Genomic DNA, 61,083 nt, shown 5'->3' on the forward strand with positions numbered 1-61,083 from the left:
AGACCTTTCCTCTCCAAAAAAAGATCTCCCAAAAATCAATAAAAACAACCCAGGGGTGCGTGGGTGGCTCAGTCAGTTAAGCCTCTGACTCTTGATTTCGACTTAGGTCATGATCTCACATTCGTGGGATTGAGCTCCAAGGCAGGCTCTGCACTGAGTGAAGAACCTGCCTGGGATTCTCTCTCTCCCTTTCTCTGCCCTTCCCCTGCTAACACTTTTTCTCTCCATCAAAATAAACAAACAAAAAAAACGAAGAATTTTTGAGGGGCATCTGGATTAAGCGATTAAGCAATTAAACATCAGACTCTTGATTTCAGCTCAGGTCATGATCTCAGGATTCGTGAGATTGAGCTCCACATCAGGGTCCGTGTTGACAGCACGGAGCCTGCTTGGGATTCTCTCTCTTCCTCTCTGCTCCTCCCCTGCTTGGGTGCTCATTCTCTCTCAAAATAAATAAACGTTAGGAAGGAAGGAAGGAAGGAAGGAAGGAAGGAAGGAAGGAAGGAAGGAAAAGAAAGAAAGAAAGAAAGAAAGAAAGAAAGAAAGAAAGAAAGAAAGAAAGAAAGAAAACAACCCAATAATAAAAACACAAGCAAAAGATATGGACACTGGACCTAAGACATAATGGAAGGCAAATAAGCACATGTAAATATTAGAATAGCTAAATTATAGCTATATTAGAATAGCTAAAATTAAAAAAAAAAAAAGGCACTACTGAGCATAGCCAAAGATGGACTGGAAATATAAGTCTCATACAATGCTGGCAGGGATATAAAATGATACATCTTCTTTGCACAACAGTTTTGAAGATGCTTAAAATGTAAATATATACTTACCTTATGACCCAGGCATTCCACTACTCTTACTTACCCAAGAGAAATAAAAGCATATGTCATTACAAAGACTTAAAACACAAATGTTCATAGCAGCTTTATTTATAATAACCCAAAACTGGAAACAGCCCAAGTGGTCATCAAGAGATAAATGGACAAATTTTTGTATATCTATAGTGTAATACTGCCAGGAAGGAAGGAAGGAAGGAAGGAAGGAAGGAAGGAAGGAAGGGGGAGGGAGGGAGAGGGGGAGAGATAAAGAGGGAAAGAGAGAGGGAAAGAGAGAAAAAGACAGAAAAGGAAAGAAAGAAAGAAAGAAAGAAAGAGAAAGAAAGAAAGAAAGAAAGAAGGAAAAAGAAAGAAAGAAAGAAAGAAAGAAAGAAAGAAAGAAAGAAAGAAAGAGAAAGAAAGAAAAAAAGAAAGGAAGAAAGAAAGAAAGAAAAAGAAAGGAAGAAATAAAAAGAAAAAGGAAAGAAAGAAAGAAAATAACCACTGATATAACGCATATGCAACATGGGTGACTCTCAAAATAATTATGCTGAGCGAAAGACACCAGGCCAAAAGTAAGAGTACATACAATATGTTGTTTATATAAAATCCTAGAGAAGCAAAACTCATCCAAAGTGACAGCGGATCAGCAACTGCTGTGGAAGCTACGAGAGGGGCATCAGCAATGTTTGGGGGGTTATGGCTGTTTATTATCCTGACTATGGTGACTGCTTCACTGGTGCACACGGACGGCAAAGCTCGGCAATGGTATCATGATCATAAATAACACTTTTGTTCATTACGTTCGAGTCCTTGTTCTAAGCACTCCGACATGTATTAATGCAGTGAATCCTCGACACAAACCTCTGAGGTAGACTGTCAGCAGATTTTACTAAGGAAACCAGTTGGGTCTGTAACTTCACCAAGACTCAGAACAAAGCCGGCCCGTCTCGGTGTCGTTACCCACTACTCTGCTTCCCGCATCGGGTAAAGTCAAGGGCTTGCAAAAGAGGGACACTACAACAGAACACATGGGACACCTCACCTTGTTTCCACACGTAACACAAAACAATGGTCACTTTTTCCATGATACAGAACAGCAATGAGATAGATGAGTTTATGATAAATAGGGCCTTGCATCTGACTCAAAGGGTACATACACCCCAACTTTTGCAAAGGCACAGGCTGCAACTGAGTAGTGAGAAGTAACTGACGAGTAAGCAGTGTGGGTGGGCCTGCACCCGAGGTAGGTCTCTGAAAATGTGCACCCCACTAGGAATGTCCTCCACCGTGCACATGGTTCCACAGGAACAAGGGCCCTCTGTTTCTGAGTTTAGGGGACTCCTAATATAAAGACACTGACAGCGTGTCCCTTTCTTTTCTGAGTGACCCCTTGTTTGCTGTCGCACACCTGAGAAGGGATGCATGGGACATAAACGTTCCAAATCTAAAAGGTCTGAAATACCTTATACCAAACTCACACTTGGGGATACTGAATTCTGAGTGGAAGTTATTTTCCCTTTGAATTTTGAAGGCCTACACCGTGGTCCTCTAACTTTCAAGACTGCTGTTATGAAATCCAATGCATTCACATTCCCGGTCTTTTGTTTTCTCTAGAAACTTTTTGCCGTCTCCTCTTTAAGCCTGGACTCTTGATAATTCACAGTGGTGTTCTCTGATGGAGGTCCTCCCACACCTCCCTCATGCATCTCGCGGGACACTCAGTGACACCACTAACCCCGCGAGGTACCAGCCAGTTACACGTCCTCGTACACTCGTGACTTAGCGGTTTGTTTCTTTTCTCGCTGTCAAGAGCGTACTGACGAAGAGCATGAGAGTGGGGAGAAACAAGGAGGCACGGCGCCCACAGCTGCGGACAGCCCTACTCTTGCACGGGTACCTTCTGCGTGTGTAGTTTCCGATGCAGGGTGAATCGCCCGCACCAGCTGAAGGTTTTCCCACACACCTCGCACTCGTACGGTTTCTCACCAGTGTGAACCCGCTCATGCTGGACCAGGGTGATTTTCTGACTGAAGGCCTTCCCACACTCCTTACATTCGAAAGGTTTCTCCCCGGTGTGAATGCGCTGATGCTGAGTCAAGGCTGTGGGGGAACTCAATCGTTTCCCACACTCTTTACATTCGTAGTGTCTCTCCCCGGTGTGCACTCGCTGGTGGACGATAAAGCTCGAGCTACAACTGAAAGTCTTCCAACATTCGTGACATTCATAGAGCTTCTCCCCCGTGTGGAACCTCTGGTGCTGGAGGAAGACGGAGCTGCTGATGAAGGCCTTGCCGCACTCCTTACATTCATAGGGCTTTTCTCCAGTGTGGATTCTCTGATGCTGAATCAAGGCCGTGTCCGAACTTAAGCCTTTCCCACATTCTTTACATTTAAATGGTTTCTTTCCAGTGTGAATTACCTGATGCCGAACAAGTAATGAGTTATATCTGAAGGCTTTTCCACATTCCTTGCATTTAAAAGACCTTTCGTCAGCGTGACATCCCTGAAAATCCGCCACTCGACTGAAATACCTGCCACATCTTCTACATTCGTATGATACCTGACCACCGGGAACAGTCTGATCTGTGGAGACTCGTGTGCTGACACTAACGTCTTCCCCAGACTTCTCACACTTCTCCCCACTCTCCACGGCGTAGGCCTCGCGACAGCTGGTTGGCCCATCTGTGAAAGCTCTCCTCTTGGACTTTGTCTTCTTGGCTATGCAGTGACCAGGCTGCTGCTCTAGGCTGCTCCCCAAGTCCAGGTGCTGGGGAACGTTCCCTGGTAGCCCTCCTAACGTCAGTCTGTGGGACTCCGTTTCTTCGGGAATGCGTTCCTTTGGGCTCGACTCTTCCTTCTCAGCTCTGGTCTCAGAGCTACAGAGCTCTGTATCACAAAACAAAAACAAAAACACACAAGTGTCAGCCTCTGATATCGCAAAAAGAAACTACATGTGCCGAAGGGGAAAACGGGGCCAAGTGGTTCTAATCTACCCTGTGTGGCCATTTTCTAACATGCACACAAAATGGCTACCGAACATCAGCACACAGCAGAGCGCCACAGGTGAAACGAAGACTCCACGGGTGGAGGCAAGCAAGGCCGGGAGGCACTCCCATAAAGAGGACAAAGACTAGAGAACAGCAAAGACTGTGACCTAGCAGGGCAGGAAGACCAATGGTGTTCTCCCAAGTGAACAGGTTAGGTCAGAGGGCAGACACAGAGAAGGGATGACTAGAGACCCCGAGGTCAGAGGAAATCCACCAGATCAAAGAAAGGACAGGCCAAGCACCTCAAACTGCAAAGGGTCCCACAACTGAAATTCCTGAAGGGCTGCTCATCTTTTACAACACTGTCCATGTCCTAATCTTTGAGAAGAGAGTGGTCTCTGTCACCAGGTTGGCTCTAGCAAGGCAGCAGGCTCCCACGGTGCGACTGAGGGGACCGGGTCCGGCTAACCCCACGGCAGCTGGGAGGACGGGAGAGGTGGAGCCTTGCCTCTAGAACGGTCGAGTGCTGCGCATGTGAAGAACCCTTCTAAGGATGGACAGGACCCGGCGATGACTCTTGTGCTCTCCCTAAAATGCTGCACGGGCTGTATGTAGGGTTTAATACGACAGTAGGAACGTGAAATCCTAAAACCAACCAGACGGAGAAAACCAAAGGCTACTTTCCCTCTGCCGCTAAGGCCTTCTGCAGGCTAACATGGCCTTCAGCACTGGGCCAGGGCAAACTCACGCGTCAAGAAGCCAACAGTTTAGAAAACACTGTTTACCCAGAGAGCCTGAAGTCCTGGGATCACACCCAAAGGGCACAACCTTAACACAAGGCTGAGGGCAGCTGGGGAGCTGGGCGTTATTAATGGTCACTCCCTGTGAAGTCTGAAGAGTCCCCCAATGGCAATAGGCGGAGAAGGGGTGAAACGGAGTATCAGAGGCAAAAATACAGGGTGTGTTGTTACTTTTAACTCCTGGGTCAACACCTTTCGAAAGGAGGAAGTCGTCCACCGTTCTTCTGTAACAAGTTTTGCTTCGAGAGTTCAGCTATTAAAATAAAAGTCTTTCTAAGTGCAGGGAAGGTGACGTACTTCGGGTGGCCGCTGACGCAAGGGAAACGGGGGGGGGAGTGTCGTGCTGATGTCCGCGTGGGTGTGAAAATTCCCATTAGGAAAACGAATTTTTCTTTATCTTCCAATAACTTTTTCAATGATACAATTTTATTTTTTCTTTTTACTTACGTCGGTGTTTGGGAACCCGTAATTTCATTTTCCACAGAGGAGTGCCTGGTTGGCTCAGTCGGCAGAGCACGCAACCGTTGCTCTCGGGGTCGCGAGTTTGAGCCCCAAGCTGGGTGCGGAGTTTACTTTAAAAACATGTGGGGCGCCTGGGTGGCTCAGTCCGTTGAGCGCCTACCTCTTGGTTTCGGCTCAGGTCATGATCTCGCGGTTCGTGGCTTCAAGCCCCACACTGGGCTCTGTGCTGACAGTGCAAAGCCTGCTTGGGATTCTATCTCCCTCTCTTCCGCCCCTCCCCTGCTGGCTCGCGCTTGCTCGCTCTCTCTCTCTCTCTCTCTCTCTCCCCTCTCGCAAAAATAAATAAACATTAAAAAAAACTTTTCCCATAGAAATAATATATTCTGAAGCTGCAGATGGCCAGATAGGCCCCAGAAGCCTATTTTCCCTCCAAGGTGGTTGACATTCTCATCTCCGCAAAAACAAACTGGTGGAAAAGTTAACTGTTTCCACCAGACAGGACCCCAAAGGGCTGTCATGGTTCAACAGCTGCTGAGCCAGATGCTATCCCTTGGCAGGCGGTGAGGCGGAGAGGCAAAGACAAACACGCAAAGGCATCCTGCAGCCATACCTTCCTTGGAAGAGACTGGCCCTTCCTCGTCTGGCGGGGGGCGGCTACCACTACGAACACAGAATCCCATGCAATGATTCCAGAGGAAAGAAAACAGTCGCGCAAGAGAAGAAACACTCTGCACACACTGAAATGGGAAAATAAGCAAGCAGCCTAAGCAAAATGGGCAGCTGGTAGGTTCTCGGGCTCACCTGGACAGATGCCTCCGAGGACTTCCCTGCCCGCAGGTTCCCAGGGTTCCGGGCCCCATGGCAGTTCCCCTCGCTCTAGCTGGGAGACCAGAACAGGTCTGGTGAATAGAAAAGCTGCCCAGGAGAAAGAAACAGGAAAAAAAGGTGAAGGGAATCAGAGAGCAGCATCCCCTCCCGGCTGTCTTTACCTTTCGTCGTTTGCCGAGCCAGGGAGGGAAACGAAGAGAAGTCAGTCTACACCATCTTAGAGGACAGAAAATTCCCACAAAGGGGGGCAGAGTCCTGGAATAACCCCCCACTCACATGAAGGAGTCCCAGATCTTCGTCAGAGAACTTGGAAGACGGAGGCCCAGGGACCCTGCTGAGCTCTCCCTTCCTTCCATGCATGGGACAGAGCCCCTTCCCAGGGTCAGAGGGACAGTGGATTCCAAAACCTGAGAATCCGAAACTCTCCTCGCCCACGAGCCTCCGGGAAAGCTCAGCCTTCGTAGCAACTGCCCGTGAGGGTCAGAGAGGCCGTGATGTCTAAGGAGGAAAGAAAGCAGACGCACAAAGGGCAGAGGGCGAAAACAGCAAGGAGAAGAGATGCCTTACCCAGGGAAGCCACATTTGCATAATTCTCCAGCATCACCTCCCGGTACAGAGCCCTCTGTGAAGGGTCCAGGATGACCCATTCGTTCTGCGTGAAGTACACGGCCACGTCCTCAAAGGTCACTGGCTCCTGAGACAGCAGGTTCCTGCTGAAGCCCTGTGTGAGGGCCGAGGAGCCTAAGTATCGGGGCAGAGACCCACGGGGTAGGTGGCATTGCCAAGGACAGCTCTCGGGGGCCCCCTCCCCCCCGCGGGGGGCAGCCGGCGGCCAGCACTGCCCTCAGCCACAGGCCAGCCCAGGACTCCCTGCAGTCCTCCCCACCAACAGCCCTTCCTTCACCTGCTCACCTCTGTGCTGACTCTGCCGGGCCAGGGTCTACGTGCCTGTCGGCCCCTGTGGCTCCCTTCCAGGGGTTTTGCGTGTCCGTGCACAGGGGACAGCGGTATAAACACAGCCCATAGCACTTCACTCCCTCCCGAATCTCACTAAAGTGACGGCCCAGCAGGAGAAGAGTCAGACAGACTAGGCGCATGAACAGAATTTCACAAGGATGAATAGCAACTATATTAGAGGAGCAGAGAAAGCTGAACCTTAACCGCCGGCAGAGGGGGAAGCAAACAAAACCAGAGATGAGCTCAGGATTTTTAAAGTGGGCTCTGCTTTTTAAAACTTGATAAAATATTCTATCCATTTAAAAACACCAGGGAGGAGTGAGGAGCCACAGAGTACTTAAGGCAGTAAATGAAAAATACCTACACAGAGGCGTATCACTGAGCAGTCGCGGAAAAATGAGACCATTAAAGCAAAACAAAACAAAACAAAACAAAACAAAACAAAACAAAACAAACCAACCTAGAGGTGCCTGGGCGGTTCAGTCGGTTAAGCGTCCCACTTACAATTTCAGCTCAGGTCCTGATCTCGAGGTTCATGAGTTTGAGCCCCGCACTGGGCTCCATGCGGACAGTGCAAAACCTGCCTGGGATTCTGTCTCCCTCTCTCTCTGCCCCTCCCCTGCTCGCTCTGTACCTCTCTCTCTCTGTCTCTCTCTCAAAATAAATAGACATTAAAAACAAAACAAAACAAAACAAAACAAAACAAAACTAAAGGCTTCCAGAGCAGGAAAAACAACACACACAAGAGGACTGGGGAGTCGAGATGGCAACAGACTACTCGGCGAAAACAAACAGGGAAACGTTTTCTTTTGTTTTGTTTTAAGTCTTTGTTTATTTTTTAAATATATATATTTTTTTAAGTAATCCCTACACGCAGCGTGGGGCTTGAACTGACAACCCCAAGATCAAGTCACACGCTCTACCGACTGAGCCAGCCGGGCGCCCCAAACGGGAAAATGTTTTTAAAAATGCTGAGTGAAAACTTCTGCTTCCCGTCCAGATGGAGTCAAAGGGATCGGGTTCATCCTGCCTAAACCGAGACAAGACAAATTACGTCAAACAGGTTCCCAGGTTACTGACATCTGATGGCAATGAAGGACAACATTCCCCAAGAGATGGGAGATAAAGAGGTGAGCCCTAAGCTTCCTCAAGCTTGTCTCGGAAGGGTTTCCAGGCTGCATCACAGGGAGGGGAAACGAGGCAAAGCCCAGCAGCTTCCCTGGTAGATTCTGAGGAGACCAAGACTGTGGGAGTTTAGAGGACAGGACACCACGGAGAGAGCTGCACAGAGAAGCAAACCCAGTGGGGTTATGGGCAGGGGTTCCCCAGAGTATTCAACAGAACAATGACCAGGGGCCTTTTCATCTGAAAAGACTGAAGGGCACAAAGCCTGGTGTTCACACAGGGCCAGTAAAAGTACCTATTTCCACTGGAAAAAATCCATAATTCATGGGCTATTGAATAGAGCTCTCAGGAAACTCTTGCCTCAGTCGTGGCGAATAATTATTTCTAGGCCATGCACTGCTCCAGATCCTACTACCAAATCATAAAAATCAAGACCAAAAAGGATCAGATGTATTCCTAAGTAATTGAACTTTATTCCAGAAAACACTCAAGGGTATTTTGGGGGGGAGCACCTGTCAGGCTCAGTCAGCCGAGCATGTGACTCTTGATCTCAGGGTTGTAAGTTCGAGTGCCACACTGGGTGTAGAGATTACTTAAAAATAAAATCGTAAAAAAAAATTTTTTTTTAAAGAATATTTTGGGGAAGTAAGGGCACCTGGGTGGTTCGGTCAGTTGAGCGTCCAACTTCAGCTCAGGTCATGGTCTCACAGTTTGTGGGTTCAAGCCCTGCATCGGGCTCTGTGCTGACAGCTCGGAGCCTGGAACCTGCTTCAGATTCTGTCTCTCGTTCTCTCTCTGCCCCTCCCCCACTCGTGCTCTGTCTCTCTGTGTCTCTCAAAAAATAAATAAAAGTAAAAAAAATAAAAAATAAAAAAAAAAAGAAGGTGGGAAAAGAGGAGTAAAGGGAACAAAGAACAGATGGGACAATTAGAACACAAATATGAAGATGACAGACTCAAATCCAACCACATCATAAATAATCAAAACATCCCAACAGCCAAACATTATAAAGTCAGCCTACCATACGCTGACTTTAAGAAATGCATATTACATATAAAGACAGGAATAAGTTAAAAGCAAAAAGATGGGAAAAAATACACTAGCCAAAAAAAGCGGAAGTGGCTATACTAATTTAAGGTAATGTAGATTTCAGAGCAAAGAATATTAAGAGATAAAGATATGGTTCATAACCCTAAAGGAATCAGGGCATCTAACAATCCTACATGCCGGGGCTCCTGGCTCGCTCAGTCCCGAGAGCATGCGACTCTTGATCTCGGGGTTGGGACTTCAAGCCCCAGGTTGGCTATAGAGACTACCTAAATAAATAAAATTTAAAAAACAAAAACATAAACAAAACCCCCCCACAATCCTACATGTTTATACAGTTAGCAACAGAGCGTCGAAATACATGAAGCAAAAAACTGATGACACTGCAAGAGAAACAGACAAATCCACAATTGTAACTGGAAATTTCAATAACCCCTCTCAACGAGGATATAGAAAACATGAACAATACTATTATCCAACTTGACTTAATGGACATTTACAGAACGCCCCATCCGCAACAGCAGAATACACATTCTTTCCAGGTGTCCAAGGAACCTTTTGCAAGGTAGACCATACTCTGGGCTATAAAGAAGAAATCAAAAGGATCAAGTCATACAAAGAGTGTTCACTAACCACAACAGAATTAAATTAGAAATAACAGAGGGGCGCCTGGGTGCCTCAGTCAGCTGAGCGTCCAACTTCAGCTCGGGTCATGATCTCACAGTTCAGTTTGTGAGTTCAAGCCCGTCCTAGGCTCTGTGCTGACAGCTCAGACCCTGGAGCCTGCTCTGGATCCTGTGTGTCCCTCTCTCTCTGCCCCTCCCCTGCTCACCTCTGTCTCTCTCTCAAAAATAAATAAACATTGAAAATTTTTTAAAGAAATAAATAAATAAACTAGAAATAACAGAGACGCAAGGAAAATTGCCAAATATTTATGAACTACATAACACACGTCTAAATAACACATAGATCGAAGAATAAAACAAAAGAACTCAGAAAGTATTCTGAGCTGAATGAAAATGAAAACACAATGTACCGAAATGAAGGATAGTGTTAACACAGTACTTAGGAAGAAATTTATAGTATTAAATGCCTGTGTTACAAAATTTAAAAAGAAAAAAAGGTCTTGAGCCAGGGACCTTTAGAATCTAGAGAAAGGTGACCTTCACCTTTAGAATCGAGAGAAAAAACAAATTTAACACAAACTTAGCAGAACAAACAAAATAAAGATCCAAGTGGAAATCAGTGACATAAAACCGAAAAAGAGAGAAAATCAGCAAAACCAAAAGTAGTTCTTTGTGAAGATCAACGCAACTTCTAAATCTCTGGTCAGATGAATCAGAAAAAAAAAAAGAGAAGAAATAAATTAGCAATATTAGTTATAAAAAAGGTGACCACTACAGATAATAAAAGGATAGTAATTATTATGAACAACTTTATGCCATTAATGTCCACAACGTAAAACGGACAAATTCCTTGAAAGACACAAATTACCAACACTCATTCAAGGAGAAACAGAATAGCCCTATACCTACAAAGGAACTGAAACTGTATTTTAAATTTTTTTGTAACATTTTATTTATTTTTGAGAGAGACAGAGACAGAATGCGAGCGGGTTAGGGACAGAAAGAGAGGGAGACACAGAATCCAAAGCAGGCTCCAGGCTCCGAGCTGTCAGCACAGAGCCCGACGCGGGGCTTGAACTCACAAGCTGTGAGATCATTCCCTGAGCCGAAGTCGGACGCTCAACCGAAGGAGCCACCCAGGCGCCCCCTGAAACTGTATTTTAAAACTTATCAGAAAGAAAACTCCACATATAGATGATTTCACTGGTTACCAAACACATAAGGAAGAAATGTAATCAGTTCTATGCAAATTCTTCCAAAATATTGACAAGGATGGAATACTTCCCATTCTATGGGACAAGGACATTACAAGAAAACTGGAGATCAATACCTCTTACAAACATAGATGCAAAAATTCTACACAAAAATTTAACAAAATAGAATCCAAAATATAGTCAAAGAATAATACATCAAGACCAAGTAGTTTTTATCCAAGGAGTGCAAGGTTGGTTGAATATATGAAAAAAAAAAAAATCAATGTAATTTGCCACATTAAGAAACTAAAACAGAAAAATCATATAATCCTCTAAACCAACATAGGAAAAGCATGTGTCAAAATTCAACATCCATTCCTGCAGCAAGCTAGGCATAGAAGAGAACTTTCTCAATCTGATAAAGGGCATTTACAGAAAACAAAACAAAACAAACCCTATGGTGAGGATCATTCTTAATAGTGAAATACTGAATGCTTTCACCCTAAGGTCAAGAATAAGACAAAGATGTCTGCTCTCACCACCTCTACTCAACATTGAAATGGAGGTTCTAGCTAGTGCAGTTAGGCAAGAAAAAGGAATAAAAGGTATCCAGACAGGAAATAAGGAAAGGCAATTATCTTCATTTGTGGATGGCATGTCTATGTAAACATCCAGCGGAATCTACCAAAAAGTAATGACAATACTAGAATTACTTTATCCATGGAAGGACTTCAATTTGTGGACAGAGGTGAAAAGGGTCCTCACTGTATGCAATGATGCAAATTTCCCGTTTAATGAATTTCTACTTTTCAGCCTCGATTGCCAAACCTATCCCAATCAATCCCCTACACTTGTTTTTCCATCCTGATCATGTCTTCGTTTGGGCCTTCTCATCTGTCTGTCCCTCTCAACTCATCCTCCCCTGTCCAAACACACCCGATGGCGACAGATGCAAATGAAAGATACAAGCGTGCGAAACAGTAAGGAACCTTGGGAACAAGCCCCCTGTGCACCTGTGAAACTCCCCGCCGCCTGCCGGCTGCCGGCTGTCAGCGCTTTTCTTGCAGAACTCCCTACTGGCTATTTTTACTTTGCTCGCAGAGCAAAGCACCAGCTAAGGAGCAAACCCAGCCAGGTCCAAACCAGTGCGCTCCGAGAGCCACCCCCCCCCACCCCCTCCCCCCCAGTGCCGAACTTCCACGATTTTCCCCTCATTATAATACTAAAAATCATGCCCAGGGGCCCAGATTCAACACGATCATTACGCACGCGATGCATGAAGAAACATGACCTTGAAGTGCGCAGGTGCTAATAAATCCCTGCCTCTACATGCGTAGACAGCCCCCTCTTCCCACCGAAGTACCTTTAAAAAACTCTCCCAGACCTCTCCTCGGAGAGTCAGCCTGAGGATTCTTCCCTTTGTGCTGCTCTTCTGCGCTCGAGCATAAGCCCCAATAAAGCCTTTCTTGGGACTTTACATTTTGGGTCCCGTCCCGTTTCTACCAACGCTGGGTCCAAGGACCCCAGTCCCGGAACACCTGCACAACTCAGGCTCCGGATGCAGGCTGACAGCTGCTCTCTTGACATCAGAGGGTGGGAGGGCCGGTTACGGGAGGGGAGAGGGGGGAGCGACAGAGGCGGAGAGGAGGCTCGCTCACCTGGTGCCACGTGATCTGGAGCATGGCTGGGGTCCCCGTTTCACGCGCCCTCGGGGTTCGAGGTGAGACAGAAGAGAAAATCAAGGACGGGCAGGACAGCTGCTGCCGGGCACCCCGCAAACGCCGTCTGTCCGCCGGGGGCTCCCTGCGTCCTGGAACCCCCCTCACCACAGAGGCACAGGGATCGGAGAACCGAGCATTGAAGAACTCCGCGGGGATGCGACCCCGTTAGCCCGTTCCCGGGACGCGGAGCCCAGGCGACCGCTGACGCCGCGCGCCCCGGACGCAGGGAACGCGCGAGAAGGCGGTCGGCCAGCGCTCCCGGGAAAGCTTAGGACCCGCGCCGCCGGAAGCGCGTAGGGCCGTTTCCCCTCCTCTCTAGGAAGCTGCAAACTTCCCGGTCTCCGTGGTTCCCCAGCCCGGCGGCAACCGCCACGGTCTCTAATCCGGGAAACGTCGAGCCAGAGTTACCGGCTCCAGGCTCGGGTCCTGCAGCGCCCCCTCGCGGCAGCTCCTCCGGAAGATGTCGTCTAGCCAGCTCGGGCCACAGACCAGTTGCACAGGCCACAGACGGACAATCACCCAGGGTTCCTTGGCGTTTGCCGCTTCTGGCAGCCCTTCCAGCTATTGAAGGGACCATTGCTCCACCTGTGCCAAAGCCTGCCTGGGTTCTGTGGCTGCGCTGCAGTGGGGGGAAGAGTGGGACCCATCACTCAACAGCCAACCGGGTGTTGGTTGAGAGCACTGACTACCTAGGTCCACGAACCTGTCTGTACCACTTCTTAGCTGTGGGAGGAGCAGCAAATTGCTTTACCTGTTTCCTTATCTGCGAAATGGGTATAATAGTGATACCGACTTCAAAGGGCTTTGAGGTTTAATAATTAAGTGAGTTAGTGGGTTGGCAAAGTATTTATAGTAGTTCCTGGCACACGGTAAGTGCTTGTGAGTTGTTTGGTTTTCTAATTGTGTTTTTGCTTTTGAAGATACAAGTGCTGCTGGGACTGCCAATATGTGGCACCGTTTAGGGAAAAACCTATTAACATTTAGCCTTAGACCCCTTTCCCACCCTATCCCTGGATGTATGTTCCAGGCCCCGCCTGGAAACAGATTTCAGTTGATGGCTCAGCAGCCTTCCCTGTGAATACTGTGTCCCTCATATTAAGTTAAATGTTTTATATAGCTCGTCCCCTGCCAGTCTTCAAAGACTTGTCACGGTACCCCACTGCACAGATAGACCTGCCAATGGGAGAGCCTCCGTGATCGGTCTTCATTACATATTTGCAATCCAAGCAAATGTGTCCACCCTATCCCAAGAAGCTCTTCTTGGAGGCTGTCCGTGGGTTTTGTCAGTGGGTGAGTGGCCGAAGCTGGTCTGTTTGGGACCCCAGGAGCCAGGTGATCTTCAGCCTTGGCTACACTCCCTGTTTTCCAAGATTAGAAGGAATGATTTGAGCATTCTGGAAGCTGAGCAAGGAGAGGAGCCTAGAGATTCAGTATGCATCCTTTGACAATCCCCGTTTTCTAGAACTGGGTGGATCATTCCTGCCCCTTCAGCTTTGCATGGTGTCCCTGAAAGAAGGACATCTATGGTTCACCAGTTTGAGAAAACTCACTTCCAGATTTCTGCCTGGGTCGGGGGAAGGAGAATCACATGGCTACATGGAATCAGGGAAAGGATCTGGGATCAGGCTGAGACAGGGAAACTAAAGAGACCCCGTGAAAGCTGCTTTTTCACTCCTTTTCCTGCTTCTATTCTTGTTAGAACCTACATCCCTCCCTTATGGCAGGCGTTATAGAACAATGTACGTCCTCCTTGTAAAGGTCAAGGATTTAATTTCTCTGGCGTCTTCCAACACAACAGATAACATCTAAGAACCAAGTGGAGTCATGTGAAAGTCTTCCAGGACCAATGACTCATCAAGACCCCTGGCTGCAGGGCGTAAGTGAATTAGGGAGGACACTTAAATACTCATCTTTGTTCCTGGATTACTAAGAAGACAGGTATAGGAGACAACTGTCTTGGATAAAAACCCCAGACTCCAAGCAAAGCCAAGACTCATTTTCCTTCCCTTTCCTTTTGGAGTCACCCAGACACTCTGTATGTATCTATACTCTCTCTCCGTGGTCCTCAATAAACTCTGCTCTCATTTCTCTTGGCTCACATTTGATTTCCATTCTGGGTGAAGCCAAGGACCCTCTTGGCTGGTCCCGTGGGACCCCTGCTGGGTCCTTGGACCCAGCCAGGCTGCATTATGGACTTTTAAACAAGAGCAGGGACAGCTGGGTGGCTCTGTCAGTTAACATCTGGCTTGATGTCGGTTAAGCATTCTGCTCAGGTCATGACCCCACGGTTCGTGAGTTGAAGCGCTGCATCAGGCTCTGCGCTGACAGCACGGAGGCTGCTTGGGAATTCGGTCTCCCTTTCTGCCCCTCCCCTGCTTGCTCTCTCTCTCTCAAAATAAATAAAAATAAACTTAAAAAAAAAACCACAAGAGCATCTTCCCTATGAGGGCAATGTGTTTAAAAACAAAAAGACTTAAGGCACTTATTGTAAGTCAATTAAACTATCACGCTATTAATCTCCACAGGAAAGATTTTATACATTTCTAAGCTCTATTATAAATTATGCCAGAACACAAATTTTATTGAGATAAACACAATTATTTCAACATTTGATGTAACACAAAAAGTCATTTTTTTCATTAATAACTCTGCAAAATGGCTGTGTGAACATCTTCATTTAGCATTTTCTTAGGAAAGCGTTACATACAACACACTTAAGACTTTACAAGGAGCACGTGGGTGGCTCAGTCGGTTAAGTGTCTGACTTAGGCTCAGGTCATGATCTCACAGTTCGTGAGATCGAGCCCTGAGTTGGGCTCTCTGGAGCCTGCTTCACATTCTGTGTGTGTGTGTGTGTGTGTGTGTGTGTGTGTGTGTGTGTGTGTGTCTGTCTGTCTGTCTTTCTCCCTCTGCCCCTCCCTTACTTGTGGACCAGTCCTCCCTCTTTCTTTCAAAAATAAATAAACATAAAAAAAATATTTTAAAAAAGATTTTACAAAGCGTATGTAGAATATTTAATCTGAACATTTATCTGAACATTTATACCAAAAAAAGTAAAGACAAAAGAAATCTGAAACTGATGGAAACGATGTCAAATTATCACTGCTATAAGCTAGCAAATGACAAATGCCCTGAGAAAACCTCATGCAACATTTACATATGGTTAGGGAAGATTTAACTAGCGAAGTTTTACAAAATCCTATTGGAAATAAGGTAACCACAGAAAGCAGAAGGTGCAGCACAGCTCAGCAGAGCCTTACGGGGTCCTGGTATACCAGGTGAACTTGGCATATACCCAGTGTATCAGACAGATGCAGCTCAAGTTACACATAGAGGATCCTCAAGTGGGTCCTTCTGTGTTGGAGGAACTCATCTTTTGTGAGCCATGCTTTTATACTCAAGGTAAGCTAATCAGAATTTACACACAAATGTGTGCACTTCTATGTCAAGGAATGTTTACACATTCTGGGCCCTTTTGGTCCCTGCAACACAGCCAGAATCTGTCAGGTGGCAATAATGATTGCAGTGCCCAGATGTCACCCAACAATATCTCTATCTCATTCCAGCAACTCAGAAAGACCTTTTCCCTATGCCATGTAAACAGTGCTCGCTGCAGAGCCAAATGGTATACAAAGATTATATTTCTTATATTGCACAACTTTTTCAAAATTCCTAGTTGCTTTTCTATTTTCACTGCTTGACTTTATGATAGCCTAGGTTTTCCACACACCCTCCTTGGTATTGTTGCCTGGTGAACTGGGGAGACCCCAGGCCCTGGGGCCTTGACCCAGCCAGACCCGAAAGAGTTGCTGACAGTTCTTGGTCTTGTCATGAGAATGAATTCAAAGACAGACACACAGCACAGTAGACAAGTGACACAAGTGGAAAAGTTTATTAAAGCGAAAAGTACACTCAAGATATGAGAGTGGGCGAGAGAAAGAGAGAGAGGGAGAGTTGCATGCCTAGGGGATTCAGTTTCTATCTTTGATTGACAGTTGTTAACTAGGGGTGTAATATTCATTACCTGGGGAAGGAAGCAGTGTTTAGAGCTTTTTCTTCTAATTTGATCAGGAGTTTCCTGTCATGGCATCCGCCATCTTGGGTCTGTCTGGTTTGATCTGGCTTGTGGTGGAGTGGTGCCAGGACAGGCCTCTGACCTTCCCAATAGCTGGCCATGACTTCCTCAGGGCTGGCCTCCAAGTATCCTGTTAGAACCTAACTAACTGCCCACTCTAACAGTATGAGGACACAAGTTTCCAGTCCTGCTGCACAACTGTCATAGTGAGTCTTCACAATTTCCCCACAGTGGACCCATGCTTTTCTGGACACTATGTCCTCCTCATTCTTCCTTCTGTCGCTGAGCACATGCTCCAATAATGATGTTTAGTCACATCTTCAGGGCCAGTTTATATACATATATATTATACATTACATACATTATACATATATATATATACACACATTTTATATACACACATTTTATATATATGTATGAATTCCCTGCTCCCTTTTATATCTGCCTGGCCTGGCTTTTATGGACTTGAACTTTCTTCTAAGGAAATTCCTTTTCTTCCTGCTCAGTTAGCTTATCTTCTTTCATTTTGCTACCATTTACCCAATGTTCCTGTTCTGACTATAAGCTTAAATCCTATTTCCAAAATTAATTCCATTAGTCCTTGAGTACCTGAAAAAAAATCATTTTCGGTCAAGTGCTGAAGAGGCAATCATTTACATTTTTTTTCTTATCTGTACAGTTTTTCTGTACAGTTTTTCTCTCCATCAAAGATGTTATCTTTCCCGTATAATATCTAACACATTATTCTAGATGGGCTCTTATTCTATTTCATCTTGTCATTGATAAAGAACCACTAACTCACTGCAGAATAGGTTTCTGAAATTTACTCCCACAATCAAGTTCTTTATAAATAAACCATCGGCCCACGAAGGACTAGTACAAACATTTCAAGGCACAGAGTCTCAGCCTTCCCAGTATTCCTGTCCCCATATGATGGGCCATGAGCAGGGCAAATTCCTGTCCACCAAACAGGACCCCAGAGATCCCATATTTTTCTCTCCTGCTCTAAATGGCTACAACACAATGGTTCTTCAGGGGTTCCTCTCTCCTACAGACTGTGAAAAAACATGGTGCATCCCTAGCTTCCCTGGACCCCTACTTGCTGCACCAAAGATCCTCTCTACTTAGAAGTTTTCTTCCTGGGGCACCTGGGTGGCACAGTCAAGTGACCACCAGCTCTTGGTCTCAGCTCAGGTCACAACCTCACAGTTTGAGTTTGAGCCCTGCATGGGGCTCTGCGCTGACGGTGTAGAGCCTGCTTGGGATTCTGTCTCTCCTCTCTCTGAGCCTCCCCTGCTTGTGCTCTCTCTCTCTCTCTCTCTCTCTCTCAAAATAAATAAATAAATAAACTTAAAAAAAAAGTTTTCTTCCTAATCACTACAGGAAAACACAGCTAATAAATATAATTTCCAGAAATCAAAATCATTGTCTTTTTTCCTACAGTTTAATGGTTTTTCTTAGAGATGATCTGGGATTGACTCAAACTACATCTGGATGCACTAAGCTTGAATTTTGATGTTTCTCTTGAATTCTACCTATTGCATACCCATTATAAACAAATGGAAGAAAAGCCCCCTGAATCCCCCTGTGAAGGTCATTAACAGGCTACATAGAAACCCAAAAAGAGAATTCACAGTAGATGCAGGGAAGTTTTCTCACCAAAATAGTCTTAAGTCCTTCCTAGAATGGGGCCCTTCCTGAGAAGGCACTGCTTCAAGGTAACAGTAGGGCTGAATTAGAAGGAGAAATGCTATATGAAAACTCTGTATAATTTGAGAAATTGGAATAGGCTGACAAGAATAGGAAAGGCCACAAAATACTCTCTGGATTTTTAAAAAATCTTTCTTAATCGACTTCTTTCAAATGAAGAAAGCTAATTTCCATCCCAGTTATGACCATGAATGCCTCAAAACGTTCATTTTTAGGTCAACGTTTAGAAACCTTACATGTTCTCATAGAAACAATGAATGATAATATTATGTATGTTCCCCCAGGCTAGTTCATGGAAGACTATATTTCTCTAATTGTAATTAAAATACATCTTTGTGTTGAAAAGAGTAGAACATTAACATATCCCATTACATGAAAAAAACGTATGGGGGGGCAGAGGGGGGGAGGGTAACACAAATATGTGGCAGAATGTGCAGAACTCTCGCACGCATGCATCCCTGGGGACTGTCCTGTCCAGTTCAGGGCTGGTGCTCCAGTGAGCCTTTGCCAAGTGTTCTACAACACTTCTGTGTTTTTTTAAATTTTTTTAAATGTTTTTATTTATTTTTGAGACAGAGACAGACAGAGCATGAGCAGGGGAGAGGCAGAGAGAGAGGGAGACACAGAATCTGAAGCAGGCTCCAGGCTCTGAGCTGTCAGTGCAGCTACAACACTTCTGTTTAAGAGTGACCATTTTTGGGGCGCCTGGGTGGCTCAGTCAGTTAAGCGTCTGGCTTAGGCTCAGGTCATGATCTCATAGTTTGTGAGTTCGAGCCCCGCATCGAGCTCTGCACTAACAGTAAAGATCCTCCTTGGGATTCTCTCTCTCTCCCTCTTTCTCTGCCCCTCCCCGCTCGTACTCTTTCTCTGTCTCTAAATAAATAAACTTAAAAAAAAAAAAAAAAAAAAGAGTAACCGTTTTCATCCCCCACAGCAGCCATTTGAGAAAGAAAACCCCTCTGGGTGATAAATGATTGAAACAAAGGGAGAGACTGAGTAGGGAGGGCAGCTCACAGGTCCTCCTACTCACCTGCACTGACATCTCTCAGGACCCTTCTGCCAGCCTGTGCCTAGAGATCCGGGCCTGTGGTACCTCTCCGTGCCCCCGCAGGGCTATCAGAACAGGAAGGGGCTGGGAATCAGACCTGACTCTGGAACTCCTTCTAGGCCCTCCTCTGCTTTTAGCAAGTGGAAAGGGAACTGACCACCCAGGAGAACAAGGTAGGTGGGCCTTAGGGAAAGAGGAGCCTTCTAAAGAAGGAGCCCAACAGGGGCACCTGGGTGGCTCAGTCAGTCGAGCACCCGACTTCAGCTCAGGTCATGATCTCGCAGTTTGCAAGTTCAAGTCTCACATCAGGCTCTCTGCTGTCGGCGTGGAACCCACTTTGGATCCTGTTCCCCTGTCTCTGCTCCTCCCCTGCTCACTTTCTCGGTCTCTCTCAAAATAAATACACTTTTAAAACAAGCAAGAGCCCAACTGTCTTACTAAGGAAGAAACTGAACTTATGAGGCCCTATCTGAGTGTGTGCTAAAATAGAGGAGTAGCAGTGGAGGACCAAGATGGTCCTCTCAAGAAAACAAGGATGAGGCTTAAGGAGGGCATCAGAAAACTTTTCATTTCCCATTTTTCCCAGAGCAGAGCCTCTAACTAGGGAGTTGGGGACGTCTGTTTTAATACTAAAGAGAACCAATGCGCCTAGGTGGCTCAGTCGGTTGGGCATCCAACTTCTGTTCAAGTCATGATATCACGGTTTGTGGGTTTAAGCCCCATGTTGGGCTCTGTGCTGACAGCTCAGGGCCCGGAGCCTGCTTTGGATTCCGTGTCTCCCTCTCTCTCTGGCCCTCTTTGCTTGCACTCTGTCTCTCTCTCTCTCAAAATGAAGAAACATTAAAACAACAACGGTAACAACTGAGGAGAGACACCTCAGCGCACAAGAGGAATGGAACCAGGAAACTCCAAAGTACGGAGACTGAGTCCTAGAGGAAAGAGAGGCCTTACCTAGAGAGGCTACGGTCCCATAAATCTCCAACATCAAATCTCAGGCAGGGGCTTCTGAGCAGGCATCAGGCTGGCCCATCGCTTCTGGATGAAGTACACCACCTTGTCCTTCAAGGTCACTGGTTCCTGAAACAAAAGCTTCCTACTCAAGCCCTGAGCTAGGCACAGAGGGAGGAATGAGCTGTCAAAATTGGATGGTCAGGGGCGCCTGGGTGGCTCAGTCAGTTGGGCGTCCGACTTCGGCTCAGGTCACGATCTCACAGTTCGTGAGTTCGAGCCCCGTGTTGGGCTCTGTGCTGACAGCTCAGAGCCTGGAGCTGCTTTGGATTCTGTGTCTCCCTCTCTCTCTTCCCCTCCCCTGCTCACACTCTGTCTCTCTCTCTCTCTCTCTCTCTCTCTCAAAAATAAACATTAAAAAAATTTTTTTAAAAAGAGAAAAATCAATACTATATTGGGGCACCTGGGTGGCTCAGTCAGTTGAGTGTCTGACTTTAGCTCAGGTCACGATCTCATGGTTCGTGAGTATGAGCCCTGCATTGCGCCCTCTGTTGCACAGGGCCCACTTTGGATCCTCTGTCCCTCTTTTTCTCTGCCCCTCCCCCACCCATGCTCTGTCCCTCAAAAATAAATAAAACATTAAAAAAAAAAAAAAAAGAAAAAGGAATACTATATCCCCCAAATTAATTAGAAACTGGACAAGAGCTATAGTTTACACACACACATACCCCTTCACTGAAGAACATAAAAGACCTGAACAAATGATTAAAAAAAAAAACGTTCCTGAATTAGAAGCATTAATTTTATGAAACTGTCATTTCTCAAATTGATCCATAAATCAGGGCAATCCCAATGGAAATCACTTTTATTCCAAAGTCCTAAAGAATCTGGATTTTGATATATGAGACTCTTAAATATAGAGAACAAACAGAGGGCTGCTGGAGGGGCAGACTAAATGGGTAGTCTGGGGGGATTGGGCTACATGGATAAGGGGCATTACGAAATCTACTCCTGAAATCATTGTTACACTATATGCTAACTAACTTGGATGTAAATTAAACAATAAATAAATTAATTACTTTTAAAAAAAGAATCTGGATTTTGAAATTTATATGGAGGAATAGATGAAAAGACCAGCTAAAAATATTCTGAGAAAATAAGAAAGGGAATTTGCTGGACCCAGATAGCAATACATCCTGTAACAAGGGAGCAACCATTTCCTGAAGAGTCTCCTGCAATAGTCTAACTAGCCTCTTAAACCTCAACGGACTTTCTTTTTTTTTTTTTTTTTTAAGGTTTTATTTATTTTTAAGAGTCAGCATGAGCTGGGGAGGGGCAGAGAGAGAATCCCAAGCAGGCACCACACTGCCAGTGCAGAGCCTGATGCAGGGCTCGAACTCAGAAACCGTGAGATCATGACCTGAAGTCAAAGTGAAGAGTTGGAGGCTTAACTGACTGAGCCACGCAGGTGCCCCCAGGAGCCCAAGCAATCTCATAAAATCTTCATGAAACACTCAAAAACCTTTCAATGGCCAACTGTTGCTCGTATGATGAAATCCAAAGTCTTTCCCATGAGCTAAGGTCCTACAGATCTGGCCTCTGCATTTCTACAACTTCAGCCAGCGCGACACTCTTCCTGGGTTCTGTGTCTGGTCACCTGGCTTCCTTTCTCTCCTCCACACAAATCTAAGTCTCTCCCACCTCACGGCTTCTGTGTCTGCTCTCCTACCAGCCTGGCGGTCTCTCCCCTGGTCCTTCCTTTTCCATAGATCTCTGAGCAGACATCACCTGTTCAGTGAGACCTTCCTTTACAACTCTGGGTGCAGGAGGCCATGCCCAAGGACACAATATCAAAGCCACACGAGAAGTGGCTCGCCTCTCTCCCTCTGTCCCTTTCCCTCTCTGTCCTTCTCTTTTTCTCATCTCATCTCTAGCTACCCTGCCTCGCTCATTGCACTTATGAAATACTTGCCTTCTTTCTGTTGCTTAAAAACTCAAATAGTTTGAGAGGTCACACCTTTGGACCCTGATGTTTCCTCTGCCTGGTTTGCTCCCTCACGTTATTCTGCTCAAATAGCATGGCCCTTCACTCAATGCACTATTGTCACTTTCTGCCCCCTTCCTTACCTTTCCATTGTAACGTGGATCGCTCCCTGATAGCATATTATAGGCTCACAGATATGTTGTCTGTGTCCCCCAGTAGAACCTAGAGCTCCAAGAAGGCAGTTTTGAGGACCATTGGCACAAAGTAGGAACTCCATAAATGTTGGTTAAATGAATGAATCTATCAAAGTAAGAGCCCAGTCAGTACGTTATGTAACTATTAGTATTGTTCTCCTGGTACTCCCAAAGCCTATTTCATGGCATTGCACACAGGGTGCTCAGTATATATCTGGTGAATGAACAGAGAGGTCTTAACTTATGCTATTCTACGTAAACAATTTACAGAGTGAACGTCATCCCCTAAAAGGGTTTTCCTGACTGTTGGTAGATTCATTTGTTGAAAGTGACATGGGTTATGGGGTGCCTGGTGCCTCGGTTGGTTAAACATTTAACCGGCTCAGGTCATGATCTCACGGTTCATGAGTTTAAGCCCGATGGGGCTCCCTGCTATCAGCACAGGGCCTGCTTCAAATCCTCTTTCTCCTTCTCTGTCTGCCCCTTCCCAGCTCGCATGTGTGCGTGCCCTCAAAAATAGAAAATAAACGTTAAAAAAAAGTGATATGAATTTATAGCTCCCAGAAATTTCTACTGGCAGGTGCTTCCACCTTACACATTTAAATGGATCTTCTGAACATCATATCCTCTCTCTAATCAAAGATATTTCCCCGGATAATCTCATCTCACCTCAAACTGCTTTCCCCAAACAAACACACCCTCCTGTGAATAGACACACATATGCACCTTCCAGAACTACGTAGCAAGGGGAAAGCCATGTCAGGCCTGAGTCCTGTACTGACTTCTCTGAGAGCTGATCCAAGAAAGGCTATCAGGATCACCTAAGACCACATTCTCTGGAGCATGGCTGCTGACTCCCAGCTTCCGGCACAGCTCTCTGACTCTGGAAAAGGCAGAGCCTCAGATCTAAGACAGCAGAAGCCCTCCAAGTGAGACTGCCCCCATCTTGCAGCCCATAAGTGCACTACTCGCCCATCTCTCCCCACCGTCCCTGGACTCCTGGGCTCTTAGAACAATGACTGTCCTACCACTCCAGGGGAGCCTGGCCCCTACCCTCACCCACAGTTACAACTGCTCCTTCAGTTTATTTTTCCATCCACTTGCTGGCAAGGCACAAGGCTTCTCAAAATTAACTGCTACACCCCACTCTCCAGAACCAAGTGGAGGAAAATCCTGGCTTAAGTGACTACCTGAGTTGGAGTAGAAAATAGTTTTGTTTTTTTTTTTTTAATTTTTTTTTAATATTTATTTATTTTTGAGACAGAGAGAGACAGAGCATGAATGGGAGAGGGGCAGAGAGAGAGGGAGACACAGAATCGGAAGCAGGCTCCAGGCTCTGAGCCATCAGCCCAGAGCCTGACGTGGGGCTCGAACTCACAAACCGGGAGATCGTGACCTGAGCTGAAGTCGGATGCTTAACTGACTGAGCCACCCAGGTGCCCCGAAAATAGTTTTTACTGAACGTGTTCGGTGACCCTGACCATTGACAAAGATTCTGTCCTTGACCAAACTCTAGCCAGGCTCCCCGAGCCCTTTCTCTACTAAGCCTATAAAGACCAACAAAAAATAGTCTCTAACAGCTCAAGGTCACATCCCAAGGATGACCCTAGCCCCTCTTAGACTGAGAAAATTTAAGGCTGCCAAAGAATGTACTGTTTGTTCCAGCCAACACTTGAAGATAGGGCCCCTGTCTCCCAGGCTCTGTGGGAGTGCTGGAACCAAACTTCTCTGAGCCGGGTGGGCAAGCCCTCATGGGCTCCACATGACATCCTTGACGCCATACTAAGCCACCCCATCCCGCCCCCTCCGCCACCATTCTCCTTTTAAAAGGTCCGGTCACTTCCGTACCAAGGCCGAGTTCAAGTCACCCTGGGCTCTCTTCTCTCCTGCGATAGTTATTACTGGTTAAAACCTGTCCGGCTTTGTTCATCTTTGACACCACGACCAAGAGGCGCAGCCTCTGGACAGAAAGAAGGCAGAGGGCACCTGGACCGAGAAGGGCTACAGGACGAAATGCAGGTGGCGGCGAGGCCACGGGTCAATGCAGGAAAAAGATGCTCAAGCGCGCAGCTGGGTGGCAGTGGGCGCTGACCGGGTCGGTCCCCGGGAAGCTGGAGACGCCAACACCCAGGCGCAACAGGGAACGGCCCGCGGCAGGTGCTCCCGAGGACGAAGGAGGCCCCTCCGCGGGCCGGGGCGCAGGTAAGGGGCCTCCTCGGCCAGGCACTTCCAGGTCAAGGCTGGCCAGCCCAGACCACCGAGGGCCGAGGGGCCTCGAATCAGTGAATCGGCTCCCTGAGTCCCGCAGCGCCCGCACTCGAGCTCACCTGCCGCGGGGCGAGCGCGGGGTCTCCAGGAACCAGCGAGGAGCCAAAAGCACCGCGGGAGCCCTCCTTCCCCTCTAGGAAGTCTGGACGTTTCCGTCCGTGTGGTGCGCGGGTCCTGCACCCCCCACGCCCCGTTTGCACAGCGGCGCCCTCTCGCTGCAGGTGGCAGCGTTGCAGAGGTCTAGCGGCGGTCTTGAAGTCTTGTTGCCACCCCGCCTGCACAGGCCTCAGCGGCTGGCTACAGATGAGGCCGCAGCAAGGCCGGGAACGACCTTGCAAATGTTTGGGGGTCCCACGTGCAACTGGGATCGAAAAGCCAGACACTGCCCCGCAGTGTGCGTCATAGAGGGAAACGGCCGTTTGGGTCTCTTAAGCCCTATTTCTGGAACCCAGTCCAGGGTCTGGACCGGTGAAGATTAATGAACAGTGTGTAGTCTGTGCTCTGTCCCCTCTGTTCCCTCTAACCTCTGAGGTCTTGTTAACAGGGCAAGACTTGACATGCTTGAGTACTAACCTGAGGAGAAGGCCAGAAACTAGAGAATTAGCCCGACCTCACACTTTAAACGCTGAGGACAGTCCAGTACGTTGCAATTCGCACTGGACTGACCGGACTGCGGGAGGAGGTCCGCCCACACCATGCCCGGTCTCTGTGAGGGTAAAGGATACAGGGAATGTACAGAACGTGATCTCTCCGAAGGTGCTACTTAGAACTCTCCGGTTCAGCGGACGAGGGCTGTGGCAGGGGCAGTTAAGGCAGATGCAAGGGAGAACCTGCCAGAAGTCTATTCCTTGTGGAGGCCCGGCAGTGGTAGCTAAAGGAGAAACCGGGCAGCCACATTGTTTTTATCAGCAGCCAGCTTCCATGTTGGAGTGGCTGTGGAAAGACAAGGAAAACCAACAACTACAACCAGAGTCGAACCAGACAAGAGCTCCAACCAGGGCACCAGGCTTGCGGTTGCTGAGTGGGCTACATACACAGGCCCCAGAGGAAAAAGCCCACGAGCCATAGCCGTTCAGCCTCACTCAGCCCAGGGCCAGAAGTGCCTGTTGATCCCAAACGCACAGAGTGTAGGGAAACCAGAGGGGACCACAACCTCACTTCCTGTAACCCCACCAGCTCTTCCACCCCGAGACTAGCCAGTCACAAGCCATTCACAAAAGATCTGAAGGGACGCCTGGGTGGCTCAGTCGGTTAAGCGTTGGACTTTGGCTCAGGTCACGTTATCAGGGTTTGTGAGCTCGAGCCCCGTGTCGGGCTCTGTGCTGACAGCTCCGAGCCTGGAGCCTGGCTCTGGATTCTGTGTCTCCCTTTCTCTCTGTCCCTCCCCTGCTCTTGCTGTCGCTGTCTCCCTCTCTCTCTCTCTCTCGAAAATAAACACTTTTTAAAAATTTAAAAGAAAAAAAAAGATCTGAATGCACAGACTGAGAATGCACTGTGAACCAAGAAACATTAATGGAGGATGATCAACACCTCCCATAAGGGGGCTGGCAAAGCTAAATTCCTAAAAGCTTCCAGGCATTGGGAAAAAAATATCCGGAAGCTTCTCCTCAGTTATCTTAGTTGCCGGGAGACCCGGAACAATGGAAACAAGTTGTGATCTCAGAAGTCAGCAAGCTATCTTTCTGGTGTCTGATTAGCCCAGTTAACTCCCCCTTACCAGAGTGGGACCCCAGCAGCCTCATCCACACTGTGTGACCTAATCTCTTGGCCAGAGAAGAGTAGTGAACACACCTAAACTGGGCAAATCAGATTCTCTCTCCCAGGGATTTGTCACAGTCTGGGAAATTGTTTGGGCTACTCCCAGGATAGAGTTGTAAACATGAAGTCTGGGGCAACCTCCGCCGTGTGCCTGGGGATAGAGACAGCAGAGCTGAAGAGGGGAGAAGGGATCAGACGTGAAGAAAGAGTGGGGACTGCCTGTTGCGCCTGCTTGGGTTTTCCAGGGTCCAAATCTCCCGCTGCATATTCTTGCCTTTGGTGCCAGGATACATTTAGGAATCCTTATAATTAAGTGTACTTACACTAATTGAAATACGTTTGTTTGTTTGTTTGTTTGTTTTTTTGAGAGAGAGAGAGAGAGAGAGAGAGCAGGGGAGGGGCAGAGAGAGAGAGAGGGAGAGAGAGAATCCCAAGCAGGCTCCACACTGTCAGCGCAGAGCCTGATGCGGGGCTTGAACTCACAAACCATGAGATCATGACCTGAGCCGAAATCAAGAGTCAGAGCCATCCAGGCGCTCCAGGATTCTGTTAATTTTAAAGAGTCCTAAATAACATAGCCAACTCACTGATAAAGGTAAAAGTCTCAAAACTAAATGATTCAGGTAATATGACACCCATATCCCTTTCCTAAAGAAAGTGGGCAGTCCTCAGGCTCATGTTATAACATAATAAGTTTGGGGGGGTGGGGGGAGTCAGTATGTTTAGACATAGTCAATTCACCTTCAGAGAAAACAAAACTCTTGGAAGAACCGTATGTTGGAATTTAAGTGATGTGAGTTTATTTTTACATATCTGTCCTTTCAGTGAGCTACACATGGCCCTTGTCAAAAAACAAGTACCCACCAGAGCACCTGGGTGGCTCAGTCGGTTAAGTGTTCGACTCTTTGATTTCAGCTCAGATCATCATCTCACGGTCTGTGAGATTGAGCCCTGTGTGGGGCTCAGCACAGAGTGTGGAGCCTGCTTGGGATTCTCTCTCTCCCTCTCTCTCTCTCTCTCTCTCTCTGTCTGTCTCTCTCTCTCTCTGTCTCTGCCCCTCCCCTACTCATGTGCTCACGCTCTCTCTCAAAAAAATAAATGAACTTAAAAAAAAAACACACAAGTGCCTACTATTGGGGCGCTTGGCTGGCTTATTCAGAAGAGCACGCGACTCTTGATCTCAGGGTCGTGAGTTCAAGGCCCACGTTGGGTGTACAGGTTACTCGAAAATAAAATCTTAAAACAAAACAAGTGCCTACTAAGTGCCAGACAACCTGGCAACACTGTTCCCAGCATTAAAAAGAATGGCACGTTATTCATCTTTTGGCCCCTAGCAAGTGCTATGGAAGCTGTATAGTAACATTTGTGCAACAATGGGGGAGACCCTAAATGCCTGTTGAATTCATGAACAAGGGAAGAAACAGACGAGAGAATACCAGTCATCACCGTCAGAAACCCGTAACTCTATTAGCTGTGAGGAATCGAAAGTCATTTTTCAACCCAGAGCTGATACTGATTTTCCCTACACTCCTTGCTTTCTTCTCATCTTATAACGTCTATAATCTGTTACCTTCCACCCCTTCCAAACTATATTTAGAAGTTATGTTTTTCTGAAATTTGGCTAGTTTTGAGGTCTCTCACCCCCACCCTTCCATGCTATAATCTTCCGAGAAGCCGTGAGGCCCTGTTTAATGGTGTTTGTGGGAAATAGAATGGATGTTATATATATTATATTTACCATAAATTAAATATTAATAACATATATACTATAAATTAAAAAAAATATATATATATATATAATTTTGTGTGTAGGAGAGAGAAATATGGCAAAGAAACCAGTAATTATCATTTTCCTACATTTTGACTGCTTTTCTTAATGGTGATTCTAGGTGAGGGATCTTTGCATATTCTGGAACCTCTAACTACAGCTGTGAAGATACGTTTGGTTTCTGCCTTTTCTTCTCCTGACTTCTGTGTATTGCACAAAGGAAGAAAATAAATATCTCCAACATCCCACAAACATTTAAATTTCTCCCTGTGCTGAGGGTGATGGAAATTTTTTTTATCTTGGTTACACAACTGTATTCATTTGTCAAAACTCACCAAACTGTATACTTGAAAAGGGTAAAGGCGGGGCACCTGGGTGGCTCAGTTGGTTGGGCATCCCGCTTCAGCTCAGGTCATGATCTCACAGTCCACGAGTTCGAGCCCCACGTCGGGCTCTGTGCTGGCAGCTCAGAGCCTGGAGCCTGCTTCGGACTCTGTGTCTCCCTCTCTCTCTGCCCCTCCCCTGCTCATGCTCTGTCTCTCTCTGTCTCAAAAATAAATAAAAACATTTAAAAAAAATTAAAATTAAAAAAAAAAAGAAAAGGGTAAAGGCTATAAAGTATATCTCAATAAAACTAACCAAAACCAAAACGGTGCTTTATGCTCTCCCTTGCAGACATCATTTTCTGGTGTTACAGTAACAGTGTATATATCATTTACTTAGTGTTGTATTCCTGCTTAGTTAATTAAAGTACCTTTCCATGTTGCTACGTCGTCCTGAAACAATGATTCTGAAAAGGACCATGCCACTAGACAGGAAGTATAGCCACACCGGTGGCACCATACCATCTGGTAACATTTGCGTCCATAAACCCTTCTTGGTGCTCTCAGAATAGTTCATCATAAAATCAACTTAAAATCAAAAACTCAGATTGTATCACAGAGGATGTGGAGTAAGTGTGAGAACACATCAGAGTATGTGTATGGTTAGGAATAAACTCTCCTTTGAGGCAGGGGCTACAGCAGGTCAGGGTTAGGTCTCTCTCCTTCCCTCCGAGGCTCCACACTGTGTTGCCAACAAGTTCACTCCATGTATAACTGAGAGGCGGCTACACCCAGGCATCTGCTCTCAATGCACAGACCCTAATCACTTTCCGTACCTATGTATTTGAGTGGGCACTGAAGAAAAGGATAGAAAAGGAACCCAAGAGAAAAGCCACATCCCCTTCCAATCAAGTCTAGGAACGTAATTTTGCATTATTGCCATCAATGCTGACTCATCACTTCCTATTCTTTTTACTGGTTATCTCCTCGGTCTATTGCTTAGTTACACAGGATCCTCATAATGGTCATTATCAAGGTAACAAAAAGTCCCCACCAGGCTCAGATGCCACACAGTGAGCCTTGCTAGTTCCCCACCAAATGGCCCTCCTTAATTCCTGAAAGCAATCACTGGATACCTCCTTCGGTTACCTCCCATGGGCTTTGCATCCCACCCCGTTTTTTTAATGTTTATTTTTGAGGGAGGGAGGGAGAGATAACGAGTGGGGGAGGGGCGGAGAGGAGGGGGGACAGAGGACCCAAAGCAGGCTCTGTGCTGATAGCAGAGAGCCCTGCACGGGGCTGGAACAGAGGAGATCATGACCTGAGCCCGAGTCCCATGCTTAACCTACCGAGCCATCCAGGTGCCCCTCCCCAATTTCTTGAACTACAGCAGGCCATGTCATTGGCATGCCGCGCCCCTAAACCCCCCAGATCGTCTGCAAACTCCTCCAAATCCAGCAGAGAAGGCAGGTGCAGCCCGAGGCTACCGGCCCATCCCGAACACCACAAGTGACAGCCGCCACCATTTCCTACCCAGGGGACGGAAGCGGGGAATCCAACACGGTCCTTAAGGGTGAGACCAGACGTGGAACTGGGAAAGCAACGACGACTCACACGAGCCCAGGAGAGCGACGACAGAGACGCGGGGCCGGGGCAACAGGACTCTGGGCGGGCGGGCGGGCGGTGGAGAGCGTGAGGGGGCTCACCGGGCGTGGGGCGAGGGGTTCGGGCTCCCGGGGGAAGTGAGGTCCCGAAGGCCGTGCGCCATTCGCCCGGGCGAAGGGCCGGCCGCCGCGGCCCGGGGGCGCAGCACGAAGCCAGGCGCGGGCGGGGGCCGCGGCGCGGGGTGTGGGGCAGGCGGGGCGGCCCCCGGCAGGGCGGGGGCGGGCAGCGCGGGGCGGCGGGGCCCGGGCCCCGGCGCCGCCCCCCGGCGCGCGTGCAGCTTGCGGTGCTGGACGAAGCTGGCGCTCCACTTGAAGGCTTTGCCGCACGCGGCGCACTCGTAGGGCCTCTCGCCGGTGTGCAGCCGCCGGTGCTGGACCAGCGTGACCTTCTGGCTGAAGGCCTTGCCGCACTCCTGGCAGCCGTAGGGCCTCTCCCCGGTGTGCACCCGCCGGTGCACGGCCAAGCGCGAGCTGCAGCTGAAGGTCTTCCAGCACTCGGTGCACTTGAACAGCTTCTCGCCCGTGTGCAGCCGCCGGTGCTGGAGGAAGGCGGAGCTGCGGCCGAAGGCCTTCCCGCACTCCTCGCACGCGTACGGCTTCTCCCCGGTGTGGGTTCGCTGGTGCTGGCCGAGCACCGACGCGGAGCTGAAGCTCTTCCCGCACGCCTGGCACGCGTACGGCTTCTCCCCGGTGTGGATTCGCTCGTGGACGAGGCGGTCGTAGCTGCACCGGAAAGCCTTGCCGCAGGCCTCGCACTGGAAGGGCTTCTCCCCCGTGTGGACCCGCCGGTGGCGGCGGAGCTTGGAGTTGTAGCTGAAGGTTTTCCCGCAGTCCTGACACTCGTAGGGCTTGTCGCCGCCGTGCAGTTTCCCATGCTGCCGGAGGTGGGAATTCTGGCCGAAGGCCTGCCCGCACTCCTGGCACGAGTAAGGCCTCTCCCCGGTGTGGCTCTTCTGGTGCCGGGCCAGTTTGGAGCTGTACCTGAAGGCCTTCCCGCACTCCTTGCACCCGAAGGGCCTGTCATCCGTGTGGACGCTCTGATGCCGCTGCAGGTCTGAAGGCAGGCCGAAACACCGGCCGCGCTCGCCGCGCGGAAACCGCCGGTCCCCGGCGCAGGCCCGGCTTCGTCAGGACACGGACACCGGCGCTTCCCTGCGGTGTGCTGGCTGGCTCCTCCCTTTCCCTGGTGGAGGGTCTGTACCCCTGCACCGGCCAGCCCGTGAAACCCCCTCCGCGTGAGCCCGTGTCCGCCCCCAGGTCACACAGCGGTGGCTGCTCCAAGCTGGCTTTAAGGTGAGGCTGCTGGGGACCGTCCGGGAGCAGCCCCTCCACCGCCAGTCTCTGGGCCGCCGATGCTCCAGAAACGTCCGGCCTTGGGGTTTGCTCCCCCTTCGCAGTCTTGTTTTTACCACCTGGCATGAGAAAAAAAAGGAAACAGAGGAGGCACTTACTAAGGCTACAAGGGGAAAGGGATTAGGCGGTAATAGTATTGTTGCGAGAGAGACAGGGCTACCCGAGGATGCCCCGAAGGGAGAGAAAAGTCCTGGGGGCGGAGAAGGCGAGCCAGGCCATTTGGACAAGAAAAGCCGCGCACGCGGGCGGCAGAAGCTATCCACCCAGAGGAGTGAAGAATAACTAACGTGGAGCGGGGTGGAGAAGGTGCTGGAAGGGGAAGCGGTGAAGAAAGAAGGAGGTGACGGGGAGAAGGAGATCTCTAAGCCGGAGAAGAGAGCTGGGTGAGCAGCCCCAGGCCACCCAGCGCCCGGGGCTGGGAGTCGCAGCGTGCAACAGTGGACCCCAAGGCCCAGGCGTGGGATGGGGCCTGACCAAATGCTCCAAACCATTCTGTGACCTTTAAAGAGGATTCTGTCCTAAGCCCGGCTGGAGAGAAAACAATGAGCCATACTGCCGATCATGAAGGGTCCACAGGAGGACCATGATTTCAAAACCCACACCGTGTACTCTGAGACACTACCTCTAAAAGGAAAAGGGTGTAGATTTTATGTTAAAAAAAAAAAAGAGTGATGCAGGTATGACAGATTTTATACTATTTTGGTCTATTTAAGTCTAATATAGTCCAGACTAATTTTTTTTTTTTACGTTTTTATTTTATTTTTGAGAGAGAGACAGTGTGCGAGCAGGGGAGGAGCAGAGAGAGGGGGAGACACAGAACCCGAAGAGGGCTCCAGGCTCCGAGCCGTCAGCACGGGGCCCGACATGGGGCTCGAACTCACCCACTGTGAGATCAGGATCTGAGCTGAAGTCAGAGGCTTAACCGACTGAGCCACCCAGGTGCCCCCAGACGAATTTGTTTTTAAAGGAGTCTTCTCTATTAGAATAACTAGGGTTTTTTTTACAACTATGTAATTTTTCAAATCTTTTAAATTAAGTAATTAATCTATTTCAAGTAATCTCTATATGTAACATGGGGCTCAAACTCACGACCCTGAGATCAAGAGTCACATGCTCAGGGTGCCTGGATGGCTCAGTTGGTTATGTTTCCGGTTCTTGAGTTTGGCTCAGGTCATGATCTCCAGCCCCACATCAGGCTCTGCACTGGCAGCTCAAAGCCTGCTTACGATTCTCCCCCTCTTTCTGCCGCTCCCCTGCTCACAGTCTCTCTGTCTCTCTCAAAATAAATAAATAAACTTAAAAAAAAAGAGAGTCACATGACCTACCACCAACTGAGCCAACCAGGCACCCCCGACCCCAACTTCCAGGGTAATTTTTAAATGCTAAGCACAACTCAGTGATGAGATGCAACCCAGAGTTTAAATGATATGGTTTGAGGGGCACCTGGGTGGCTAAGTCAGTTAAGCATCTTTTTTTTTTTTTTTTAACATTTATTTTTTGAGAGACAGAGACAGAGCACAAGTGGAGGAGGGGCAGAGAGAGACAGAATGGGACACAGAATCCAAAGCAGGCTCCAGGCTCCGAGCTGTCAGCTCAGAGCCCGACGTGGGGCCTGAACTCACGAGCGGTGAGATCATCACCTGAGCGGAAGTCAGATGCCCAACCGACTAAGCCACCCAGGCGCCCCTCTGGCTTTTTTTTTTTTTTTTAAGTTTATTTATTTATTTTGAGAGAAGGAGTGCAGGGAAGGGGCAGAGAGAGAGAGAGAGAGAGGAGAGAGATGGAGAGACAATCCCAAGGAGGCTCTGCACCGCCAGCATAGATCCCAATACGGGGTTCAATTCCATGACCACGAAATCATGACCTGAGCCGAAATCAAGGGTCAGTTGGGGAACCAGGCGCCCCAAGCATCCGACTCTTGATTTTGGCTCAGGTCATGACTTCATGGTCATGGAATTGAGCCCCGTATTGGGCTCTATGCTGGCGGTGCAGAGCCTGCTTGGGATTCTCTCTGTCCCTCTCTCTCTGCCCCTCCCCTGCTTGTGCTCTCTCACTCGCTCTCTTCTCTCTCTCAGAATAAATAAATAAGCTTTAAAAAAAAAAAAAAGATACCGTTTGAGATTCTCAAGGGCAGTAGTCTTGAAGGTGTGGTCTCTGGACCACCATCACCTGGGAACCTGTCAGTAATGCGAATTCCTGGGCCCCACCCTAGTCCTGCTCAATCAGAACCTCTAGAGCTGGTCTCCAGCAAGTCCACACTCTAACAAGCCCTGCATGAGATTCGGATGCTCACTGGAGTTTGAAACCACTGATCCAGAAGCTAAAAAGGCGGGGGGGGAGGCTGTTCCCGTAATTGTTTTAAGCCGCACTGTGCATAAGGAAGTCTCTAGACGCCCGTGGCTACTTAACTTTAATTGAAACGGAGCCAAATTTAAAATTCAGTTCCTCATTCGCGCTCACCACACTTCAAGTGCTGATGAGGATAAGGGCTACCAGATCGGCAGATGCAGAACATTTCTGTTCCACAGTGTTCTATCTGACCGTGCTGGGTTCAAGCCGTTGGGAGACTAGGCAGACGACGTGTAGCTGTGGCAGAGGCAAACACTGAACTGCAGGCAGACCGCTGGGAGAGGTTTCTCATCAAGACGACGGCACGTGCTGAGTCAACCCAAAGGCCCCGACGAAGGCCGAAGTGGGGCTGAATCAGGAAGGGGCATTTGGTTTATAAGACTTGCAATAGCATATGGGATGGAGGGAGTATGCGGACAGGGCCAACTGAGGGAGAAAGGCTGAACACCCAATCTCTGGATGGTTCTCATGGTATCTTTCAAAAAGGGAAACCATTCATTCCCAATAAATACACAGGCTTTCTTTCGAAAGCTCATCTGTGGGGTTTAGGAGTTCCTAATAATTCTATTCTCGTGTACAGTTTCATACACACTCATAGCTACAACGTTCTTACAGAAACAAGTTCTTACTGTATTGCATTTACATTCCTAAATTGACCCCCCCCCCCAAAAAAAGCCTATTTTCACCACATATTTTTGAAACCCTGTGGCTTTACAAGGAAAAATAACAGCAAATGAAATGTTTGGACGGGTCTTTTCGAGTTTGGGGCTGAAGGCTAGAAAGGGGCACTTTTCTGAATGAGAGTGACCATTGCCACGCCCACAAGAGCTGGTATGACAGAAGCCAAACGTTCTTCCAGTTGAATCATTAACGGACGGGAGGAGGCCAAGCAGAAGGGGACAGTGGCAGGCTCCCCTGCTTACCTGTGCGGATATCTCCCGGGGCCTCTCCCACCGTGGGTGTCCAGGGATCCAGGCCCCGCGGTGCCTCTCCTCGCTCCAGCTGGAGTATCAGCTCTGGTTTGGGGAATGGAAATGCTCCTGAAGGAGAAGGAAAAGGAACAGGAAGCTGAGGAGAGTCCCTGCTGACCCTTCTCAGTCCACCTTCTGCTTTGCCGGGTGAAAAAGTCCCAGGACACCAAGGGAGGTCAGTGTTGAGACAATCTTGAGATCTAAGGGACGCTCAAATTGTTTTGCTCAGGGGTGGGGGTGGGGGTCTTACTCTGGCTCCATCGGAGAGGACAGAAAGCTCTGTCGTTACAGCGTGTACAGGGGGTCCTAGGAGACTCTCACACAGGGGAGACGGGGCCCAGGACTCCAGGGCACTGGAAGAGTGAAGCAATGAAAATGGGGCCACCAGGAACCTTCTCAGCTGTCTGCGCCCAGAGCAAAAACCCCTTTCAGGAGAGTCCCCATCAGGAAACAGGGAAGAGGCAAGTCCTGCTGAAAACCAAAGTGATCCCAGATCGCTCTCCATTAGCTACTCCCGAAACTAGGGATTAGGGAGCTCGGCTCACGGAAGCATCAGTCCTGGGGGTATGGGAGACCCCAGATCCACCAAGGAGGAAGCCAAGGGCCTTGAGGGCAGAGCTGGTTCAGACGGAAGGGAGGACTTACCCAAGGAAGTTATATTTGCATAATTCTCCAGCATCACCTCCCGGTACAAGGCCCTCTGCATGGGGTCCAGGATAGTCCATTGATTCTGGGTGAAGTACACGGCCACGTCCTCAAAGGTCACTGGCTCCTGAAACAACAGGCCCCTGCTCAAGCCCTGTGTGAGGGTCCAGGAGGGGTCTGAGCTCCAGGGTAGCCCTGATTCTACTGGAGTCCATGGCTCTGAGCCCCATGTACTTGTTCATGCACAGTACTTGCTCGCTGGCAAGGAGCTCCACAACGGCACCCCAGCCAGGGACAGCCCTCAGCACATTTTCAATGTGTAGCCGCTGGGGCCCCAATCCAAGCACACCCTCCAGCACCTGCTGCTGCCTGCCTGGTGGTCACATCAACCCCACGTCTGGTTCCATGAGCTGGGTCAATCTTCCCGGCATGTTTTCTAAAATGACCATAGCAGGCCATCTGTCTTTTACCCTGACTCCATCCATCCTGGAGCCCCTATTAGGGCCCTCCACTCAGGTTCTCTCTGGTCTTTCCCAGTCATGTCTCTGTATAGACAGAGGAACAATTCCAAGGGCACAGAGTTCCCTTCACTCTGGTGGTTCTCCCTCCTTCTGCCGTCTTGCCTTACTGTCTCTTGAAGGCGATGTGCAGTGTTATCTCCTCCTCTCCTAACATACCTGAGTCCAGAGACAGGGCGCCAGTCTCCATCCCTGAGCAGGGACCTGCTTCCAGATCACCCAAGCTCTGTCCGACCTGGCAACACTGTCCTCTGCACCAGGTGCGTCTCGCTGTGTCCCCTGGGGCCATTTCCACCTTCTCCGGGGAGAGGGAAACCTTCACAGGTTGTTCAGGCCTTTGTGCCTTGTCCTCGGTCAACTACTTTTACATCAATTCACTCAATCGTCAGAACGCATGTATGAAGGAAGAGTTATTTCTCTATCGCAGATGATGGGAATCAGTGATATTAAGCACTTGGAAATAGACAAAAGGGGGCCCTCTTTCTTTGAGCACTTAATACAAGGTTGAATAAGGAGGCAAACGTTTCAAAATGAACTGACCACTTATACAAAAGAGTGGCACTATAACGTCTCTTCCTTGACTTACACTCTACTCTGCCCCAGTCTGTCACGTCAACAACCTCTCTGCGTGTAGCATCTGCTGGGTGGAAGAGACAGAGCTCGTAAGTACTACAGGACTGCAGCCATCGTGGTGAAGATTGGTTCGGACCAGAATCGTTAATGGATGCTAAATCTAGGAGGAAATTTTGACGATGAACAGGATAGTTGCGTGATCTTAAACGTCGCCCCATAGTTTTCTTTTTTTTTTTTTAACGTTTATTTGTTTTTTGAGACAGAGAGAGACAGAGCATGAACGGGGGAGGGACAGAGAGAGAGGGAGACACAGAATCAGAAGCAGGCTCCAGGCTCTGAGCCATCAGCCCAGAGCCCGACGCGGGGCTCGAACTCACGGACCGTGAGATCGTGACCTGAGCTGAAGTCGGAGGCTTAACCGACTGAGCCACCCAGGCGCCCCAATAGATTTCTTATTAGTTGCAAGGGAAAGATAATTATCTATATGCTGAAGAAACCAGGTATCACCTTGACCAGAAAGTTTAAATGTGGCTAGTGTGACTGAGGAACTGAATTTCTCATTTTAGTCAGTTGAATTTTATTTTTGTCTATTTACTTATTTTAAATATTTATTTATTCATTTTCAGAGAGAGAGTGCACGTGATCAGGGGAGGGGCAGAGAGAGAGAGAGAGGAAGAGAGAGAATCCCAAGCAGGCTCCGCACTGTCAGCACAGAGCCCAACTCCGGGCTCGATTCCATGAAACGTGAGATCATGACCTGAGCTGAAATCAAGAGTTGGATGCTCAACCGACTGAGCCGCCCAGGCACCCCTCATTTAAAAAATGTTTTTAATTGTTTTTATTCTCTTTTCATTTTGTTTTTGGAGAGACACTGAGACAGAGCGCGAGCAGGGGAGGAGCAAAGAGAGAGGGAGACACAGAACCCAAAGCAGGCTCCAGGCTCTGAGCTGTCGGCACAGAGCCCGACATGCGGCTTGAACCCGTGAACCATGAGATCATGACCTGAGCCGAAACCGAACGCCCAAGCGACTGAGCCACCCATGTGCATCCCTCATTTTAATTAACCTAAACAGGCACATATAGCTACCTTAGTGGACAGTGCAGAATAGATAGTTCACTGACCCCAAACGGAACTAACCTCCTGTCTTCATCTCCTTCAGAGTCAACAGCTGGGAACGTGGCCCTGACCTTCTTTCCTCACATCATGCTTCTACCCCTCCACACCTCTGAGACCCCTCTCCAACGATCAGCGCATTCTTTCTTCCTTTGTTTTCGACAGCACTCGGCTTCTCAGCATCCCGTTCCGTCTCTGATCGCTCTGCTTCTGTCCCTTGCTAGCACTTACTCCTTCTCCAGGATGAAGCGGGGCTGGTGATTCCCCGACACGGGAAGTAGGTCCCGAGGCGGCACAGCACCGTGCAAACAGCACAGGCTTCGGAGCCGCGCTTCTCAATGGGGACATGCCCGCCACGGGAGATATGGCGCTGCGTGTCTGGAGACGGTTCTAGTTGTTCCGACCATGGCGTGGTGTGGGTGCTGCTGGCACCTCGTGGGTAGAGGCCGGGGATTCTGCCCATCATCCTGCAGTGCACAGGCCAGCTCCCCACGACGAAGAATTATCTGGCCCAAGATGTCAACAGCGCTGAGGCTGACACACTCAGCTCTAGAGCCAGACTCGCTGGGTTCAAATCTCACCTCTGCAAGCATCAGCTGTGTGACCCTGGAGGAGATACTCAAATTTCTTTTTGCCTCGGTTTTCCCGCAAGGCTCTTGTAAGAGGGGAGTGAGTTAATACGTGTAAAGAACTGAAATATCATCTGGCAAATGGCATTACAGAAACCTGAGCATTTACAACAACTACAGATGAGATTAGGGGAACATTTCTCATGGAGCCTGTAGATAAGACTGGCCGTTGTCTAAACATGTGTGTGTGTGTGTGTGTGTGTGTGTGTGTGTCTATTTTTTCTCCTCCCTTTCTTTTTTTATAATGGAATCTTTAATTTCACCTGGGGCTGCTCCCTGCTCCGGCAACTATAAGGGAGGCCAGTGAAAAACACAAGTATAAAAACTGGTGGGAACTCTCGGGGAAGGTTCCTGAAAGAGCGCAAACTGCTGAGCGGGTTGCCTTTTTTGTCATCTCTTCTATCTGGAACTCACACATGATAGCTGGAGGTCAAGCAGCCACTTTGGACCATGAAGCAGCCTTGAGCACGAAAGCCAGTGCTAGGATGACGAAGCAGAAACAGAGAAAGAGCCTGGGTGTGTGACAATAGTACCAGTGTCACAAAATCCCTGGACTGCCTCCCTCCAACTTCTTTTGCGTGGGAGAGAAGCTCTATCTCGTTTAAGCCGCTGTCACTTAGGGTTTCCTTACTGGAACCCAACCCTGAGTGACTACTGTGCACCACGTAAAGCACCAAGGGAGAAGAGACTGCCCCCCACAGATGCTTAAACATTTCCTGACTTGGAACTGATTTTGGCTCACGTGCTGACACTTAAGTAGAACCGAAGAAGATGGCCAGTGCCCCCCCCCCCCAGAAAAAGAGCCACGCACACATTATTCTTATTATTCTAATGACACGACCCATCCATGACATGAGACACCCAGCTTTCACATTACGTGATCTAGGATGCTGGAGAAAACTTGGATGCAATCATCCTCTAGGGCCAAGAACACCCTGGAAGGAGAACAGCTTCCAGTGCTGCATGAATTTGTGCCAGCCAAGGATTCAGGCTCTCCTAGAGGTTAAGCTGTAGTCTTTGCTGGAGGCAAATGGGCTGGAGGCACTGGCTTCAGTGCCACACTCAGCATTCCTCCAAGAATCCACCTCCCTCGGCAATCCACACCCCCCACAGGCTCCCAGCGGTGGTTTCACTGTACCCGGACTTTGCGATGTGCACGGCAAACTCCCCCTGTGGGAGCACCTGTTTAAACACAGGAGGTGGCCTTCCTCTGTATGGTGGGATGCACACGAGCACGCCCCAAATTTTAACTTGCCCATTCGTTCCCCAGGTATTGTACAAATGTAGATTCTGATCCAGGAGATCTGGGTTGGGGCCTGAGATGGAGCCTTTCTAGCATGCCCCTTGGTAGCTGCTCATCTGTGAACCGTACTTGCAAGCTCCATATTTGCATGGATGCAGATTCTCACTTTCTAGGAGAATTTTTTTTTTTAACGCGTATTTATTTTTGAGAGAGAGGGGAGGGGCAGAGAGAGAGGAGGCACAGAATCCAAAGCAGGCTCCAGGCTCTGAGCTGTCAGCACAGAGCCTGACGTGGGGTTGAACTCCCGAACCGTTGAGATCATAACCTGAGCCGAAGTCCAGTGCTGAGCCACCCAGGCGCCCCTCTAGGAGAATTTCTTGTCTGGTGCCTCCCTCTTTCCCAACCAACTTGATCCTCCCAAGTTTACCTGCTCACCCTCATCACCTCCCCTACCACATCCTCTTCTGCCCTACTCAATTGATGGATGCAAAGCTAAGCATGGGACTAACCAGGTCAGGCTGCTTACTGTTCCTGTAGTGACTGTTCTTATCTATTCTGGATGTGGAAAGCTGGAAGAAAGCTCAGCTCACCTGGGACCACAGAGTCTGGAGCATGGCTGATGACCCCTGGCTTCATGCACTGCCCTCTCTGTTTGGAAAAGCAAACACCTGCGGAGCTAAGAGAGAGAATCACAGTGAGGCTGACCACGCCTTGTTCCCCACCTCTTCCCCCTCAGCCTCCCTGCCTCTCTCATTGGAAACGATATTTCCAGGACACTCTGGGTATTCTCAACGCACCTCCTCCAGTGGTTCCTGGGGTGCTGAATCTGCTTCCTGTGTAAATTCGACAAAGCTGCCTGGCGAGGCTGAAGATTCCTCGAAAGAATGTCTGAGAAGCGAGAGTCAAGAGCTGCCGTGGATTTGTGGCTTTCAAGAAAAATCCCTGGCCCACGATGAATGAATTACCAGTGAGTTTGTACCGAATGATTCTAGCGATGGTGGCAAAGATCCCAAATGAGCATTGAGAGAAAAGGTAGGATAACCGGGCCCTGGACCAACCACGGGCTGCACGGCAAAATCCAAGTGGTGATCTGGCCCCCGGGGAAAGGGGGCGATGCTGACCGGAGACCCGACGCGAATCTGAACACTCCACCGCGGGAAGTGGGCGACCCCACGCGTCACCGCCCCCCACCCCGGGTACCGCGAGCCGGGGGACGTCAGGCCAGCTCTTCGGGGCAGGAGGGTTGGTGGCGCCTCGGCGGGCAAGGGCCCCTCGGGCGATGTCCGTGGGCCCTGACGCCCGACCTCCGGCACAGGGGCTGGGGGCGGGCCACCGCACGGCGCGGGGCCGCCGAAGACCCGGTCGCCCCCGCCGACCGCCGCCGAGGCGGAAGCGCGGGCGGAGGCGTTCCCCAACGCAGCGCCGCTCTAGGACGGCCGGAGGCTGGTCTTCTCCATGGTCCCGAGCCAGACCCGCCACCCGCGCGCCCGGGCGCCGGCTGTCCTCCCGCCCGGACTCCGCGCGCGGCTCCGCGCCCCAGCGGGCGACCAGCTCCTCGGGGACGCCGAGTCCGCACCGCACTCCGCGTGGGTCTGCGAGCGGGTTGTGACGCTGGCCGGCAGTAATTAACCTCCTACTGAATTCCTGGCCCCATTCTCCGCCCATCGGCTACCGGACTGCGCCCTGAGACCTCCAAGCCCGGCTCTGACTGTCCCCGTTCTGATCCCGGCGCCACCACCTATATCCACTGAATGGCCTGTGCGAGGTACTGAAACTCTGTGCCTCCGTTTCTCAGTTGAGAATGGCAGGAGTTTCGAACTCATGAACTCAGCGCATTGAGTGTGTCAACTCATGCAACTTCTGGTTCTCACGGTCAGTCCGAGTAAGCGCTTGCACTGTTGTTGATGGCATTATTATCATTCCTGCCTATTGTTGCCACTTTTCCTAGAACACACGCCCATATCTCTCCAGTCCAGATTGAATAATAGTCACAGCAGCAGCGCTTCCTATCGGCCAGGCATTATGCAGGTAGTTTTGAGCTGGCGTTCTGTGTATCAACCTGCCTACCGTTTCTTTCTACTTGGCTAACCCACAAGCACCTAAAATTCAAAATGTTCCAAACTGATCTTGTCATCCTTCCCTCACCCTCCTGTCCCACCCTCCAGGGGTGCCCTGTCCCTTTCGCCCCACAAACTGCACTGTAACGGAACTAAGATGAGTTCATTCCTTGGTGAGTTACAGGTAGAGACTATACCAGGTGGGTTTGTCACACAAAGGCAACTTTATTTGCGGCAAAAAAGGAGATTACGGGGGAAGAACTTTTCACACATTGGATTGGCAAATTGTAAGATATCAGGAATTCAAGATTGTCAGGCAGGAATGCCCGCACTCACTCTTGATAGAAGTCAAAATTGACAGAGCAAGTCTGAATTGGTAGAACCTCCAGGAAGAGTGATTAAAAAACACTTGCATTCTTCAACTCCGCAAGCGCACTGACTGGTAATGTGCCCCAAATAAACAATGACATGGACAGAAGGACGTGCGTACAAGGATAGTCACGGAAGTACTATTTATAACAGAAAAAAATTGGCACCATTCTTAAGGTCTATCAATAGAGATCAAATAAACCTCCACAATGAACTTCAATAGGTCACATGAACATTCACACCAGGAACTATTATGCAGAAGATAACTAGGTAGATTAATAGGGGCTGAGTAGATAAGATCTCCAGACGTATGAAGGGAAAAAACTTGCAGAATATGCAGTGTAAGATCCGTGTTTGAAACATGAAAACTATATCATGTAGATTATAAGTGCATGGAAAATGTCTGCAAGGACATACACAGTGGTTCCTTTGCAAGATACCGTAGTTGTTAGTGGAGATAATCAAAGGGCCCTTTCAATTCTAATGTAAATGTTATTAATGGTGTAATGTATTCATGGTTTATTCTGGACACACACACACACAAAATTCAGCTAGCTGGCGGACCTACAGGTAACCTTAATAACTTGGGCACTAAAAGATACACAGAATTTCATCCAAGAGCTGAGAGGTAAAGAAACATGTGAATTAGAGAAAATAGAGCTCAAGACAAATTCCTGTGGGTTGCCACAGTTGGGAGATGCTAACTGCCTAGAAACTGGAGGCTGTAGGGGGCAGAGGCTCTCTGAAAAGCAAACTATCCAACTGCCTTACTTTACCTAGAGGACCGGGTTACATCTGTCTCATTTGATCCTTGCCACGGTGTTGTATAAAGCAGGTTATCAGGGTCCCTGTTTTTCAGAGGAGGCTCATGGGAAGTACAAGAATGGGCTAGGGCTGCATGACAGGATTTAAGCTTGGATCGGACTCTGAAATCAATATTCTCTCCGAATGCCATCCTCCCTAATAAGGTAACTGGACAAGTGTGCAATTCTCTATCATCAGAGTGGACTATTATGTACCTGTGTATTTTAGTAACTTCCTGATCTCCCCTTCCATCCTGCTCTCCCTCTCGCTCTCTTCCTCTGGAGTCTGGACTAGGCTGCCAGATGGATTTTCCCAAGGATTACAACCTAGCTAAAAAATATTATTTGCACACCTCCACCCCCCCCACCCCCCCCACCCCCGCTCCCCATTGTACTTTCCTACTCCTTTTCAAGTGCCTTATACCTCAGTCACTTCCCTGCAGGTTCCCTAGACTGAATTTCCAAGTTCTGCTGTTCCCTATTGCACTCTTTTCTAGAGAGTGCAGCTCAAAACTGCCTCCACCCTGAAGCGTTCTCAACCTCTCAGCCTTAAACTCATCCTCTGAGCACCTCATGGATTGGAGGTGAAGGGCCATCCAAATCAAGGTCTATCTGACAGAAGCACTCTCCCCTCTCCTCCATGGACAATTTCAAACCTGCATTCTCTGCAAATCTACATTCCCTCATCCCTTTCTGCGCATGTCACCTTGCTTTCAAACTCCAGAGAAATTCAGAGATCAGAGACACCCTTGATTTCCTGACAGCAAAACTACAGATTTAGCTCCTAAATCCACTTTTTCTTTTTCCTCTTCAAAGGATGTATAACTTCTTAATCCCTCCTGCTTTAGGCTCCGTTCTTTTCTCAAAAACCGATTCCTTTCCAACTAGCTGCTTTTCCAGAAGCATCCAAACGTGTCCATCAGTCCAAGTACAAAATCAAAACCTCCAAACTCTATGTAACATTTCTTCACTCACTGCCCTCTCCCTCTCACGTTGACAATCCCAACGTTCTGTGGCTTCCACGTCCCCTTCCTGGCTTCCCACCTCTGATCATTCCTTCCCAATCTTTCTCTATTCGTCTCCTTCCCGAGGGCATCGTGAGTGACTGCTTACATACCCACAAACCCCAAATCTGTCCTTAAGAGCTGTGTCATTAACTACCACCGCTCCTATGAACCAGTCACTGGGCTGTCCAATCACCATTTACTTCCCTACTCCATGAAGCACACCGCATAGAGGAAACTGGGCTTGAGGATAAGGAACATGCCTGAACCACAAAGCACTTAAGCGACAGAGCCAGGATCTGAATGCAGGTTGTCAGCATCCTGGTTTTATCTACCAGACTATCAGGTTAAGTCTGTGTAGAACCTACCCTGTGAATAACCTTGCTCCAGCTTTTTCTTCCACAGGCAATGAGCCAAGTACAAACCAGAAAACCTTAGCACATTTGGCTCTTATTTTCCTTCCAGCCCAATCCATGAAGGCCTCCTACATGGCACTACAGCTACTTGGTTTGTACCAGTCAAGGTGAGGAATACTGCCACATCTGTACCACACCTTTGACCTTCCCAGTAAACGTTCCCTTAAGATTCAGTCCAACGTGACCTAAATCTGAGGGATCACTCCATTGGAAAACACTCAATGGCCTGTTGCACTCCTCATGGATCAAACGCTAACCTGCCATTTTGTTCTGGGGTCTTTAGCCAGTCCACCACATTCTTGACTTTCCTACCACCCTTCTTATACCAGCTTTCTTTCAGGTTCCAGCTGAAGATCCCCACTTACCTAGATAACTCCCCACCCCTCAGGAAAGGACAGGTAACCCTAAACTGCCTGTATTTCCCTTATCTACTCTGCACCATTTGCCTATTAGTATCACCAAACAAGAGTTTTGTCCTCATTAATCCCAGCGAGGCTCCAAAGCCAGCTTCTGGTTAGAAAATGATAGGGAACCAGAGAAACTTTAACCATCATCCCTTGAATGGTAACATTAACAATCCTATCAATCTGCGCCATAATCCTGACCCTAGCAACAGACTTTATGTCATAGATCAAGTACACTTGCCAGCGTGTCAAAAAGAACCTTTATTACGGATTTATAATAGCCTCTTATGCTTTTATGCTTTCTTGCCCGATGCCTTCGGAGCAGGTGCTTTCTGGGCTGGAGCTTTCTGACCCTTCTGAGCCTTTGGAGGTGCTGCCTTCTGGCCTGCAGCTTTTGGGGCAGGAACCTTCTGGGCTGGAGCCTTCTTGCCCGCAGCGGCCATCTTTTTTGCTGGAACTTTGGCAGCAGCTGCTGCAGCAGCACCCTTAGCAGCAGGTGCTTTTTTGGGAGAAGCTTTCAGGAGAGCTGCTTTCTGTAGCTTCCTAACTTCCAGCTTGATTATTCTGTTCCTCTGAAAAATTTCAACATAAATTATTTACCACACGTGCACACAAAACCCATTTTTTCCATCCTGTATATATAGGACGTATACGCACAGAAAGCAAGCCTTATGTCTAAGACCCCTATGAATTCAACTCTGGTCTACCAAGCTTGGGCAACCTGAATTACCGACTTTAGGGTTAGAATATAAAAATCTTGGGCGCCTGGGTGGCCCAGTCGGTTAAGCATCTGACTTCGGCTCAGGTCACGATCTCCCGGTTTGAGAGTTTGAGCTCCGCATCGGGCTCTGTGCTGAGAGCTCAGAGCCTGGAGCCTGCTTCAGATTGTGTCTCCCCCCCTCTCTCTGCCCCTCCCATGCTCATGTTCTGTCTCTCAATAATAAATAAATGTTAAAAAAAAATTTAGAATACAAAAATCTGATAACAATTTTAAAACTTACCATTTTCTTTGCCTTCATGACTTTGTAACGATCAAAATCTGTCATCTTGGCTTTCTGTGAAAAAGGAAGTAAATAGATGACCGCTCACACCACCCACCACTCCTCCATAAAAGAAAAGGTCACAATTCAAGTAACCCTAAGTCATTACCCTTTCTCTGGCTTCAATCTTCTTGGCCCATCTTGTGGCTGCCCATTTCGTATTGATATCTGCCTTCTGCCAGGCTTGTCGGACATATTTCTGGCGAGCACTACAAAGAGCCGAGACCAGATTAAGGAATCAACTTTGAAGCCACACAGACCTAAAGACAGCTCTGAGCCTTCTGAATGCACAATTTATACCCTGTTAAGTTAAACAGCATAAACAAAACAAGCCAAAAGCACCCTTCCCACTCATTCATCACACTTCCAGCTGTAGTTGTCTCCAAAGACCACATACCACTTGGCACACTAGGTCTTTTACTCACTTGAATGTTGTCCACTAAACCAGGATGTCCTGTTTATTTTTAAAGTAAGCTCTAGTCCAACATGGGGCTTGGGCTCACAACTCCAAAATCAAGAGGTCCCATGTTCTACTGAGCCAGCCAGGTACCCCTCAAACATACAATTTTCATAATAATAATAAAAAAAGCAAACCAATCTTTCTGGATATAAAATTACCTCTGATCTTGTATATACCATCACTCTGGTGCAATGAATGTATAGAAAGCAATTTCCTTTTCATAAAGAATGAGATAAAGCTAATCCTTAGGCCTAATGTTTATTCTGTACAATAATGCTTAAAGATAGGCAGCCAAACAACAAAAAATCTAATTATAATAATTTTGAGGTTTTGTTCAAATACTTGAAGTATCAAAACCCTGTATGCTTAATAAACCAGCAGTACACGTGACAGCACACGTTCCATGCAATCAACAGTCACTGCAGTCGAAATAACTTTAGAGTAACACATCACAGTGTTTTAACTTCCATAATCTATATCATGTCAAGAAAAAAAAAAAAAATCACTGTTGATATCTTCTATTTCCTCTAGCTGGAAACAGAATCGCTTTAGTGGCTGTCAAAAAGAAATGATGTAGGTTAAATACTTAGTAATTGACACACACTAAAAGCTGAACTAATGACAGCTAGTACTGGAAGAGACAAAAATTAGTTTTTGCTTTTTAAGCTAAAGGTGACTACAATATGTCTGGGAGACCAGAATTCCCCAGGGTGGTATTTGTTGTGTAAATCCTGAAAGGGAGCAAGAAAAAGATGGCAAACCTGGATAAAGACAAAGCCAGAGAACGAGCAGGGTGGAAAAAAAAATCAAAAAGGAAACAACGGCCATTCCTTTCTATACTGAAAACCCGTCTTCTGAATTGTTCTTTCCCTTCAACACTGTATGCTACATTCTCAAGAAAACAAAATGGCAAAATGTTTTCTGAATTAGATGAAGCAAACTTTTACTAGTATAAACAAAGTTGGGAGAGTGATGTTGACTGGCATGTAGTTACCTGTGAGGAAACTTGAGGATGAAGTCAGTGAGCTGCATGCATTTGAAAGGCATCGCCTGCCTCCTTACCTGAGTGCAAGGTCCATCAACCAAAGCCTAGAACACATAAGATCAAAAATCTCAGTGCAAAACATAATAGTACCCCAAACAAGGATTCGCAAACTTTGGTCACTTAGTTCATGGTTCTCAAATACCAAAAGCATACAAGGGCTTTCCGTGTGCCTGGCTCTGTTCTACACCCACTTTACGCATAGGAACTCCTTTAAACCTCACCAACTGTTTCAGCCCACAATCGGTCAAAAGGTCTGGCCAGTTTAAGTGGCAGAGTAATACTCAAACCCAAGAACCTCTGGCCAATCCAAGCCTGTGCATGAAACCCCCACTTGGCACTGCGTGTTTCCTCAATGGTAAATTAAAGCTACAGCCTGTCCCATTCCTATCTCCAGAGGGCAATTGGGAAAATTACCATTGCCATCATACTGCAGATCAGTCACTGGCATGTGAAGTTGTGCTCCTTTTCCTTACACTTACCCTGTTTTGATCAATAACATCTACAATCGCTACCAGCTTCCCGGCATGAGGCCCAAAGGAGACGTAGGCCACCCGGCCAACCTCCACGAAACGCCTGAACACCTAAAATCGAGGGGGAGGGAGATGGAAAGACTTACTGAAATTGAAAATACTCGTCAGTTTATAAGGCTTTGCAATCCAAAAGCAATAGAAGTTAAGGCAAAAAAGAACGTTTGGGGAACACGCCCAAGTGCCATAAGACGACCTGATGAATGGACAAAACACGCAGAGGCGGCGGCGCCAAAGTCCGGTTCCCGCGGGCTGGAGCTCCAAGCACGTGGGGTCTGCACAGCCCTAGGCCGGCTGGGCCCCGGCAGACCCCGGGCCGCTCCAGCTTTCCAGCTCTGGCGGCTACCGCGCGCACGCGAGGCCCGGGCGTGCCGGGCCTGCAAGGCCTTCCACGCGCTCTTCGGCCGGGCGCCTCGCAAGCTCCGAAACTCCGTGCCCCACCCGCCTCGGGACCCTCACCCCAGGCTACCTAAGTCCCGCTGGACATCGTCCCACGCCTTCCTTCCCCCTCCGAGGCGGAGGTGGAGCGGCATGGCCGCCACACCGGGAGGCCGCAACGGCAATACTCACCATGTTGGCGGCGTTCAGCGAGAAGGAAGAAGGGCCGCCCGACCGGGCGGATGTGTAGAAGCCGCCCCGCCCCTGCGATTAACGAGCCGCCGACGCGAGCACTGATTGGTTAGGGTCGTACGTGCATACGCGCACGCATGCTCACTGGGAAAACATGGCGGAGCTGGTTCGTGCCCTGTTGCATTTTGGCTGACCGGAGCAGTGGTGTATGGTGAGGCAGCCTGGTTAGTGGCAGGACGGTCATCTAGTAGGACTTTAGAATGAAGAGCACAGAAGCTGTGACTTTCATTATAAATGTGTCCGCATTCCATTTGGCTTCTTTTAACATTCTTCCATTTTTCTTCTGTTTCTCCTAAGTACCCCGGATTTTTGTCTAAATGTTGTTACTCATAGCTTAGTACTAGTTTTGTTTTGTTTTTTCCTCTAAGTGATCCCAGCAATTCTGTTACCTTTTGTTTTATTTGTTTTTTTTTTTTTTTTAAGTAGGCTCATGGTGGAGCTTAGATTCACAATCCTGAGATCAGGAGGCACATGCTTTACTGACTGAGCCTGCCAGGCGTCCCTTAACCTTTTATTTTAAAGTAATTCAGGCTTAACAGGAAAGTTGCAAAACAGTACAAATAATTCCCCAAACAGTTTCACTTAAGTTACCCAAATGTTAACATTATGTTTGCTTTACTGTTCTGTCATTTACTTCTAAACCCATTTGAGAGGATGTTAGACATGATGTACCTATTAGACATGATGTACTATTTCCTAAAAAACGAAGACATTATCTTACATAATCAGTGCAATCAAACTTAGGAAAATAATATTAAGCCTATCGTTTATTCTGCAGTCCTTATTAAAGTGTTACCAGTCGTCCCACTTATGTCCTTTAGAGCAAATGATTTTTTTTTCCCCTGGTTCATGATCTAATGGAGGATCACAAGTTGGAAGCTGTCACGTTTAGTGTTTTAAAATCTGTAATAGTTCTAAGCCTGTCTTTCATAATACATTTTAATATACAGGCCAGGGGCGCCTGGGTGGCTCAGTCAGTCTGACTTCAGACTCCGATTTCGGCTCAGGTCATGATCTCATGTTGGTGGGATCAAACCCCGCATCAGGCTGTGCACTTCCACCGCAGAGCCTGCTTGGGATTCTCTCCTCTCTCTGCCCCTCCCCACCCTCTCTCGAGCACTCGCAGCCCCCCCCCCCCCCAAATAAATAAATCAACATTTTAAAAAAAGGTCTTCAGGGGCACCTGGGTGGCTCAGTCAGTTAAGCATCCAATTCTTGGTTTTGGTCCAGGTCATGATCTCACAGTTCTCGAGTTGGAGCCCCACATCAGGCTCTGTGCTGACAGTATGGAGTCTGCTTGGAATTTTCTCTCTCCTCTCTCTGCTCCTCCCCAACTCTCATATGCTCTCGCTCACTCTCTCAAAATAAATAAATAAACTTTATTATTTTATTTTTATTTACATTTAAGTTAGTTAACATACAATGTAGTCTTGGCTTCAGGAGTAGAACCCAGTGATTCATCTCTTACATGACACCCAGTGCTCATCCTTCCTTAAAGTGCCCTTCTTGGGGCGCCTGGGTGGCTCAGTCGGTTAAGCAGCCGACTTCGGCTCAGGTCATGATCTCGCGGTCCGTGAGTTTGAGCGCCGCGTCGGGCTCTGTGCTGACAGCTCAGAGCCTGGAGCCTGTTTCAGATTCTGTGTCTCCCTCTCTCTGACCTTCCCCCGTTCATGCTTTGTCTCTCTCTGTCTCAAAAATAAATAAACGTTAAAAAAAAAATTTTTTTTTTTAAAAATCTTTAAAATACAGGCTAGTTGTTTTGGAGAATGTCTCTCAATATGGACTTGTAGTCAGATTCCGATCATGCATTTTTGGCAGAAATGCTGTGCCACTTGAGGCAGAATGTCAGAATACATGCATAGGATATCTCTTTGTCTAAATATGCAGTGTTACCTTTCATTGCTGGATTAAGGTGGTCATTGTACTGGCAATTCCCAAATATCTTTCAGTACTTTCCTCCAAACTCTATGCCAGTATCTTCCAGGACTGCACTACCAGCCTAAGTGACCTGCTCTCTCCATTGCCTCCCTTAATCTATTCTCTGCTCATCAGTCAGAGGGATCCTTAAAAAAAAAAAAAAAAAAAAAAAAAATTAAGATTATATCACTTCGTTGTTAAAACACTTCAGTGGCTTGGCTTTCTATAGTATTTAAAATAAAACCTAAACTCCTTACTCTGGCCTACAAGGTCCCGCATCATATGCGCCTATATTCAAACACACCTGTGCCAACCCTCCTTTCCTATCTTCATTGTGTTTCAGCTGCGCTGGTCTTAACAGGCCAAGTTCTCTCCTGGTCTATGAGTTTTGCACATAGTGACTCCCTGCCAGGGATGCTCTTCCCTCTGTTCCCACTCAATGCATGGCAGTGCCAACTCATCTCTTGTATTTCTTTCTAGATCGTTCTTCTGAGAGACTAAACCTATCACATAAAAAGACAGGTTAGTGCCCTTCCTCTTTTTCTAGCTCAATTTTATGTTTTCCTCAGAACCATTATCACAATTGCAATTGTTGACTTATTTTTCTGTCCATGTAGGTTGTAGTTTTGCACCAGGTGCGATAAGTTCCATGAGAGCAGGACTTTGGCCATTTTTTTCTTTGTACAGTAGGCTCAATAAATGGGTAGTGAATGAATTAGTCTTTAGGCCTTGGTAATTTGCTTTATAATTTACAAAGCAAAAGGCATGAGTAAGAAAGTTCATAGCACATTTTTGTTAGTAGCCCCAAACTGGAAACTATTGAAAGGTCATAAATAAGAGAATGGATCAAAGTTGCTAGCAATGTACAGCAACTACAAGAACAATATGGATGAATTTACATATGGCACCAAGTGAAATAAGGTGGATACAAAGAGCGTATGGTATATGATTTAATTTATATACAATTCAAAATAGTAAGCAGGCAATCTATTGTTGTCGGAAGTAATGATCATGTTTACCCTTGGTGCAGGCAGTAGTGACTGGGGATGGGGTGGGGAAGAGAGGCTTCTGAGCTGTGGGTGATGTTTCTTCATCTGGGTGTTGGTTATACCAGTGTGTTCAGCTTGTGAAAACTCAAATCTTATGACTTGTGCGTTTATTTTCCCCAAATGTATGTTCCCTGGCTCTACAACTAGAGAATCTGATTTGCGGGCCTAGCGAGGGGTAAGAACCTGCATTTAAAAACGAGCTCCCCAACGGGTGCACTGAAACACGCCTGGAGAAGCACTTTCGTTTTCTCTACAATTACTGAATTATTTTCCTAATTTCATTATCTGATTATGTCGCTCCTGTTTAAAGTGCTTCCAATGTTTCTTTTTATCCCCTATTCTGCAGGATGAAGTCCAAACTCCCTAGCCTACCATTCACGGTCTCCCACAATCTCACCCCAACCCCTTCCTAGCTTCTTCCCTCTGGCAATTCTGCGTCCCTCACCCCAAATCCCGTTGTAGCTACAAGTCTGATGGCCATTCATGCAGCTGTGCCCCCTCTTCCTGGAATAGGATCCCCACTCTCCCTTAAGAACGACAGCACGTCCTTAAAGAAAGCATCTCAGTGAGTAGAGAAAGGGTTAACAGTAGGCAGGGATACATAGGTACCCTCCAGAGGTTGATTGCAGCGGCCGTCCTACTCCTTGCGTCCACCGTGCCCCCAGCCCCTGGCTGCAAATGCGAGTGGGAGGCTATAACTGCGGACAGGTTTTGGGGGGCAAAAAAAAAAAAAAGATAAACGATTCCAGACCTGCCCATGCTAGGTGCCATGAATAGAGTTTCACAGACTTTTATCCAGTTCCTGATAAGGTCCCAATAAAAAGTCAGAGACAAAAGTCCTTGGCGGCAACCCAGCTGGGACCCCTCTCCTTCTCAAGAGCTTTGTACTTTCGCTCAATAAATTCTATCGCTTTGCTCAACTCTCTCCTGTCCGGGAGATTCTTTCTTCTACTCTGTGAGACAAGGACCAGGGTCTCTCTCACCCACCTGTAACGTCAAGATCCCTTCCCAAGCAACCCCAAGGCGGTTTTCAGATTTCTTCGAAGCTCCATTAGAATGCGTAGGCAGGGGCGCCTGGGTGGCGCAGTCGGTTAAGCGTCCGACTTCAGCCAGGTCACGATCTCGCGGTCCGTGAGTTCGAGCCCCGCGTCGGGCTCTGGGCTGATGGCTCGGAGCCTGGAGCCTGTTTCCGATTCTGTGTCTCCCTCTCTCTCTGCCCCTCCCCCGTTCATGCTCTGTCTCTCCCTGTCCCAAAAATAAATAAAAAACGTTGGGAAAAAATTAAAAAAAAAAAAAAAAAAAAAAGAATGCGTAGGCAACTCTCCAAGCAAACTTTGTGTACCTCGCCGGCTCACGAGCGTCCGGGGAGGAGGAAGATCTTTAACAGCCGAGACTTCAGAAACCAAATTACCAAATCAAACACACGTGCGGGGTGGCTGGCCACGCCCCTTCCGGGACACCTAACAGGCTCGTCCAATCACCGGGAGGAAGGGCAACTCCTGGACCACGCCAGGAATGCGCTCAGTAGTTCCTTTGGCTCCTCCCTGCGGGGCCACGCCCCCGCCGTACGCCGTCCTGCCCGTCCAATCACCGAGAGGAAGGGCGAGCCGCAGCCCGCACCGGTAACCCACGTGGCAGTCCGCGGGCACTCTTGGCTGGTGTTTCGCGTGGGATGTGTGGGAAGCTGTGTCCGCTTCAAGCTGCGCCTTGCGCTTGCTTGTGGGAAGAGGTCAATGTGAGGGGCAGGGCAGGCGCCCTTCGGGTGCCTGCAGGGGAGCGCCGAGCCTGGGAGTAGCGCTTGGTCCCAGCTTCGGCTGGGAGACGCGGGGGACGGCAGCAGCACGCCGACTTCCCCTTAGAGTCCCTGCGGGTGTCGGCACGGCCAGCTGTCCACCTGTAACCAGCTGCTCCCCAGAGTGCCTGTCAGCTTCAGCTGAGTAGGTGTGTCTCGTTTGTTTCTTTCAGTCACGGGGGATGGAAGCGTCAGTTCAGCCAAGTTTGTCGATGTCCCCAAAGAGAAATCTAAGCCTGTTCAAGATGTGAACCAAAAGCTACCCAGAACCGGGTAACCTTTCCGAGATGTGAACCGATCCCAGTTACGACCAAACCGGCACGGTAGTCATGTGTATGCCTGCCTGGCATAATATATTTAGGAGTGAAAAAAAAAAAAAAAAGCGCACGTTACAACTGTTATCAAAATTTTCATGTTAGGAGCCCCCAAGCTGAGCAAGACAGTGTCTCAGCCCAGTCAACCAAAACCCACCGGGAATAAACCTGTAGTCCTACAAAATCAGGTATGTTGATTCATCGTAATGAGGGAGACTGCACATCACAAACATCATGGGGCATTTAACCAAATAAAGTTACAGGATTGGAGGGAGATGTGAAGTTTAGATGAATGGAAATGGAACACTGTTTTGATAGACTCAAAGCAAAGCAGGACTGTGTTAAGGGAACAATATCAGTCCTAGACAGCAAAATGGACCCAAGGTCCTGTTTCTTTGAGAGTGTTGTCCAGAAACCCCTTTTCTGCGGCTTTGCACCTGGATGGCAAATTGAAGCTATTTCATTCTTGCTGATAAAACTTCAAACACCGAAGTTTCTGAGAGTCTTTGATTTTAGTGAACAAAGTTTCTCCGTAAGTAAGAAAGCAGCAGTCAAAGAAGGTTATTGGGGCTCCTGGGTGGCTCAGTTGGTTAAGCATCCGACTTTGCCTCAGGTTGTGATCTCACTGTTCTGGTGGTGGAGCCCCTCATGGGGCTCTTTGCTGACAGCTGGGAGCCTGGAGACTGCTTTGGATTCTGTGTCTCCTCTCTCTGCCTCTCCCCTGCTCAAGCTCTGTCTCTGTCTCTCAAAAATAAACATTAAAAACAAGAAGGTTATTATGACACTTTATGGATGTAGCATTGGTTGCAGAAATATTGTTTCTTTTTAACTTTATAGCTGTCTTTTTTTTTTTTTTTTTTTAAGTAGTCTCCGTGCCCAGTGTGAAGTCCAACATGGGGCTTAAACTCGCAGGCCTGAGATCGAGAACTGAGCTGGGATCAACAGTCGGACACTTAACCAACTGAGCCATCCAGGCACCCCTAGCTGTCTTTATTTGTATCTGCTTTTTCTGCCCGAAGGAAGAGCCATGCAGGTTTTACTTCCTCACTCACAGCTAATTTTTTTTTTTTTTTTTTTTTTTTTTGGATTGTGAGCGGGGAAGGGGCAGAGAGAAGGCGGGGGACAGAGGATCTGAAGCGGGCTCTCTGAGAGCCCAATTCAGGGCTCAAACTCAAAAACCATGAGATCATGACCCGGTCTGAAGCTGGATGCTTAACTGACTGCACCACCCGGGCTCCCCAGTCAGAGCGAATTTTTACTTCACAGAAATGCTGATGATAGCTATAGGAGGAAAGAACTTTGAAGGTTTTTATCAATGGGGAAGTTTTAGATCTTTTATGTTGTAAAGCAGGAGGTACACTCACAAACCACATATTCTGGGATGAGAGATGTCCATAGGGAGGAAGACAATGGCCTGTTAAATCCCGGGGACCGGAGTAAGAGCAAATGAAGGTTATTTTAGCAACCCATTGGTTGCTCATTTCCAGCTTCAAGTTCCCTAAGAGATGATGGACCCTGGAATGGATCGGACTCTTGGGCTGTAGCACCCAGCTCCTTCAGCAGTCCAGGTTTGTCCAATACTCCAGAGGCCTGGATCGAGTATTTTGTGGTCTGTTTTTTGTATTTAGCAACCAAAGAGGTAGTGTTGGTTTCTGTGCTTTTCAAAGATTGGTCCAAGAAAATGCTTGGGAAACGTAGCAGATGTAAGGAACACAGCAAGGCCACAGCAAAGGTGGAGGCTTCTGTTGCCTTTGAGTATAAGAAGCTGTTGACAGCAAGAAGTTGTCATGCCCTAAAGTAGATCATTAAACTCTTTGTTCTCAGTGGAAGACAGAGTATTCCACTGCATGGAGGGCTCACTAACACCAAGATTATATATGCCTTCTCATATTATATTACCGAACCGGACCCAATGTTAAAAGAAGATGTTACCTGTGCACTCTGGGAACTGCTGAACAAATGCAGAGTGAACTGGTCAAGCTAATAGGCCCCTAAATCCAGAACAAGTTCCAGGAACAGGGAAAAGCAGCTACCTTCCTCAGTGTAATCATAGATGAGAGCACCGGCATTTCTTTCAAAGGAAGTCTCCCCTTCTTGGTGTGCTATTTTCACCAGGGTGCAGAAGTTAAGGTGGAACTTTGTGAAGATCGAATTGATTTTGTAGAGGCTGTTGACATGACTGAGAGTCCCCTGCAGACGACAGCAGTCTGGGGTTTATCAGAGGAACTCCTGTGGGGTTTCATTTGCCAGAGGGTGGTCATCCCATCAATGGCCAGCTGGCGACGGTTTGTGACAGCTCTCCCACGGTCTTTTTCTTACCTCTTAAGATGAGGGAGTTGGTTTCGCTATTATTTGGTCCTGTGCAGTGGAACCAGTTACCAAGGTTCTAGATACTGTGGGCAAAGTCACAGATGGCTAAAGGCATTCTCGGAGCACTTCACCACTAGGCTGGGTCTGCGGCAGGCATTCCTGAATGAGTAGGGGGAATCCCTGGGAGGAGGAGGAGGAGGAGGGGGAGGAGGGGGAGGAGGAGGAGGAGGGGGGAGACAGAAGCATCAGAGAAAAATGCCAGCTGGGGCAGACTGAGCATCTGAGCCTTTTCACAGCTAAGTGTACAATCACCATCAAAGTTTCTTCGGAAATAGGCACCTACAGGGGTGCTGAAAGACCTTTTTTATTCTTTTTTTAAATGTTTACTTATTTTTGAGAGAGAGCACAGCGCGGAGGGGTGGGGGAGGCAGAGAAAGAGGGAGACAGAGGATCCGAAGCAGGCTCTGTGCTGACAGCAGAGAGCCCGATGCAGGGCTCACACTCACGAACTGTCAGCTCACAACCTGAGCCGAAGTCTGTGGGGTCGAGACCTGAGCCGGACTGAGCCACCCAGGTGGTCCAAGACTTTTTTTTTATTCTATCAGCACGTTCAACTTTATGGTGATGACACTGTGTGTTGAGTACATCCTTTCATATACCGAGTCCTTGCCTCAGTACATTCAGCAGGCTGATACTGCACGTAACATTTGAACCTCATTTCCTACCCCTGTATCAGTACAGCTGTCTCTATCCTGGCCGCTATGCCTCTTCATGTACACCCTGCAGCAGAAGAGAATCTGAACTTTACAAGGCACTCTGGCAGGGAGCAAAGGCTTGCCTGGGTTGGCTCTGACATGAATTCCTCAGGACAGCCGCTAGGCATCGGGTCTTGGATGACTTTGACGCATACACACACACAGACAAGAGTGGTTGGGATGCTATCTGAGTTGCTGAGCTTATAACTAGTACTTGGAACTTGGCCCAGGGAAAATGCATCTGCTGAACATAATTTTGGGTTTTGCTATTTGATTTATATGATTGTTTTTAAAAGGCTTTCCAGTGTAATGGACCTTGTACTAGAGGAGGTGAATCTTGTGAACATTTAATGCAGTCAGGTTGAGGGACAATTTCATAAGAGGCAAGCAGGGGTGCTCAATATATTTAAATCTTAATCACTGTGGTTCAGTAAAGAAATTAGAATTCATGAGGAGTTCTTAAAGGCAAGTGGCTTTGTACATTTTCTTTCCCTGCTATTATTGGATTAAAACTTTGCAGAGAGGAGCGCCTGGGTGGCTCAGTTGGTTGAGCATCTGACTCTTGATTTTGGCTCAGGTCATGATCTCAAAGTTCATGGGCTTGAGCCCTGGATTGGGCCCTGCGCTGATAATGCAGAGCCTGCTTGGGATTCTCTCTTTCTCTGCCCTCCCCTGTGCATGCTCTCTCTCTCAATAAATAAATAAACATTAAAAAAACTTTGCAGAGAAATTCTGGGTAGAAACCCAAGTACACTTTTTTTTTTTTTTTTTTTGAGACAGAGAGAGAGAGAGAGAGAGACTGCATGTGACTGGGAGAGGGGCAGAGAGAGGGAGACAGAATCCCAAGCAGGCTCTGCACCACCATCAGAGCCTGATGCAAGGCTGGAACTCACAAACCTCGAGATCATGACCCGAGCCTAACGCTCAACCAACTGAGCCACCCTGGCACCCCGCACATTTTTCTTTCTAAGCAACAATATCTACCATAGAATCATTAGTACAGTCAAGGAATCCTTTTATAGGACCCGAGGCAAGGGAAAGGGAGGAAAAGGGGACCTTCAGAGAGTGAAAAAAGACGTACTTGATGAGGAGTGTGCCTGGGTGCCTGGCAGAGCAGCAGTGGGGTTTGCGGGAAGAAACACGGGCTGTTGAGTCAGCCCTGGGTTCACATATCCCGTGTCCCTCTCTGGCTGTGTGACGTTGGTTGCATTACTTAACCTTTTAATCTCCTTTCCTGTCTGAAATCAAGGTGTTTTGTTGTTGTTGTTGTTGTTCTTTATAAATAGACTCCACACCCAATCTGGGGCTTGCACTCATGACCCTGAGATTACGAGTCCCTCTACCAACTGAGGCAGCCAGGTGCCCCTGAAATCGAGGTTTAAAAGCTCTCTGGGGGCACCTGGGTGGCTCAGTCAGTTAAGCGTCCGACTTCAGCTCAGGTCATGATCTCACGGTCCGTGAGTTCGAGCCCCGCGTCGGGCTCTGTGCTGACGGCTCAGAGCCTGGAGCCTGCTTTGGATTCTGTGTCTCCCTCTCTCTCTGCTACCCCCACTCATGCTCTGTCTCTCTCTGTCTCTCAAAAATGAATAAACGTTAAAAAAATTGTTTAAAAAAAGGAAAGAAAAAAAAAATCTCTCTGTATTTCCCTAAACATTGCTGGTAGTTTGAATTGGGATAGAAGTTGTGACAAATATCTTGTAAATTATAAGTTTGTATATGTGGTTAACTACCCTGGTGCTAAGAGATTTGTAGTGAGACTGTCATCCATTGATTCACTTATTTAGCAAACTAGCACATACACATAATGATTATAGCTCTCATTTGTTGATTACACAGCGCCAAGCCCTGTGCTAAGTAAGGCCCTGTGGTCAATAAGACAGCCTCTGCCCTCAAAGACCTGTAGCCTGGGACAGCTCTTCTCTCATGAAACTGCCCTCTCGCAGCTCAGTGCTGCAGGCTGGGATGCGTTCTCTGGGCAGGACTGGGCTCCGTAGCCTGGGGCAGCCTCTTTCTCAGAAGAGTTGGATCTGGTTTGTTCTCACCTCTGTGCTCCTTTGGGAACAGGGGAGGGCTCTTCCTCTGGGGGCACCGACAGAGCTCTGGAAGAATGGTACAGAAGCAGCACCCTCCGCGATGGCTGTGCTGGAACCCACTGATGCTCCTTTATCGCCTGTAGAATGAGTTTGCCTCAGGAAGGTTGGGCTGTCTGCTTGGGGAAAGGGTGGCGGAGACGTAGGAAGTTTGTGGGGAGAGCCGGCGGGTTGGTTGGGATCCCAGGGTGAGGTTGATGCTCCTGCACCAGTGGACAGAGTCATTTCTGAACGAGTAAAGGGACAGAGAAGATAGAATGGCCTTTAGCTCCAGGAAAAGTACTTATGGTGTCTTAGCTGGCTTGAGACTTGATACTTCAATGCTTTAGGTTTCTTTATCCTACTGTATCTCCTCAATGATGTTCCCAGGAGGTGGGGAAATGACAGGGAGGTGATGGTCAACTTTATGTGTGAACTTTGCTAGGCTACAGACCCTCGTTATTTATTAATCCAGGCGTTGCTATGAAGGTTTGCAGATGTGAGTAAAGCCCATAATCAGAGTTTTTAAGTGAAGGAGGTTATTCTAGATAATCTTGGTGAGCCTGACTAAATCAGTTGAAAGACCTTAAGAACAGAGCCAGGCCTCCCTGAGCAAGACGAAATTCCGCATGTCATCTTTGCACGTGCTATGTCCTGAGCTTAGAATGACCTTTCACCAGGTGTTCAGATGGCTGACTCCTTTGCTTGTGGACGGAAGCGTTAGCTCAGGCCTCGGCTTCCGGCCCGCCCTTCCTGACAGCCTGCCCCGTGGATTTCAGACTTACCTTCAGCCCCCGTGATCACACAAGCCAATTTCTTGGAAAAACTGTACCTTGACGTGTATCTCCTACTGGTTCTCTTTCTCTGCCTAAACCCTGAAGGATTCTTGAGACATACCCACAAATTCATTATCTCACCTAAACAAAAATGCAAAGCAGTTTCCTGATATCATCAAACGTTCAGAACTCTAATTGTCACATTCTTTTATAATACTACAAATATTTTTGAACGAGCGATTTTTTTCAGCATCTTTAGTTAGGGAGAGAAAAAGCAAACACCGTCTTCGAAGGATTTTCTCTGTGGCTCCAGCAGAGGGCCTCAGGTCTCATGTGTTTCCAAAGGAAAGAAGTTGGTCTGGCTTCTCCTATAACCTCAGTCACGCCGCAGCCCAGCCCTTAGCACAGAGTAGTCTTTTGGAAAATTTATGATGAATGAATGAATGAATGAATGAATGAATAAGTGGGCGAAACAAATACTTTTTAAACTTGAATTCATTGGCTATCCTCCGTGCCAGGCACTGGCTATGTGCTAAATTTTCTCTTTTCTTATAACCATCCCATGAGGTATAGGTATTATCCTTATTTTATATATGAAGGAATCAAGGCTCAAAGAAGTTTAAAGGCTTTATGAAGATCATAGAGGTAGAAAATCTTTGAGTTAACCTAGATTTACAATTTTTATTTTTTTAATGTCACGTAAGACAATAGAAAGTATATAAACGGCTGATGAGGCACCTGGGTGGCTCAGTCGGTTGAGCGTCTGACTCTTTATTTTGGCTCAGGTCATGATCCCAGGGTCATGGGACTGAGCCCTGAGTCGGACTCTGTGCTGAGCATGGAGCCTGCTTACGATCCTCTCTCTCTTCCTCTGCCCCTCTCCCCAGCTCACGCTCTCTCTAAAATTAAGTAAATAAATAAGTAAATAAATGTATACAAATGGTTGAGTAAAGGTAATACGTGTAGCTACTAGCCAGTTATAGAACATCACCGTCACCCCAGAAGTCCCATTGTTATGGGCCAAATGTTTGTATCCCCCAATATTCAGATATTGAAGCCCTAACCCCAACCATGATGGCATCTGAAAATGCCTTTAAGAGGTAATGCCTTTAATACCTAAGAGGTAATGTCTTTAATACCTAAGAGGTAATGCCTTTAATGCCTAAAATACCTAAAATACCTTTAAGAGGTAATTAGGGTTAGATGAGGCTATGAGGGTGGGGCCCTCGTGATGGGATTGGTGCCCTTAAAATAAAAGATACCAGAGAGCTCAGTGTCTTTCTCCCCCCAACACAAGCACAGAGGAAAGGCCAAGTGTAGCCTCAGTAAGAAGATGGGCAGTCTACAAGCCAGAAAGTGGGCTCTCACCAGGAACTGAATTAGAAGGCACTTTGGTCTTGGGCTTCCTGGCTTCCAGAACTGTGAGAAAATAAATGTGTATTGTTTAAGCTACCTAGTCTCTGGTATTTTGTTATGGCGGCCCTAGCAGACTAAGACACTCATTTATCCCCTTCCAAAGTTAAGAGTAATAATTTCCTTGATTTCCTTGAGAGTTACCTTCTGTGTTTTTGTCTGCTTTTGAACTTTGTATAAATGGAATTATACTATATATGTATTTTTTTTGTGACTTGCTTTTGACCC

The 61,083-nt window shown here is 47.9% G+C and overlaps 3 protein-coding genes and 2 long non-coding RNA genes across 9 annotated transcripts; 2 read left to right on the forward strand and 3 right to left on the reverse strand.

Annotated features, from left to right (window-relative positions):
* Positions 1-905: 905 nt before the first annotated feature.
* ZNF620 (zinc finger protein 620) lies at positions 906-12,844 on the reverse strand. 4 transcript variants are annotated; one of them, XM_078432468.2, is made up of 5 exons: positions 12,508-12,842; positions 6,814-6,951; positions 6,469-6,642; positions 5,875-5,988; positions 906-3,710 (listed from the first exon to the last, which is right to left on the reverse strand). In XM_078432468.2, the coding sequence occupies exons 3-5, from the start codon at positions 6,500-6,502 to the stop codon at positions 2,704-2,706; spliced, it is 1,155 nt and encodes a 384-aa protein (XP_078288594.1). In that variant the 5' UTR covers positions 6,503-6,642; positions 6,814-6,951; positions 12,508-12,842; the 3' UTR covers positions 906-2,703. The 4 variants fall into 4 exon arrangements, with proteins under 4 accessions (XP_078288594.1, XP_060494321.1, XP_060494324.1 ...); XM_060638338.3 differs by lacking the exon at positions 6,814-6,951 and having other exon boundaries at positions 6,469-6,622; positions 12,508-12,844; XM_060638341.3 differs by lacking the exon at positions 6,814-6,951.
* A 152-nt stretch (positions 12,845-12,996) lies between these two features.
* LOC132682940 (uncharacterized) lies at positions 12,997-14,658 on the forward strand. The gene is made up of 2 exons (XR_009611946.3): positions 12,997-13,344; positions 14,270-14,658. It is a non-coding gene; the product is annotated as an uncharacterized LOC132682940 (long non-coding RNA).
* Positions 14,659-26,926: 12,268 nt separating this feature from the next.
* On the reverse strand, positions 26,927-41,612 carry ZNF619 (zinc finger protein 619). The gene is given in 6 exon segments (XM_078432457.2): positions 26,927-31,408; positions 31,410-31,722; positions 34,936-35,052; positions 35,629-35,755; positions 40,296-40,373; positions 40,503-41,612. Coding segments are annotated over 5 exon segments (1,641 nt in total). The 5' UTR covers positions 40,320-40,373; positions 40,503-41,612; the 3' UTR covers positions 26,927-30,348.
* A 3,387-nt stretch (positions 41,613-44,999) lies between these two features.
* On the reverse strand, positions 45,000-48,511 carry RPL14 (ribosomal protein L14). The gene is made up of 6 exons (XM_060638348.3): positions 48,401-48,511; positions 47,783-47,884; positions 47,253-47,347; positions 45,908-46,007; positions 45,760-45,813; positions 45,000-45,330 (listed from the first exon to the last, which is right to left on the reverse strand). The coding sequence occupies exons 1-6, from the start codon at positions 48,401-48,403 to the stop codon at positions 45,052-45,054; spliced, it is 633 nt and encodes a 210-aa protein (XP_060494331.3). The 5' UTR covers positions 48,404-48,511; the 3' UTR covers positions 45,000-45,051.
* A 40-nt stretch (positions 48,512-48,551) lies between these two features.
* Positions 48,552-54,362, forward strand: LOC132682936 (uncharacterized). 2 transcript variants are annotated; one of them, XR_013549930.1, is made up of 4 exons: positions 48,552-48,611; positions 50,858-50,899; positions 51,773-52,490; positions 52,742-54,362. It is a non-coding gene; the product is annotated as an uncharacterized LOC132682936 (long non-coding RNA). The 2 variants fall into 2 exon arrangements; XR_013549929.1 differs by having other exon boundaries at positions 50,858-52,490; positions 52,742-54,360.
* Positions 54,363-61,083: the final 6,721 nt, after the last annotated feature.

Source organism: Panthera onca, chromosome C2, assembly GCF_046562875.1.
Source record: "Panthera onca isolate mPanOnc1 chromosome C2, mPanOnc1 haplotype 2, whole genome shotgun sequence".
In the NCBI taxonomy this organism is placed as follows: domain Eukaryota; kingdom Metazoa; phylum Chordata; class Mammalia; order Carnivora; family Felidae; genus Panthera; species Panthera onca.

What these genes read in the sequence shown, in the direction of transcription:
- RPL14 (XM_060638348.3), bottom strand. An exon ending in ATCCTCAAGTTTCCTCACAG is followed by an intron (nt 46,008 to 47,252) that starts GTAACTACATGC and finishes GGCTCTTTGTAG; the next exon opens with TGCTCGCCAGAAATATGTCC. An exon ending in TCATGAAGGCAAAGAAAATG is followed by an intron (nt 45,331 to 45,759) that starts GTAAGTTTTAAA and finishes GAAATTTTTCAG; the next exon opens with AGGAACAGAATAATCAAGCT.
- ZNF620 (XM_060638338.3), bottom strand. Translation starts at nt 12,531, where the DNA reads ATGCTCCAGATCACGTGGCACCAG. An exon ending in TCCAGATCACGTGGCACCAG is followed by an intron (nt 6,623 to 12,507) that starts GTGAGCGAGCCT and finishes GCCCTCACACAG; the next exon opens with GGCTTCAGCAGGAACCTGCT. An exon ending in CCTCGGAGGCATCTGTCCAG is followed by an intron (nt 3,711 to 5,874) that starts GTGAGCCCGAGA and finishes TTTGTGATACAG; the next exon opens with AGCTCTGTAGCTCTGAGACC.